The sequence below is a fragment of the Lucilia cuprina genome, chromosome 5, assembly GCF_022045245.1.
Source record: "Lucilia cuprina isolate Lc7/37 chromosome 5, ASM2204524v1, whole genome shotgun sequence".
Classification (NCBI taxonomy): domain Eukaryota; kingdom Metazoa; phylum Arthropoda; class Insecta; order Diptera; family Calliphoridae; genus Lucilia; species Lucilia cuprina.
In genome coordinates, this window is record NC_060953.1 from 44,483,448 (window position 1) to 44,555,536 (window position 72,089).

At 28.2% G+C, this 72,089-nt stretch overlaps 6 protein-coding genes across 7 annotated transcripts in view; 5 read left to right on the forward strand and 1 right to left on the reverse strand.

The window, feature by feature from the left end:
* Positions 1–344: 344 nt before the first annotated feature.
* Positions 345–1,187, forward strand: LOC124420335 (vesicle-associated membrane protein 2-like). Its single transcript, XM_046952780.1, has 3 exons — positions 345–617; positions 685–944; positions 1,014–1,187. Exons 1-3 carry the CDS (start codon positions 550–552, stop codon positions 1,043–1,045), a joined length of 360 nt encoding a protein of 119 aa, XP_046808736.1. The 5' UTR covers positions 345–549; the 3' UTR covers positions 1,046–1,187.
* A 720-nt stretch (positions 1,188–1,907) lies between these two features.
* Positions 1,908–2,589, reverse strand: LOC124420387 (vesicle-associated membrane protein 8-like). The gene is made up of 3 exons (XM_046952989.1): positions 2,345–2,589; positions 2,032–2,291; positions 1,908–1,960 (listed from the first exon to the last, which is right to left on the reverse strand). Exons 1-3 carry the CDS (start codon positions 2,431–2,433, stop codon positions 1,947–1,949), a joined length of 363 nt encoding a protein of 120 aa, XP_046808945.1. The 5' UTR covers positions 2,434–2,589; the 3' UTR covers positions 1,908–1,946.
* A 1,090-nt stretch (positions 2,590–3,679) lies between these two features.
* LOC111683363 (coiled-coil domain-containing protein 13) lies at positions 3,680–5,882 on the forward strand. Its single transcript, XM_023445437.2, has 4 exons — positions 3,680–4,235; positions 4,293–5,111; positions 5,173–5,537; positions 5,593–5,882. Exons 1-4 carry the CDS (start codon positions 3,771–3,773, stop codon positions 5,765–5,767), a joined length of 1,824 nt encoding a protein of 607 aa, XP_023301205.2. The 5' UTR covers positions 3,680–3,770; the 3' UTR covers positions 5,768–5,882.
* A 2,009-nt stretch (positions 5,883–7,891) lies between these two features.
* Positions 7,892–11,411, forward strand: LOC111683362 (coatomer subunit zeta-1). Its single transcript, XM_023445436.2, has 4 exons — positions 7,892–8,012; positions 8,103–8,470; positions 10,234–10,324; positions 10,704–11,411. Exons 1-4 carry the CDS (start codon positions 7,995–7,997, stop codon positions 10,749–10,751), a joined length of 525 nt encoding a protein of 174 aa, XP_023301204.1. The 5' UTR covers positions 7,892–7,994; the 3' UTR covers positions 10,752–11,411.
* A 24,608-nt stretch (positions 11,412–36,019) lies between these two features.
* Positions 36,020–52,498, forward strand: LOC111683361 (guanine nucleotide-binding protein G(f) subunit alpha). Of its 2 annotated transcripts, XM_023445435.2 has the most exons (5): positions 36,024–36,566; positions 43,988–44,188; positions 46,166–46,334; positions 51,167–51,264; positions 51,337–52,498. In XM_023445435.2, exons 1-5 carry the CDS (start codon positions 36,556–36,558, stop codon positions 52,028–52,030), a joined length of 1,173 nt encoding a protein of 390 aa, XP_023301203.1. In that variant the 5' UTR covers positions 36,024–36,555; the 3' UTR covers positions 52,031–52,498. The 2 variants fall into 2 exon arrangements, with proteins under 2 accessions (XP_046808729.1, XP_023301203.1); XM_046952773.1 differs by lacking the exon at positions 43,988–44,188 and having other exon boundaries at positions 36,020–36,566.
* Positions 52,499–70,914: 18,416 nt separating this feature from the next.
* The window catches only part of LOC111689174 (elongation of very long chain fatty acids protein 6), a 16,278-nt gene continuing 15,103 nt past the window's right edge, over positions 70,915–72,089 (forward strand). The window contains exon 1 of the mRNA XM_023451669.2: positions 70,915–71,221. Within this exon, the coding sequence (XP_023307437.1) occupies positions 71,040–71,221 (182 nt within the window). The 5' untranslated portion in view covers positions 70,915–71,039. The remainder of the gene's footprint in view (positions 71,222–72,089) is intronic.

Sequence of the window (72,089 nt, forward strand, 5' to 3'; positions counted from 1 at the left end):
ATAGATAGATAGGTAATTGCCGTAAACATAAAATGATTACGATAGCAACAATATTGTTTAAATAGAATTAAAATGACAATTATATGTTTTTGATAACAATATATTGTTACAGTGAACATAATTTAGTTATAGTAACCATGTCAAACCATGTTTTTCTTTTCTTGTAAGAACTTGTGTCGATTTGTTGAAAATATTATAATTTGTTTTTATTTATAAAATATTTTTTTATTTAAATTTGTTAAAAAAAAAACAACTAATTTAAATTAATCGTCAAGAAGATCTTTAATAATTTGAGCATCAATTCTTTTCATCACTAATGTATTTCCGCTCAAATTGAGTTTGTGCGGTTTGCACACATTCTCATGAATCATGAGAGCTTTTAGATATATTTTTAATTTTATTTTTTTGTATAAACAATTCATAAAATGGAATTTAGTTGAACGGAACATTAAACAAATCAAACACATAACAAAAAAACGCAAAATTCTCTTAATAAAAACAATTCTAAAGGGAAATTTTAATAAAATATTTTTCAAAATTTAATAAAACATGAGTGATACAACTGGAATTTATGAAAATGTTATTTATAAAAAAGTCAAAACCAATGAACAACAACAGTAAGTTTAAATTGAAATTAAATGTTAATAAATATAAACAAATTGCAATTATAATAATTTCCTTTAGGCAACCTGCCAAAAATCTACTACAACAGACTCAGGAACAGGTAGATGAATTGGTAGAAATCTTACATGATAATGTTGACAAAGCTTTGGAACGTGAAAATAAACTTTCGGATTTAAATGAAATTTCCGAAAATTTGGAAAAACAAGCAAGTGAATTTAAAACTACAGCTGTTGTGGTTAAGCGCAAAGAATGGCACAAACAGATGAAAACAAAATTAGTATTTGCCGGTTTGGGAGCGATTTTATTAATAATTATAATACGTGAGTAAATCAGATATAAATAACAATTAAAATAAAATTCTTAATCATTATTTTATAAATTTCTTACAGTTTTATTAGTACAAACATTTACTGGGAAATAGTATGGTTAATTAAAAACCTAATGTGGAACTTGTTTATACATACCAAAGTATTAAATTGTTTTATAATTGGAAGTGAAAATCGTAAAGATCTTATTTGCGACACAGCAATTTACTTAAACGAATTCACTCAGTCTATTTTTAATCACTAGTTTTAATAAAGTAAATCTATCAATATTACAAAATAAGGGAAGTATGCAAGACCTATTATACATTAATTGGGCAAATTTAATTTTTTTATATTGCTGCCGATTTGTCTTCTGTTAAACTCTTATATAATCTTGTCCATATTCGTAGCTACAGAGTATACTACTCTAGTCAAAACTAGTCTACAGTGTAGTCTATATTCTAGTCTATAGTCTAGTCTATAGTCTAGTCTATAGTCTAGTCTATAGTCTAGTCTATAGTCTAGTCTATAGTCTAGTCTATAGTCTAGTCTATAGTCTAGTCTATAGTCTAGTCTATAGTCCAGTCTATAGTCTAGTCTATAGTTTAGTCTATAGTTTATAGTCTAGTCTATAGTCTAGTTTATAGTCTAGTCTATAGTGTAGTCTATAGTCTAGACTATAGTCTAGTTTATAGTCTAGTCTATAGTCTAGTCTATAGTCTAGTCTATAGTCTAGTCTATAGTCTAGTCTATAGTCTAGTCTATAGTCTAGTCTATATTTCACTATATTTGTCTCCATAGTTGAATCTAGTTTATAGTTCAGACCAGTTTTTACATTAAACAATATATTGGCCCAAAAATGTCCCCATCGAAATTTTTATTAAAAGTATCACTTTTAGATTATAACATTCTACAACAAATAAGAAATCGTCTTGATTAATTTTCAAATTTCGTTACGATTAAAATAAAACAAGTTAATATTTTCCAGTTCCATTGCATTTATTTAAAAGTAAACATTTACATTAATGAAACTGAAAGAAAGTATTTCAAAATAAATTAATAATTTTCGGAAATTATTTATAATTTTAAATCTATAACTTACATATTAACACTAACAGCAGAATCACAACCAGTCCTACAAAAACTAATTTAGTCTTCATCTGCTTCCACCATACTTTACGTTTGACTTTATCTGTCGTTGTTTTAAATTGTTCAGCATTATTTTCTAAATCATTGGAAATTTTTGTTAAATCTTTTAGATTATCTTCACGTTTTATGGCCAGATTAACATTTTCTTGTAAAATTTCGACCAATTCCTTAACTTGTTTTTGGGTTTGTTCAATTGGATTCTGTGGGGTTTCACTGTGGAAGGATTTATTAATGTATTTTTATAAATTTATTAAAACTTAACTTACTGCTGATTGGATTTTAATTGCGTATAATTTTCTTCAAAACTTTGATTTTCCTGAATTCCTTTTGGAAAATTTTGATTTCTATTAGCCATATTTATTTTGCAGTAGTTTATTTCGATTTATTGTTTCAGATCGTATAACATTTCTTTAATGTTTCTTTGAATTATACATAATTTATTATTTACCTATATTTAAAAGTTGCAACTAGTTGTCGTGATTCATGACATCCATGTTAACCACATAATCTCAAATTGAGTGAAACTAAAATGACGTTCGTATAATTAAATCATTCGATTTTAGTCCTCGATATCTTCTTCAATATGTTTGTATATCGTAATTGCATACCAAAATTGGTAAAGAACTTGAAAACCCTTAAAAGTCATTTATTATATGACTGATTTTTAAGATTTAATAATTAAGATTATGCAAGTAACTTTTTTAAGGAAAATCAGTTGCTTTTATGAATTTGATCTGGTTCTAAAAAAACTATTGTGAGAAATTAATAATTCCGATTTTATATAATAATACAACAAATTTTATATTGTTATTAAATACTCACGGTAAAATTAGTCAAGCGGAGTGACACCATTTCCATTTGAAAGATAAACCAAGCGTTGGGTATAATCGACCCTATATAACAAACTACTGGCCATAATATCTAAGCTAGAGACTATAGTTAAGAATATAGAATTTTACAGACTATAATTAGACAATAGTCAAAACTAAAGACAGGAATATAATCCAGAATATAGACTGACTATAACTAAACTGTAGACTAGACTATAGACTAGACTATAGACTAGACTATAGACTAGACTATAGACTAGACTATAGACTAGACTATAGACTAGACTATAGACTAGACTATAGACTAGACTATAGACTAGACTATAGACTAGACTATAGACTAGACTATAGACTAGACTATAGACTAGACTATAGACTAGACTATAGACTAGACTATAGACTAGACTATCGACTAGACTATAGAATAGACTATAGACTAGACTATAGAATAGACTATAGACTAGACTATAGACTAGACTATAGACCATAAACTAGACTATAGACTACACTATAGACTAGACTATAGACTAGAATATAGACTAGACTATAAAATAGACTATAGACCAGACTATAGAATAAACTATAGGCTAGACTATAAGCTATAAACTTGACTAAAGGCTAGTCAATAGACTAGACTGCACTACAGTCTAGACTATAGCCATTGACTTTATCGATAAAAAATGTTTTCGATTAATCGAAAGTCAATTTAAGGTTCCAGCTTTTATTTTAAATAAACATATCATCCTAAAAAACACAGCTCATACAAACTGACAATTAATTTTAAAATAAGTTTTCAAAAAAAAAATAATTTTATTTTATAAAATATTTTCCTTAAAACAGATAAGTTTTTTTATATATAAAAATGGATATTATGTCAACACAAGATCATGCTGTATCCACAGAAACTATATTGGATAAAGATATACAGGATTTAAAAGGAGCAAAGAAATCTATATCCAACCTGGAAGTAAACCAAAAAACTGAAAAGAAAAAATCTGAAAGCAAAAAACTAAAAAAGAAATTAAATGAAGTTGAGCAACAAAATCAATCTTTGAACAATTTAATACAAGATAAAAACAATGAAATATTGGAATTGAAAAAATCTGTGAATTCTCTGAATGAGGTGTTAAATTCCGTGCCCATTGAAGAGTTAAGATGTAATTCTTCTATAGCCAGTGCCAAACTCTTAGAGCTGAGCAAGAAAAATCGTCAATTAAGAGCAGAATTGGAGATGACTAAAAATCGTTTGGCTAGAAAAGATCAACAGTTGCAGAAATTAGAAAAACATTTGCAGCAACAGCAAAGTAAGGAAAGTGTTAAGAAAGAGGTAATATTAGAGTTATTTAGATTCAAAACTTTTTAAAAAGTATTTTTTTTTATTTAGTCCTCTGTCTCCCTTGAGGAACTGCATAACAAACTCAGTGCTTTACAGCAAAAACTATTCGAGACTCGTAATAAAAATATGGAATTGCAATCACAATTAAAATTGGCTCAAAAATGTTTACAGCAAGAAATTGGTGAAAATTTCAATTTAAATTTATTAGCCAATCAAGGTGGTTCCACTAATTGGCGTGGTAGAGCACAACAGATTCTCCATTTGCAGCAAAAACTTAAAGAATTGCAAGAAAAATTAGAAAATCAAGCTGTCAAAGATAATGACAACCATTTGGAATTTATAAATCCCACTCTTTGCTCCAGCCTTAGTTTTGGCTCTATTGAAAGACCGAGTGTTAGAAAAACCGAAATTCAACATCGGGCTAAAGTTGAGTCTTTGGAAAAAGAAATAACGGATTTGAAAGCAGAAATCGAAGAACAACGTTCTAAAATTTTAGCTTTAAAAGTGAGAAATAAAACTTTAAATGATGAGATATCACAATACAAAATGAAGTCCAGTACACTGCAAGAACAGACAGATTTTAATATCATTAATGTGGCCACCATGAATGAGAGATTAAATCAACAGAAAATATATTATGACAAACGTTTGCAGGAAATGTCCAAAGAAAGGGATAATATAATCAAAGATAAAAAGGAATTAGATTTAAATAGAGAATATTTAGAGGAAAAAATAAAAGAATTAGAAAGCTGCATAATTAAAAAAGACGAATCAATAGAGGAGTTGAAGTTACAAGTTAAAAAGTTGGAGCAAGATCTGAAGGCTATATGTGGAGGATTTTTATTTTCATGCAGGGAATTCAGAAAGGTAATAGGTCAATTTGGAAAAACTGAGTTTAAGTATTTTAATTTTTTCCCCTCCCAAACAGGAAGATTTTATCGCCATATTGGATAGTTTAGAATCGGAAAAGAATTCATTGTTGGATCATAATAAAAATCTCAATGATCGGTTAACTCAAGAACGTAATAAAAACGATAATCTTATGGATCAAATAACAAAACAAAAAATACGCATTTCACGTCTTGAGGCAAAAGTACGCGATTTAGAACGAGATCTTGAAATACAAACTGAAAAAAAGAAACGATCACAGCGTATAGCAGAATATTCGGCAAATCTAAGCTGCAACTCTTCCTTAAGTTCGTTTACATTCGAGAATTCTAACCTAATAGCAAATACGAATAAAATTATCACGGAACCACCAGCAGAAAGTGATCTTAACGATTTAAATAATCGGTACCTATTTTTATAGATATTTTAATAAATTTTCCCTTAATATGTCGTTTTTTAGCCTCGAACTAGCCTCGGAAAAGATGACATTGCTTAAAGAAAAACTGGACTATATTACCGCCGAAAAGGATAATGATATAAAAACTTTTCAGGAAATTATTATGAATTCCAAGAATATCTTAGTGGAAACTATTTTACAACATCGTAATAGTAATACTAGCGTGGAAGATCAATAATTTTTAAATTTATTTTGTAAATATTGGAATTAAATTGTACGACAGTTTATGAATGAAAAATTTTGTAGATTTTAATAATCTAGACATAATAACATTTTTATATTATAATAGATTATATCAAGATCGGTGAAATTTTATATTCATAAGCTTCTACATGACAAAATGAAAACATGAACAGATTTTTATACCCTTTATACCACTTTAGTCCGTCCGAGCATGTAACCCCTGTAATCAAACTACAGGTCGCAGTTTTGAAGATAATTCAATGAAATTTGGTACTTGATTTTCTATTGCATCAGAAACGAACCCTATTAAAAATGGTTAAGATCGGTTCATTATTTCACCTAGCCACCATACAACTGAGCCCCCGAATAGGGCTTGTAAACCTTATAATTGAACTATAGATCTCAAATTTTGGAGATAATTCAATGGAATTCAGTAAATGGTACCGTAGAAGAAGCCTGTTGAAAATAGTTAACATCGATCCATTATTAATTCCTAGCCCCCATACAACTGAACCCGTCTAATAGAGCGTATCTCGACAAGAAGCTTCAAAACCAAGTTCTATGCTAGTCTTGATGACCTTCATGAATTTTATAATTAAAGGGCCTCATTTGACCCTAGCCCCTATAGAAAGCCCACTTCAAAATTTAACTTAAATTACCACAATTTTATTCAACAATAAATGACATAAGTATATCTAAGGCAGGGTACAATTCAACTTAAATGCTTTATTATGAAAACTAAATCACACTTTATTCAAATACAGGTGTAGGTTATTATATGGTCGGTCTCGCCCGACTATAATTTCTTACTTGTTTATTAATAAATCTGAAAATACTTTTGTAAACTTTTTTCTGAATTTGATAAAGTAGCCAACTTTTTCTAATACTACAATCTAGTCTATACTAGGGTTCTATAAATCGACTTTCGAATAATCGAACAATCTACTTTTTGTCGAAAAAAGTCGAAAAGTCGAAGTCGACTATTTTGTTCCAAAAAAGTCGATAACTCGACTATCGTCTATGAAAAAAAGTCGAAAAGTCGATTTTGTAAATAAAAGTCGAAAAGTCGGAAAGTCGAAAAAAGTCGGAAAGAGTCGAAAAAAGTCGAAAAAAGTCGGAAAGTCGACTTTTTCCGAAAAAATTCGGAAAAATTCGGATAAAGTCGAAAATAGTCGGAAAAAGTCGAAAAAAAGTCAAAAGTCGAAAATAGTCGAAAAGTCGGAAAAAGTCGAAAAGTCGACTATTTATAAAATATTAAAAGTCGAAAAATCGAATTTTAATTCAATGAACAAAGTCGAAAAGTCGAAAAATCGACTTTTAACTAAATGCAAAAAGTCGAAAGTCGACTTTTCATAAAATGCAAAAAGTCGAAATGTCGACTTTTCATAAAATGCAACTATAGAACCTTAGCCTTTACTATATAATCGTTTATAATATTGAAATTAATTTTCTTTTCCATTTAAAATATATTTTTAAAATATATAAAACTTTAATATCAGAAAAATGCGAAATTTAAAGGGATTTTATAAATCTTATAAACTTCAAGTTTAAATAAAATTGAGAAACAACAATAACAACAAAAAAATCGGAAAAAGTCGAAAAATTCGGATAAAGTCGAAAATAGTCGAAAAAAGTCAAAAGTCAAAAATAGTCGAAAAGTCGGAAAAAGTCGAAAAGTCGACTATTTATAAAATATTAAAAGTCGAAAAATCGAATTTTAATTTAATGAACAAAGTCGAAAAATCGACTTTTAACTAAATGCAAAAAGTCGAAAAGTCGACTTTTCGTAAAATTCAAAAAGTCGAAATGTCGACTTTTCATAAAATGCAAAAAGTCGAAAAGTCGAATTTCTTTTCCATTTAAAATATATTTTTAAAATATATAAAACTTTAATATCAGAAAAATGCGAAATTTAAAGGGATTTTATAAATCTTTTAAACTTCAAGTTTAATTAAAATTGAGAAACAATAATACAATTTAAATTGCAGTTTCCTCATTAATATGTTTGTTTTATAAATAATAATAAAAATAATTAAAATATTCAACAAATTTCATTACATTAAATTTTGCGGCCTACTAACGCCGTTAACCAATTGCTTTTACTCAACTCTGTACTCTTACACATAAACAAACAGCTGTCAAACAACCCCAGCAGTTGACGTGTTCAACTGTCAAAACGTTAAAGAATTTCCAAAAGAAAAAAAATTATCAGCCACAACACCATGGACGGATTTATGATGGTAAATATTTATGAAATTACACAAATTTTTACAAAAATTTGCACAAATTCTAATACTCTACTTATCGAAAATGTCTGCCACTCCATATAGGACATCATCAAGGGTATGTGTATTATGGACAACGATGGCAATCGCATATTGGCCAAATACTATGACAAAAACATCTTAGCCACTGTCAAGGAACAGAAAGCCTTCGAAAAGAATCTCTTCAATAAGACCCACCGTTCTAATACCGAAATTATTATGTTAGATGGTCTAACCTGTGTTTATAAATCAAATGTGGATTTGTTTTTCTATGTCATGGGAAATGCCTATGAGAACGAATTGATTCTGTTGTCGGTGTTGAATTGTCTGTATGACTCTATCAGTTTGATATTGAAGAAAAATGTGGAGAAACGTTTGGTTTTGGATAATTTGGAAATAATTATGTTGGCTTTCGATGAGATCTGTGATGGAGGGTAAGTTGTGAGGTTATTTGAATAGCGTTTTTAAAAATGAGCATTGGAGGAATTTTTCTCCATTAAAATTTTTCTATTCCAAAATTTATCATATTTTTAGAAAATTTTCAATTGTCTCTATTAATAGAATTTTTTTTTTTTTTTTGCAAAAAAATAAGAACCTATTTTATTAAAAATTAAAGTTCTTGTTCAGTTCCTTCTCAGCTCTATTTCAGTTCTAGTCAATATTTAGTTCAGTTCTATTTCGTTCTAGTTCAGTTTTAATTCAATTCAAGTTCAGTTATAGTTCAGTTTAGTTCCGGTTTAGTTTTAGTTATAGGTCTGTTTTAGTTCAGTTTAAGTTCTAGTTCAGTTTTAGTTATATTTCAGTCCTAGTTCAGTTTAGGTTCACTTATAGTTAAGTTGCAGTTTATTTCTAGTTCTGTGTTAGTTTAGTTCAAGTTCCGTTTTAGTTCAGTTATAATTCAGTTCTAGTTTTGTTCTAGTTTAGTTCTGGTATAGTTCTAGTTCAGTTCTACAGCTGTTATAGTTGAGTTTTAGTTCAGTTTTAAGTCAATCCCATTTCAGTTCTAGTTCATTTCTAATATAGTTCTAGTTCATTTCTAATATAGTTCTAGTTCATTTCTAATTCAGTTCTAGTTCTGTTCTAGTTCAGCTCTAGATCAGTTCTAGTTCAGTTCTAGTTCAGTTCTAGTTCAGTTCTAGTTCAGTTCTACTTCAGTTCTAGTTTAGTTGTAGTTCTAGTTCAGTTCTTGTTCAGTTCTAGTTCAGTTCTAGTTCAGTTCTAGTTCAGTTCTAGTTCAGTTCTAGTTCAGTTCTAGTTCAGTTCTAGTTCAGTTCTAGTTCAGTTCTAGTTCAGTTCTAGTTCAGTTCTAGTTCAGTTCTAGTTCAGTTCTAGTTCAGTTCTAGTTCAGTTCCAGTTCAGTTCTAGTTTAGTGCTAGTTCTAGTTCAGTTCAAGTTCAGTTCTAGTTCAGTTCTAATTCAGTTCTAGTTCAGTTCTAGTTCAGTTCTAGTTCAGTTTTAGTTCAGTTCTAGTTCAGTTCTAGTTCAGTTCTAGTTCAGTTCTAGTTCAGTTCTAGTTCAGTTCTAGTTCAGTTCTAGTTCAGTTCTAGTTCAGTTCTAGTTCAGTTCTAGTTCAGTTCTAGTTCAGTTCTAGTTCAGTTCTAGTTCAGTTCTAGTTCAGTTCTAGTTCAGTTCTAGTTCAGTTCTAGTTCAGTTCTAGTTCAGTTCTAGTGCAGTTCTAGTTCAGTTCTAGTTCAGTTCTATTTCAGTTCTAGTTTAGTTCTAGTTCAGTTCTAGTATAATTATAGTTCAGTTGAGTTCTAATTCTGTTCTACTTCAAGTTCAGTTCTTGTTTAGTTTAAGTTCAGTTCAAGGTCAGTTCTAGTTTAGTTCTAGTTCAGTTTTTGTTCAGTTCTAGTTCAGTTCTAATTTAGCTTTAGTTCAGTTCTAGTTCAGTTCTAATTCTGTTCTGGATCAGTTCTAGTACAGTTCTAGTTTAGTTGTAGTTGAGTTCTTGTTCAGTTCTAATTGAGTTCCAGTTCAGTTCTAGTTTAGTTCAAGTTGAATTCTAGTTCAATTATAGTTCTAGTTCAGTGCTAGTACAGATTTCTTTACAAATTTGTTGAAAATTTTCTGTTTTTAATTTTGAAAACTTTTCATTGTTTAGACAACTTTGTTCATTATTTATTTCTTTTTTTTTGACAAAGTTGTTGAAATTTCCCTTTTGTTAGTTGAATTTAATTAATTTCCTTTCTTACAGCATAATTTTGGATGCCGATCCTTCGTCAGTTGTCAAAAGAGTCGATTTGCGTAATGACGACATTCCCATTGCCGAACAGACTGTGGCCCAGGTAACTAACACTTTAAATGGACTCTTTTGGTAGTCAATAAAAAATATGAAACAAATTTATAAAACTTTTTTTTTAAACTGTACTTGTTACTAATATTTATTTAAAACTGTTAAATATGTGTTACTTAATTTTAATTTGAAATTATTTTAATAATTAGATAGATTTAGACTTATACTCAATTGTTTAATTTAATGATTAAAAATCTTATAAAAAACAACTGCTAAAAATATTATTTTCTTTTATAAAATAAATTTTCTTCATTTATTTATTCTTGTTTGCACTTATTTTTATAGTTTTATTCAACAACAATTTATTACCAATTTTAAGCTTAAAGTTTCTTATTAAATGCTTTATTTTTCTCAATTGTACTTTTTTCCAGGTCCTACAATCGGCTCGTGAACAGTTAAAATGGTCTATACTTAAATGAAAAAATTGTTACATTTATAAAAAAAAAAAACAAACAAGTATTTCTTTTAAGTTTCTAATTCAATCCATTTTTTAGTAATAATACAGTTGTTTTTTGTGTTTGTAAAACAAAAGACAACAGCAATACATTCGATTTTTTATATAAATATAGAAAAGAAAAAAAGAAAATATTCATGTAATGTAATATTATTAAATAAAGTAAATATGTATGTAAAGATGAAAATAAAACTATTATTTTAAATAAACTATATTACGAACCAAAAACTGTGTGTCACAATTTCATAAAAAAATTAAATTCTTTATTCTCTAAAGTCTCTTAAAATACTTTAAAAAAGGTTATATTTAATTTAAATTAGCCATTTAGGTTATTTTAAACTTCTTTTTTGCTTTCTCAGCTAATACATTGTGTCTATCTACTAAAGTTTTTTATCTATACAAACCCCCCAACTACGATAATGATTCTTTTAAATCACCCCAATATTTGTGCTAATCCTTTAATAAACTATTTTTAAACTAATTGTTTGACAATTGATAATATTTAGTCACATGAATATTTACATAAGTTTAAATCTTAATTTGGATTATATTCCAAATCCTCTGTTATTAAACTATAAATATTTTTTATGGTGTCTTAACTAAACTAATAAATTTTTTATGAAAATATTTTTATAAAGTTTTCTTTGTTTCAGAAATTGTAACAATGAGAGAAATATAGATCAGAAAAAAATATAAAACTAAAATTGCAGCAAAATATAGTTCTAGATAATTTCTAGTCCAGTTTGAATTCAGTTACAGCACGTTTCGAATACATTATACGTACTAGTCAGTTCTAAATCAATTCTTGTTTACTTTTAGTTAACTTTTTGTTTAGTTCTATTTCAATTCTAAATTAGTTCCAATTTAGTTCTAATTGGAATTATATTCAGTTCTAGTTCGGTTCTAGTTTAGTTCTAATTCAGTTCTAGTTCAATTCTAGTTCAGTTCTAGTTCACTTCAAGTTCAATTCTAGTTATGTTCTAGTTCAGTTCTAGTTTAGCTCTAGTTTACTTTTAGTTCAGTTCTACATCAGTTCTAGTTCACTTTTAGTTCAGTTCTACTTCAATTCTAGTTCAGTTCTAGTTTAGTTCTAGCTCAATTCTAGTTCAATTCTAATTAAGTTCTAGTTCAGTTCAAGTTCTGTTCTAGTTCAGTTCTAGTTCAATTCTAATTAAGTTCTAGTTCAGTTCTAGTTCAGTTCTAGTTCAGTTCTAGTTCAGTTCTAGTTCAGTTCTAGTTCAGTTCTAGTTCAGTTCTAGTTCAATTCTAGTTCAGTTCTAGTTCAATTCTATTTCAGTTCTAGTTCAATTCTAGTTCAGTTCTAGTTCAGTTCTAGATTAGTTCTAATTCAGTTCTAGTTCACTTCTAGTTCAGTTCTATTTTAGTTCCAATTCAGTTCTAGTTTAGTTCTAGTTCAGTTCTAGTTCAGTTCTAGTTCAGTTCTAGTTCAGTTCTAGTTCAGTTCTAGTTTAGTTCTAGTTCAGTTCTATTTCAGTTCTATTTCAGTTCTAGTTCAGTTCTAGTTCAGTTCTATTTCAGTTCTAGTTCAGTTCTAGTTCAGTTCTAGATCAGTTCTAGTTCAGTTCTAGTTCAGTTGTAGTTCAGTTCTAGTTCAGTTCTAGTTCAGTTCTAGTTCAGTTCTAGTTCAGTTCTAGTTCAGTTCTAGTTCAGTTCTACTTCAGTTCTAGTTCAGTTCTAGTTCAGTTCTAGTTCAGTTCTAGTTCAGTTCTAGTTCAGTTCTAGTTCAGTTCTAGTTCCGATCTAGTTCAGTTTAAATTCAGTTCAAATTCAATTATTCATAATGCATGAATCACAAATTATTTATTTTCAAAAAAATTATCTTCAGTTTTCTTAGGTTTAATTTGTTTAAGTGCATTATTTTTTAAGTTTTCCTCTATAAAACAAATATTAACAAATAATTATTTATCAATTGGAAAGTATAATTTACGTTGTTTTTTTTACAAAGCGTTGAGATGCGGCGCTAATATTTGTCAATTAATAAGTGTTATTAATTACATCACAAAAATATAATTAAGAGAATTGAACTTGACACAATTAGGCAGCAGTGGTCGACTTAGCGTACTCAAGAACCCTATTTCTCAATTCTTAAAGAAAATGATTTTTAAAGCGAATTGGTATTTGTCTTAATTTTCTTTATATCTGAGTGATTAAACATACACCTCTACTATTATTAAATAAATGTGAGAATCAAAATGTTCCTTTCTTATATTTACACAATTTCTCTGGGTGTTTCTCTTGGGTCTCTGTCGAGAGATTAGAATGTCATTAAACAATTATGGGTCTTAACGATAATAAATCAATTTGATTGTTTGTCCAACGTCTAGATATTGGTAAAAGTATAAACATTAAATGATAAGTTTTCCTTAAAAACAAAGTTCATTTATGTCTTAAACAACAACAAAATTTAATATTTAACACAAGACTATAAGTCTATTGGATGATGATTCAGTTTCATTTAGAAAATATGTATTCTACTTACACACGGTTGAATTTTTATGTCTTACGATAAGCGTTTAGTGGAAACGATCGCAAAATGTTTGTATAATGAACTAAAACTTTGCGAAATATTCCTGATTTTGCAATTTATTTGAATTATTGTTCAATATGTGAAGAATTGAAAGTGATTCATAAAAACATTGATCCAAGAAGCATGATAAGTGGAGCCATTCGGACCATTAATTGTATGTATGATTCTTTCCCTATTTCATGGAAATCACTACAAAATAACACCTCTCTAAACACACACCTTTAAATAATGCTATTTTTCATATTTATTTGCTTTTAATTTTATGAGGGATCAATGAATTTTGATAAGACGCCTTTTAAAAGGGGGTGTGATTAAATAATCGTCTAAAAGACTTTAAATATTGCAATATACACTATAAGTAAATTTTGTTTAGTCACTAAAGAATAGAAATGGAATTATATATATTTTTTTAAAAGGAACAAAGTTCATGAAACAAATTTTTCGAAAATTTTGACAAATGATCGTAATGAATCAAAAAAATAAACAAAAACTGACAGTGGAATTAAAATAAAATGTACACGTTTTCCTTTTAGATAGCAAATGCTATACACATATTCTTAGCAAATAGTCGTAACTGTTTACTATAGATCAATTAACTGTCTTAACTACAACTCATTCAATGGTCTTAACTATAGGTTAGTTTTGACTATAGATCAGTCTATAGTCTTGACTGTAGATCAGTCTATTGTCTTGACTATAGATCAAACTATAAGTCTTGACTACAGATAGATCAGTCTATAGACATGAATATAGATCAGTCTATAGTCTTGACCATAGATCAGTCTATAGTCTTGGCTATAGATCAATCTATAGTCTTGACTATAGATCAGTCTATAGTCTTGACTACAGTCTATAGTCTTGACTATAGATCAAACTCTAAGACTTGACTATAGAGCAGTCTATAGTCTTGACTATAGATCAAACTCTAAGACTTGACTATAGATCAGTCCATAGACATGACTATAGATCAATTTATAGTCTTGACTATAGATCAATTTATAGTCTTGACTATAGATCAGTGTATAGTCTTGACTATAGATCTGTCTATAGTCTTAACTATAGATCTGTCTATAGTCTTGACTATAGATCAGTCTATAGTTTTAACTATAGATCAGTCTATAGTCTTGACTATAGATCAGTTTATAGTCTTGACTATAGATCAGTCTATAGTCTTGACTATAGATCAGTCTATAGTCTTGACTATAGATCAGACTATAGTCTTGACTATAGATCAGTCTATAGTCTTGACTATAGATAAGTCCATAGTCTTGACTATAGATCAGTCTATAGTCTTGACTATAGATAAGTCCATAGTCTTGACTATAGATCAGTCTATAGTCTTGACTATAGATCAGTCTATAGTCTTGACTATAGATCAGTCTATAGTCTTGACTATAGATCAGTCTATAGTCTTAACTATAGATCAGTCTATAGTCTTGACTATAGATCAGTCTATAGTCTTGACTATAGATCAGTCTATAGTCTTGACTATAGATCAGTCTATAGTCTTGACTATAGATCAGTCTATAGTCTTGACTAGATCAGTTTATGGTCTTGACTATAGTCTTGATTATAGATCAGTCTGTAGTCTTGACTATAGATCAGTCTTTAGTCGTGACTATAGATTAGTTTATAGTTTTGACTACAGATCAGTCTATAGTCTTGACTATAGATTATTATTGAGTATAACTCAATTAACAGTCCTGATTACAACTCATTCAATGGCCTTAACTATAGATTAGTCTTGACTTTAAACAAAGCGGTGATATGCGGCGCTAATAAAGATCAGTCTATAGTATTGACTATAGATCAGTCTATAGTCTTGACTATCGATTTATCTAGAGTCATGACTGTAGATTGTTCTTTAGTCAAGACTGGATCAATCTATAGTCTTGAATATAGATAAGTCTAAAGTCTCGACTATAGATCAGTTTATAGTATTGTCTATAGATCTTAACTATAGATCAGTCTATAGTCTTGTCTTCAGATCAGTTTATAGTCTATGGTCTTTCCTATATATCAGTATATGGTATTTCCTATTGATCAGTCGATGGTCTTGCCTATGGATCAGTCATGTCCATAGTCTTGACCCAGATCAGTCTATAGTCTTGATTATAAATCAATCTACAATCTTGACTATATATCAGTCTATAATCTTGACTTTAGAACAGTCTATAATCTTGACTACAAATCAGTCTATAATCATTACTATAGATCAATCTAAAATCTTGACAATAGATCATTATATAATCTTCACTATACATTAAACTATAGTCTTGAGTATAGATCAATATATAGTCTTAATAATATACCAGTCTACAATCTATAGTCCAGACTATAGATCAGTTTGTGGGAGTAAATTTTTTTGTTCTTTTTTTTTCTCTTATTATATTTTGTATGAAAAATTATTAATTTGGGTTGATGAAATTTCCCTTTTTCCCTCTCTGGATCAGCGTCTGATCTTGCCTATAGATCGGTTACAATTATAAAATCGATAATGTCTAAAAACCTTTATTTAATGAATATTTTTCAACCTATTATCATATATATTTAAATATCGATCTTTTATATAAGAGAAATATAAAATGTTATGTTTCTATACTTTTTTAAACTTTTCACTATCAGTTATGTTCTTTTCAGTCCGTGTTTGAAACCAATAAGTCTACTTCATATATACAAATACAAGTCGGTACAAATATTTAAAAGTTTAAAATAGTTCTAAGATAAAATTCAAGCTATTTTAAGATTTTTTCTGATGTTTTTTTCCCTTAATAAATATTGCAAAATATTTATCATTATTTGCAAAATGTAATTGAAATTAAAATTTCAACAAAACACAAGAGAAAACAAAAATATAAAAGAAGGACAATATTAAAACGTTGGCAAAGTTGGCGACAAAGTAAAAGACATGCCGAGAACATTGATTTTATCGCTATCATTAAGGTAGTAAGTGATTTTAATTGTGATCTTATCAAATAATGTTTTTATTCCTCCCCGTCATCTGCTCACCGGTACAAGTACTAATAACTGATAAAAAGAAAAGTTGTTGATAGAAAGAAAAGCATTATAAAATATCTACATCTAAATTACATTAACAAATTTTGAAATTGATAAAATTATTAACATTTGTTTAAAATTTGTTGCTATTTCTTTTTTTTAAATAACGAATTTTTTATATACTATAAAGAATTTGCTTAATAAATGAATAAGTATGGAAATGATTTATGAAGTAATGAAACAATCCATCATTTTTGTGTTTTTTTATGATAATTATTTAATTGACATATTGTAGGACTTTAATTTAAATCATGTTGATTATTCCATTTGTTAATTGCAAACTTTGCCAAATTTGGTTCAATTTTCAAATTATTCATAGACAAGAATTTGAAATACAATATCCATATGTATGTACCCTAGAAACTTGGCTATAGATCAGTCTATATTCATGACTATAGATCAATTTAAAGTATTGACCATAGATCAGTACATAGTCTCGATTATAGATCAGTCAATAGTTTCGATTATAGATCAGTCTATAGTCTGGGCAATAGATCAATCTATAGTATTGAGTATAGATAAGTCTCTGCTCTTGAACATAGATCAGACTATAGTCTTGACTATAGATCAGACTATAGTCTTAACTATAAATCAGACTCTAGTCTTGACTATAGATCAGTCTATAGTCTTGACTAAAGATCAGTCTATAGTTTTGACTATAGATCAGTCTATAGTCTTGACTATAGATCAGTCTATAGTCTTGACTATGGATCAGTCTATAGTCTTGACTATGGATCAGTCTATAGTCTTGACTATAAATTAGTCTATGGTTCTTAACTATAGATCAGTCTGCAGTCTTGACTATAGATCAGTCTATAGTCATTACTATAGATCATCTGTCTTGATAAGAGATTTTTCTTTATTTTTGACTATAGATCAGTATATAGTCTTGACTGTAGATCCTTTATATAGTCTGAGGTACTGACTACAGATCAATCTATAGTCTTTATTATTATCAGTCTGTAGTATTGGCTATAGATCAGTCTATAGTATTGCCCATAAATTAGTGTATAGTTCAGTCTGTACCTTGAATAAAAATCACTCTGTAGTCCTGCATTTAGATCAGTGTATAGTAGTGTCACTTTATTATAGATCAGTCTATAATCTCGAATATAGATCACTCTATAATCATGACAATATATCAGACAATAGTCGTGACTTTTGATCAGACTCTATCTGAAATATAAATTAGTCAGATCGTACACCAATTTATAACTTAGATTAGATATTATTTTATAATTTGAATACAGGCTAGACTATAATATATTCGAAACTAATATTCATTTGTACGTTTACATTTTCGTTTCACTGTAATTACATTCGTTAATTGAAAAACATGCGAAAATTGTGATTAAAAAAACACGCACAGTTTATTAATTTTATTATTTTATCACATCACGTTTATTAAATTAAATCATAATTAAATATAAAAAGAACAATCTATTTTGTCATTTGGAGTTCAATTTTCAATTAATCAAAAACGCCTGCTTTCATAAATATGTGACAGAAGCAACGACTATATTTAATTTTAATTGAAGAAATACTGTAGAATGTATTTTTTTTTATTTAGCTGTCACATTTTATAGATTAAGAAATTTTACAAAAAAAAAAAAAGAAAAAAACATAAAAATTTGTAAACAGTTGATGAAATGTAGGCTTGCTTCGGCTACGTGACATTGAAAATTATCCACTTGTCTGTAAACAAATATTTTAAAATCAAATTGTAATTTTTGAATTGTTACAATAAAATATCTAAGAAAATAATAACAAGATCACAAGTACATAATGATTAAAGATAAAGGTACTTTTTGAAAAATAAAAAAAAAATCTATTTGCCATTTAAATTTTAAGTACCTAATTTTTATTATCGCATGTGCTTTGCCTTGACTTTTTGAAGTTCGAAAAATTAAAATTAAGAACAGCATTTTATACTTAAAAAAAAAAAATCGAAAATAATGAAGAGACTAAGGAATGATATAGATTCAAGACTAAAAACACATTTGTAAACAAGACTATAGTTTGATCAATAGACAATACTACAGACAGATCCATGGCCAAGACTGCAGGCTTAATATTAGACATACATGAAGTCAACACTAAGACTGATCTGAAGGCAAAATTAATCTATAATCACGACTTTAAGAATCAAAACAGTAGACTGATCTACGTCCATGGTATACACTAATATATAGTTATGACTATTGCCTGGTCTACAATTAAGACCAAAGACTACAATTAGTCGAAATTAAAGACAACTCTATAATCAAGCCTATAGACTGATCTATATTTAAGACTATGGACTGTTTTATAGTCAAGACTATAGACTGATCTTTAGTCAAGTTTACAGACGGATCTATATTCAAGACTAAAGATTGATCTATAGTCAAGATTATAGACGGATCTATATTCAAGACTAAAGACTGATCTATAGTCAATACTAAAGACTTGTCTGTAGTCAAGACTATGAACTGATCTATAGTCAAGACTATAGATTCAACTATTTTCAAGACTATGAAGTGTTCTATAGTCAAGACTATAGATTGATCTATAGTCAAAACTAAAGATTGATCTATAGTTAAGACTATAGATTGGTCTATAGTCAAGACTATATATTGATCTATAGTCAAAACTATAGATTGATCTATAGTCAAAACTATAGATTGATCTATAGTCAAAACTATAGATTGATCTATAGTCAAAACTATTGATTGATCTATAGTCCAAACTATAGATTGATCTATAGTCAAAACTATAGATTGATCTATAGTCAAAACTATAGACTGAACTATAGTCAAAACTATAGACTGATCTATAGTCAATATTATAGATTGATCTATAATAGTCAAGACTATAGATTAATCTATAGTCAAAACTAAAGATTGATCTATTGTCCAAACTATAGACTGATCTATAGTCAAAACTATAGATTGATCTATAGTCAAAACTATAGATTGATCTATAGTCAAAACTATAGACTGAACTATAGTCAAAACTATAGACTGATCTATAGTCAAGATTATAGATTGATCTATAATAGTCAAGACTATAGATTGATCTATAGTCAAGACTATAGATTAGTCTATAGTCAAGACTATAGATTAGTCTATAGTCAAGACTATAGATTGATCTATAGTCAAAACTATAGATTGATCTATAGTATTTTCCTTCAACTGTCTGATAATAATCACAACTATTTATTATTTATCTCTCGTGTGAACTACATCCATCTACTTTAGTAGAAAATATTTAATAAATCTATATTGTTATATTTCGATTAAAAATAATTATTACAAGGAATTCTAAATTAATATTTGTTTTTCACATTCTTTTGATTGGAAAAACAAAACAAAAAAAATAACAATAAATTGATCTATAGTCAAAACTATAGACTGATCTATAGTCAATATTATAGATTGATCTATAATAGTCAAGACTATAGATTAATCTATAGTCAAAACTAAAGATTGATCTATTGTCCAAACTATAGACTGATCTATAGTCAAAACTATAGATTGATCTATAGTCAAAACTATAGACTGAGCTATAGTCAAAACTATAGACTGAACTATAGTCAAAACTATAGACTGATCTATAGTCAAGATTATAGATTGATCAATAATAGTCAAGACTATAGATTGATCTATAGTCAAAACTAAAGATTGATCTATAGTCAAAACTATAGATTGATCTATAGTCAAGACTATAGATTAGTCTATAGTCAAGACTATAGATTAGTTTATAGTCAAGACTATAGATTGATCTATAGTCAAAACTATAGATTGATCTATAGTCAAAACTATAGATTGATCTATAGTCAAAACTATAGATTGATCTATAGTCAAAACTATAGATTGATCTATAGTCAAAACTATAGATTAAATTATAGTCCAAACTATAGATTGATCTATAGTCAAAACTATAGATTGATCTATAGTCAAAACTATAGACTGAACTATAGTCAAAACTGTAGACTGATCTATAATCAAGACTATAGATTGAGTTATAGTCAAGACTGTAGACTGATCTAAAGTCAAGGCTATAGACTGATCTACAGTCAAGACTATAGACTGATCTGATTAGCTGATTTATAGACAGGACTATTTGCTGAAATAGAGTCACAATAGTGGAGAGGTCTGTATTCAATGCTGTAGACTGAGCAATAATCAATAATAAAGACTGATCTATAATCTATAGATATACTGATCTATAATCAACACTATAGACCGATTTGTAGTCAAGACTATACTAACTGATCTATTGTCAAGACTATAGACTGTTCTATAGTCAAGACTATAGACTGAAACTTTGGACTGATCTTATTCAAAATTATTATAAATTGAGTAAAGATTATATACTGATCTATATTAGAAACTTTTGACTGATAAATTTTTACAACAATAGACTGTTCTATGGTCAGATGTATACTATAAATTGATCTATAGTTGTAAAAGTGGATTTATTTATAGTCGAGACAATTCATGATTTAAAATTTGACTGAATTTCCGAAGTAAGTTTATTGTTCATTGTTTATGTATGAAGCTATAAAGTTTCTAAACAATGTTGCTAAACATACTAGTGTTTTTTTGCAACATTTTTATTTATTTATTTACAAACTCAAGTATTTTGTATTTTCCTTCAACTGTCTGATAATAATCACAACTATTTATTATTTATCTCTCGTGTGAACTACATCCATCTACTTTAGTAGAAAATATTTAATAAATCTATATTGTTATATTTCGATTAAAAATAATTATTACAAGGAAATCTAAATTAATTGTTTGTTTTTCACATTCTTTTGATTGGAAAAACAAAACAAAAAAATAACAATAAACAAACATGAACGAATACCTACATATGGACATATTTCTCTGAAATCTCAAGTCCCCTGATTTTTTAGTAAGAATAATTTGTTATCACCGATATTCATTGAAGATAATCTATGGCGATTAATGATTAAGAGCCCAGTAGTTTGTAGACAAAATTTTTGTTTTTAATGTCAATTATTAAAATTTTAAATTTCAAGTATTTAAGACTAAAGTTTATTTTCACTTGCAAAAGAATTTCAAAGATTTTATACTTAAAAAAAATATCAGTTAATATTCTTGGTAGAAAAATGTTTTTTATTTTTTTAATTTATGTGTAAAAATTTCAAATCGGAAATAACACTTTAGAATAACTGGTAATAATAAATAATTAAAATTCCTTAAATGTAGTCAAAACAAATCATTTAAATTTCGTGTTAAAACAATTGTATAAAATAAACATAAATTATTGAGAATACTTTTCTGCAAAATTAATAAATTTGAAGTGATATTTTTATTTGTCACATTTGAAAGCAATAAAATCAAGAACGTGAAATCGTAATCGAAAAAGTTTTGATATCAAATATTTTCTAGAATTATCTGAAAAACACCCCCCATAGACACTCAGACACTTTATGAGTTTCCGAGCAAAATAATTTTTAATAATTCCTAATAGATTAAGTAGACATAAACGAATATTTACAATTTCCACTTGTTTGTCTTGTTTGTCACAAATATTGTTTTATTGCAACCAAATATTGTACCGTCCTAAATATTTTGTTTTTGCGTTTAATTGTTTTTTGACATAAAATTCTTTTTTTCTTTTTTGCTTTTGAAAATCTTCCATGGTAATAAAGAGACATGCCTTTTTTTATATTAATTGTTTGTTGCCAGGTCTTTTGCAAATATTTTGTATTTTGTTAATTTAATCATATACTCGTTGTTGTTGTTGATTTGTTTACTGCCATTAATTGTTATTAACTTAATATTTTTTATGAGATTGTTTTTGCCACTGTTAGATTTTAGGTTCTATATATCATTATCACACGTTAATAATTAATGCAATAACATTCAAAACCCCCATGATTCCAGGTCAAATTTTTTATTTTCGAGAGTTTTAAACAATTTTTAAAAAGCAGAGCTCTGGTGTGAAAAAAATAATACAAAAATTGTTTACAAATTGAAAACGCCAGAGTTGATTGAGTATTGAGCTAAGATCTGTCTGTAGTCTCGACTATAGATTGGTCTATAGTCTTAATTATAGATCAGTCTATCCACATTTCTATAGATTAATCCATAGTTAATTGTCTTGACTCAATAGTCTTGTCTATATTCTATCAGCAAAAGATCAGTCTATAGCCTTGACTATGGACTAGTCTATAGTCTTAACCATAAATAATTCTAGAGTTTTTACTAAAAATCAGTCCCTAGTTTTGATTATTGATCAGTCCATGGTATTGACTATAGAATAGTCTATATCCATATCTATAGATCAGTCTTTAGTATACACTATATATATTTCAGACTTTTGTCCTAATTAAAGATAATCAATAATCTTGAATCTATGTACATCAGTTAATGGTGATTACAATAGAACTATCTTCAGCATTGACAGATCTAGATTTCGATAAAATTAAGACAAAGATTTATCTATCTATAGTACTGACTATAGATGAGTCCATAGACTTGAATATAGAGTTATCTTTTATCATCTTTATAGTTCAAGTTGTAGTCGATTAACTTCTCTTAAAATATGTCAGCCTCTACTCCTGATTATAGAACATTAGAATAGTAACTATAGATTATTGTCTTGGCTTAAGATCAGTCTATTATTTTCATTATAGAACAGTCTATAGTCTTAATCTGACTCTCTATAGTACTGACTAAAGATTAATCCTTAGTCTTAAATATAGACTAATCTTTTGTCATCTTTATAATTCAGGTTGTAGTCAATTAACTTGTCTTAGCCTCTACACCTGATTATAGAACATAAGAATATTAACTATAGATCATAGTATGGTCCTGGCTAAAAGTTTATTATTTTCATTATAGATCAGTCTATAGTCTTGATTATAAATAACTTATTAATGTTGATTATAGATCAGTTCATAGTCTGAACTATAGTCTTTATTATAAGTATAGTCTTAATTAGAGATCAGTCTATAGTCTTAACAATAGATCCTTCAATAGTCATGACTGTTGGTCAATCTACAATCTTGACTATAGATCAGTATTTAGTCTTGACTGTAAGTATATTCTTGATTACAGATCAGTCTATAGTCGTGACAATAGATCATTCAATTGTCATGACTGTTGGTCAATCTACAGTCTTGAATATAGATCAGCCTAATGACTAATGATCTGTCAGTTTATATTCTTGCATATAAATAAGTCTATAGTCTTGACTATAAATCTGTCTATATTATTGACAATCAGTCTTAAGCCTTAAACCTCAAGTATTGACAATTTATTAGTCGTCAGTCTTTAATATAACCCAGTCTTTAGTATTCACCACTGATTAACCATAATCATAACTTTAGATCTGTTTATAGTCTTGACTATAGATCAGTCTATAAACTTAACTTAAGATCAGTCTATATTATTGATTATAGATCAGTCTATGGCCCTGATTATAGAACTATAGATCACTCTATTGTATTGGCTAAAGATCAGTATATTATTTTCATTAGAGATAAGTTCATAGTCTTAACTATAGAACTGTATTTTGTCTTGACTATGAATAAAGTCGGGACTACAGATTAGTGTTAAAAAGTTATCACTCTTATGTCTTTACAATAACACAGTCTTTAGAACAGCCTATATCATTAACTATAAATCAGTCTATTGTCTTGGCTAAGGATCAGTTTTTAATTTTCATTATAGATCATAGTTTTAACTACTGAACAGTATTTTGTCCTGACTATGAGTATAGTCGTGTTGACAATTTACCAGTCTTATATCTTTACGATACTGACTCAACAGTAGTCTTGACTATAGATTTGTCCATAGTCTAGATTATAGTTCTGTTTATAAACCTAACGACTGAACTTGGTATAACCTTGAATATAAAACTATTTGTATTCTAAATCAGTCTGTAGTCTTGACTTCAGAGCAATTGTAACTGTAGGCCAGCCTATATTCTATAGATTGAATGATCAAGTCTTGATCTTGATAGTCAATACTTGATCATTCAATCTATAGACTATTGACAGTCCTACACTTATGATCTTTCTATAGTCTTGACTATAGATCGAACTATATTCTTGCGTATAAATAACTCTATGGTCTTGACTGTAAGTCAGTCAATATTATTGACAATCAGTCCTAAGCCCTGATTATAGATCAACCTGAAGTGTTGACAATTTATCGGTCTTATGTCTTTACAATAACCCAGTCTTTAGTATTCACTATCGATCAACCGTAGTCTTGACTATAGATTTGTCCATAGTCTTGAATATAGTTCTGTTTATAAACCTAACGACGGATCTGTCATTCACTATCGGTCAACCGTAGTCTTGACAATAGATTTGTCCATAGTCTTGACTATAGTTCTGTTTATAAACCTAACGACGGATCTGTCTAGATTCTTTAATATAAAACGGTTTGTTTGAAAATATGAGAAATCTACTAATCTATAATCAGCCTCTCGTCTTGATTATAGATTATAGTGTATAGGATCTACATTTATTCTTGATTTCAGATAATTCTAAAACTTGACTTTTGTTCAGTCTTTAGTCTTGATTGTAGATCAATCCACAAACTTGACTAAAGAGTAGTCTATAATCGTGACTGATTTTTAGTATATAGTCGTGAGGCTTGGTTATAAATCTACATTATTGCCTGTAGATCCATTTTCAATCTTTAGTATAAATCAGTCTATAGTATTGATCAAGAATCAATACTACATTACTCTTGATTGGTAACTACAGATCTGTGTAAAGTACTGAATATAGATCAGTCTATAGTCTTGACTATAGAACATGTTATTGTCTTTATAATACTATTTATATAACTTCGACAATATAAGTCTATAATCTTGAATATAGATCGGTCGGCATTTTTAAAACTTTCGGTAGAAAAGTGATCAGATTCTTATAAAAAGTCGCTATAAATGTTAATTTCAAATGTTTTGAAACATTAGTTGAATATTCTCATAGTAATTTTTGCGTTTATTATGAAAAATATATGACAATTTTTATTTCACAAATTGATATCATATATATTTCATTTATTAATCGAACCTTTACTACCCCAAATTTTATTAACGTAAAAAAACGTGATGGAAATTTTTTTGATACTCCTACAGTTCGTATAATATAATAAAACAAAAAAAAGTGGGAAAAAAAAGAAATTGAAAATAATGATTTTTATTCTTTTTTGCAAAGACAAATAATTTAGAGTTGAGCATATCGGTCATAAAATATTGAAAAAAAAACGTTTTTTATCATTATTTATACATTGTCTGGAAATCCATCGTAAAACAAATAATTAGTATAATCGAATATTATTTTGTTATTGCTTTTCATTATGATGATTTATAGAAGTGGTTGCTGTATGCGTAAGTAACAGCGATTTTAAAGAACTATTTGGTAGTTGAGTTGTCTGTATCGAATGAAAACATAGATCAGATTTTTATGAAAACTTTTCTCTTAATTATGTATTTTTAGAAAACTTGTCGCTCGATCCGTTTTCTATAAATATCGTGTGTCTAGATCAGTTTTCTGTAAAGAGATTTTATAAAAAGTCAACGATATTTTTATAAAAATATGATCAAGAAACAAGTTTTTTATGGAAAAGTGATCATGACATGTTTACTAAAGAAAACGGATCGTTGAAAGTACATATGTCTTGACCAGTTTTCTATAAAGAGATTTTATAAAAAGTCAACGACATTTTTATAAAAATATGATCAAGAAACAAGTTTTTTATGGAAAAGTGATCATGTTTACTAAAGAAAACGGATCGTTGAAAGTACATATATACTGATCGAGACAAGTTTTTTTTTTTGTATTGAAAAAGAAACAAGTTTAGTATAGAAAACTGATCGATGAAGATATTTGCTTTTAGAAAACTGATCGAGAAAGATCGTTTCTATAGAAAACTGATACATTTTTAAAAAAATCTCATCCAACAACATGTTTTTGTAGATCGAGTTTGTTATAGAAAACTTATCGATGAAGATATTTGTCACTTTTCAAACTGATCGAGCATGATCTTTTCTATAGAAAACTGGTAAAGGACAAAGACAATCCAGGACCTCTAAGGAATTGACTAATAATCATTATGAAAATTAACGAATTCATACTTTAACACTCTGCAAATAGTATTATAAATTGAAAATAAATATATAAAAAATATTGTCAACAAAACCCGATGGTGACAATAACAATACCAACAACAAAAATCAGCAACATTTAATGAGAAGTTAACGACATTTTTATTGAATTGGGAGGGATTCCTTCAATAAAAAAAGGAAACGAATAAACAAACAATCCAAAAAGTTCATTTCTGATAAACAACAAACAGAAATTGATCATAAACTAAAGAGATCATCAACAAGTTGTTAAAATAATCGAATAAAATAAAAATTAATCATTAATGGTTATAAATTATAAAGAAAAATAATAAAAAATATTTATGTTGCCATATGAAAATTTGCGGTAGTAGTTGCTAAGTATTTCACCGTATAAATATCAGCAGTAGTTACAAAATAAAGTACCTTTCTAAAGATATACATTTTTTTGTAAGTTACCAACGAAGTGATTGAGGCAAACAAACGCCCATGAACCAAAATTGAAGTAATAAAATATTTATGTACAAATAATATCAATAACAAATAAAATAGTAAAATGCATTATTGTTTTGCTTTGATTTCAATTGATAAATTAAATATATTTTTTATATGTACATATATTGTTGTTATCTTTAGTGTTCTTGTAGTATGTATTTAATAACAATTATTAGACAACAAAAATAACATAGTATATTAAATACAAAAAGAAAAAAAGTTTATATATTTATATGATAATAGACTATTTTATTTAGAACATGCTGTGTGCATATTAATTAGGATGGTTCAGATTCATATATGTGGTTAAAAAATAATCCTAAAAGAACGAGACATGCAGAGTTCATGTCCAAACATTTGTACATTTTTTTTAATAAAGATCATTCTATCGTCTTGTTAATAGATCAGTCTAAGGTCTTGTATGTATATCAGTATATAAACTTTTGATGAATCTATACTCTTGACTAGAGATTAGTATAACGTCTTGACTATAAATCCATAAGATTGACTGTAGATCAATCTATAGTCATAGTTATGACTATTGACCAGTCTATAGATCAAACTGTCTATAGACTATAGTTTTGGCAATAGATCAGTTTATAGTCTTGACTATAGTTCTGTCTATAGTCTTGACTATAGATCAGTCTATATTCATGACAGTAGATCAGTCAATACTCAAGACTACTGTTTTTGCTATAGATTGATCTCGACCAAAGATGAGTCTACATATTTGACTACAGAACAATTTATAGTTTTGAATAAAGATAAGAGGATAGTCCTGACTATGGATCAGTCTTAAGTCTTTGCTATAGATCAGTCTTTAGTCTTGTCTATAGATCAGACTGTAGTCTTGCCTATAGATCAATCTAAAGTTTGGAATATAGATCAGTCTTCAGTCTTGACTATAGATCAGTCTATAGTCCTAACTATAGATCAGTCTATAGTCTTGACTATAGATAAGTCTATAGTCAAGTCTATAGTCTTGGCAATAAATCAGTCTATATTCTTGACCATAGATCAGTCTATAGTCTTGACTATAGATCAGTCTATAGTCCTGACTATATATCAGTCTATAGCCATTAGTGTGGATCAGTCTATAGTCATGACTACAGTTTTTACTATAGAATAGTCTTGACTATAGATCAGTATATAGTGTTTAATATAGATCAGTCTATAGACTTAACAATAGATCAGTATTTAGTCTTGACTATAGATCAGTCTATAGTCTTGACTATAGATCAGTCTATAGTCTTGACTATAAATCAGTCTATAGTCTTGACTAAAGATCAGTCGATTGTGTTGGCTATAGGTTAGTCTATAGTGTTGACTATAGATTATTCTATAGTCTTGACCATAGCTCAGTCTATAGTCTTGACTATAGCTCAGTCTATGGTCTTGACTAAAGATCAGTCTATAGCCATTAAAGTAGATCAGTCTATAGTCATGGCTACAGTTTTACTATAGATTAGTCTTGACTTAAGATCAGTCTCATCAATATATAGTCTTGAATATAAATAAGAGTATATTCTTGACTATAGATCAGTCATGGCTATAGATCAGTTTTAATCTTAACTATAGATCAGTATAAAGTTTTGACTACAGATCAGTGTACAGTCTTGACTATAGATCAGTCTAAAGTCTTGACTAAAGATCGGTCTATATTTTTAAATATTGATCAGTCTACAGTTTGGAATATAGATCAGTTCATAATCTTGACTATACATATATCAGTCAATAGTCTTGACTATAGATCTTTTCATAGTTTTACCTAAAGTTTTAATTATAGATCAATATTTTTGATTTAAAATCAATTTATAGTACCTACTATCGATGAGTTTATAGTCTTGACTATAAATCAGTGTATAATATCAGTTATAGATCACCACAACCCTAATAGAATAATTTTTGTTCTCAACTTCACATGTCTGATTAATTACTGCCACTTCATAATAGAGTTCGTTGGACATGTTTTTCCACTAATGTACTTGTAGTCAAAACACATCAAAGTAAAAATCAAAATTCCGAAAGGACTAAAGCACTAAGATTTTTATATTTTAGGATTCAATTTCAGGGGCTCGCGTTATCAATTTGAGTGACTTATCTAGTGATAACTATATTTAAATAAAAATAAGTTAAAGTAATGTTAAAAGGCTACGATCGCTAAACACCCTAAAGTTATGACATATCAAGATTAAGTCCCAGATAAAGTCTCACAGATGTAGGCTTTCAATCTAGTTTTAAAACAAGACCGGAAAAGTTCTCTTGTGTACCTATTTGTAAGAGTTAAAAATTTTCTATTAGCTGAGAGCTTGATCATTTCGAGATATAAATAACATTTTTAATGGGAATGATTCAATTTGGTAACATAATCTCACGTTCATATCGAAATGTAATTCTTAATAAAAAAACTGAAAAATTAAAATACATCCTTCGTTTCGCGTCTAAACTTGTTAGTTGCAAACCTTATCACAAACTCATATGATTCTATAGGGCATCACAATTTGTTTACATATTTATTTGCTAAATATTTCGTGCCTTTTTCAATCATGCTCCAAACACGTGTTGGCCAGAGTAAAAACAAAAATTTTCCTAAATAAAAATAGGTTATGTAGCAAATCTCGACACTAAATCAAAATTGTGTCATATGCTCAAAAGGCTTAAATAGCAAAAATGCTTTCTAATGCGTTTCACCGGGTGGCAGTAGTAAGTACTCTTTCATTAATACCACTATTATTACTAAAAACACCTGTTTATTTCCAAGTTCTTTTTTTGCAAAGTCATATCACATTCTCAACTAAAAAAGTTTGAACAAAATAAAGATAGAAAAATGCGTAATTTCTTAAATTTAAATTTAATTTTATTTCAAATTTTAGATTTAGCAAAACGAATGTTTTGTTTTTGATGAAATACTTAATCTAACCACATAAAAGTTAATTGTTATTAGAGTTGAATAACATTTGGATATTTAAATTATTTTGTAAATATCTGATGGCCTTCTTTCTTTGTCGAATATTGTTTGTTTTGAGTGGAATAATTTAAATAACGATTTTAACACTGATTTCATTATCATACTTCTACTTAGTTCAGTTTTAGTTCAGTTCTAGTTAAGTTCTACTTCAATTCTAGTTCAGTTCTAGTTCAGTTCTAGTTCAGTTCTAGTTCAGTTCTAGTTCAGTTCTAGTTCAGTTCTAGTTCAGTTCTAGTTCAGTTCTAGTTCAGTTCTAGTTCAGTTCTAGTTCAGTTCTAGTTCAGTTCTAGTTCAGTTCTAGTTCAGTTCTAGTTCAGTTCTAGTTCAGTTCTAGTTCAGTTCTAGTTCAGTTCTAGTTCAGTTCTATTTCAGTACTAATTTAGTAATTGTTTAGTTCTAGTTTTATTTTATATGCGATCTAATGAAATATTCAATCTGGTTTTAACTAAGTTCTTTAACTAAGATATAGTTTCGACACTTTTCTACTTTTTTGTACATTAATTATATTGTAGTACTTTTTTCAGTTAATGCTTAAGTACATACTTGTTTGCTTTTTTTCACGCGGGCCTCGAAAGTGTTTACTGCCGAAATCCGCATTTTTTAACATTAAAGAGACATTTATTGCACACACATTTTCATTTTCAAAACGTGACAGCTTTTATTAGCAAACACTATTATCTGTTTATATTTCAAACTGTAAATAAATAGCAGATATAAAATTCAAAACATTTATGTACTTATCTGCACTAATACTGAATTTGTTCGGTGTTCCAAATTTTTAGGGGGAAGTCTACGAAGTTGTATTGAAAATGGGACAGTTTGATAGGAATTTGTAACGAAAGTTTTAGGAAATTGTTAAGAGTTTAACAGAATATTAAATTTTAAAACTTAAAATTTCTGTTTCTGTTGACTACTAGTTTTGAATATGGAGAGTTTATGTCTGTATCCATATTTAATATAAATTTATAATTTTACATATCAATAGTATTTAAAGAGGGGAATAACATCTTGGTTAATGTTCAAGAATCTCATTGTCTAAAATTCAAAGTAATTATTGATCGACTGATTCATTTTTTATATAAATAATAATATTTATATGTAAATAGTTATTAATTAAAAAGTGGTTTTACGCTGCTATTCGCCACAATTAAAAAAAAGTATATACTAAGCCCTGCGACTTAATAAATCATTAATAATGAATAATAAAAACACAATCACGTACAAACTATAGATTTATCAAAGCCCCACCTTCGTATGTGGGATCAAGTAAAATTATTGGAAAGTTTAAATTAGACTTAAAAAATGAAATGTTAAAACTGAACAAGACAACCTATTCTTATCTTGCCAATAATAAGACTCGTAACCAAAACACATGCATTTCAACTAATACTGTTATACTCACGAAAACGTTTTTGCAACTGTTATACCAAACTGATAATTCTCTCTCGAAAATATACAAAATAAAATAATTTTATAGTTGCACGAGTATTTTTATTGTTTTTTTTTTCTTTGGAATTTTAACAATTGCTAGGATTTAGTAAATAAAAAAAATGTTTAAGTATTTCTACAAGTACACAAGTAATAGACACAATTTTTAAACAATAAATATTGTAATTGTTTTAAATTATTTAATATTAACTTCTTAACAATATCATTACCGTCATTAGAAATAAAAATTAAAAGAAAATAAGTATTTTTATTTTGATATTAGTCTCTTGTTGTTATTATTTAGGGACAAACTCAATAATATCTATTGTAATAAATAATTTTGAGCATGAATTTGCTGATATGATCCTTAATATGTAAAAACTATTTATTCTTCAACAAAGTTTTCTCAATGAGTAATTCGTGAAATTGGATATATTATTAAAATTATATATAACTCTTCAAATAAGGCTTCCGTTTCCGATAAGACAATCGATTCGTTAAGATCAGATTCTATGATTCATCTTCATATTTTCATATCGAATAGTTCAGTAATTATCATGAGTATTTGAACGACTTAAAGTAACATATAGACATTATGTCACCGCTCGAACAAATACACTTTGTGTCTTTATTAGAACTGATCTAATACTGAACTAGAACTGATCTAAAACTGAACTAGAACTGAACTAGAACTGAACGAGAACTGAACTAGAACTGAACTAGAACTGAACTAGAACTGAACTAGAACTGAACTAGAACTGAACTAGAACTGTTTAAATTATTTAATATTAACTTCTTAACAATATCATTACCGTCATTAGAAATAAAAATTAAAAGAAAATAAGTATTTTTATTTTGATATTAGTCTCTTGTTGTTATTATTTAGGGACAAACTCAATAATATCTATTGTAATAAATAATTTTGAGCATGAATTTGCTGATATGATCCTTAATATGTAAAAACTATTTATTCTTCAACAAAGTTTTCTCAATGAGTAATTCGTGAAATTGGATATATTATTAAAATTATATATAACTCTTCAAATAAGGCTTCCGTTTCCGATAAGACAATCGATTCGTTAAGATCAGATTCTATGATTCATCTTCATATTTTCATATCGAATAGTTCAGTAATTATCATGAGTATTTGAACGACTTAAAGTAACATATAGACATTATGTCACCGCTCGAACAAATACACTTTGTGTCTTTATTAGAACTGATCTAATACTGAACTAGAACTGATCTAAAACTGAACTAGAACTGAACTAGAACTGAACGAGAACTGAACTAGAACTGAACTAGAACTGAACTAGAACTGAACTAGAACTGAACTAGAACTGAACTAGAACTGAACTAGAACTGAACTAGAACTGAACTAGAACTGAACTAGAACTGAACTAGAACTGAACTAGAACAGAACTAGAACTGAACTAGAACTGAACTAGAACTGAACTAGAACTGAACTAGAACTGAACTAGAACTGAACTAGAATTGAACTAGAACTGAACTAGAACTGAACTAGAACTGAACTAGAACTGAACTAGAACTGAACTAGAACTGAACTAGAACTGAACTAGAATTGAACTAGAACTGAACTAGAACTGAACTAGAACTGAACTAGAACTGAACTAGAACTGAACTATAACTGAACTAGAACTGAACTAGAACTGAACTAGAACTGAACTATAACTGAACTAGAACTGAACTAGAACTGAACTAGAACTGAACTCTTATTGAACTAGTAGAACTAAACCAGAAATGAACTAGAACTAAACCAGTACTGAACTAGCACTGGACTAGAACTTAACTAGATATGAACTAGAACTGAACTAGAATTGAACTAAAACTGAACTAGAACTGAACTAGAACTGAACTAGAACTGAACTAGAACTGAACTAGAACTGAACTAGAACTGAACTAGAACTGAACTAGAACTGAACTAGAACTGAACTAGAACTGAACTAGAACTGAACTAGAACTGAACTAGAACTGAACTAGAACTGAACTAGAACTGAACTAGAACTGAACTAGAACTAGAACTGAACTAGAACTGAACTAGAACTGAACTAGAACTGAACTAGAACTGAACTAGAACTGAACTAGAACTGAACTAGAACTAGAACTGAACTATAACTGAACTATAACTGAACTATAACTGAACTAGAACTGAACTAGAACTGAAATAGAACAGAACTATAACTGAACTAGAACTGAACTAGAACTGAAATAGAACAGAACTAGAACTGAACTAGAACTGAACTAGAACTGAACTAGAACTGAACTAGAACTGAACTAGAACTGAACTAGAACTGAACTAGAACTGAACTAGAACTGAACTAGAACTGAACTAGAACTGAACTAGAACTGAACTAGAACTGAACTAGAAACTGAACTAGAACTGAACTAGAACTGAACTAGAACTGAACTAGAACTGAACTAGAACTGAACTAGAACTGAACTAGAACTGAACTAGAACTGAACTAGAACTGAACTAGAACTGAACTAGAACTGAACTAGAACTGAACTAGAACTGAACTAGAACTGAACTAGAACTGAACTAGAACTGAACTAGAACTGAACTAGAACTGAACTAGAACTGAACTAGAACTGAACTAGAACTGAACTAGAACTGAACTAGAACTGAACTAGAACTGAACTAGAACTGAACTAGAACTGAACTAGAACTGAACTAGAACTGAACTAGAACTGAACTAGAACTGAACTAGAACTGAACTAGAACTGAACTAGAACTGAACTAGAACTGAACTAGAACTGAACTAGAACTGAACTAGAACTGAACTAGAACTGAACTAGAACTGAACTAGAACTGAACTAGAACTGAACTAGAACTGAACTAGAACTGAACTAGAACTGAACTAGAACTGAACTAGAACTGAACTAGAACTGAACTAGAACTGAACTAGAACTGAACTAGAACTGAACTAGAACTGAACTAGAACTGAACTAGAACTGAACTAGAACTGAACTAGAACTGAACTAGAACTGAACTAGAACTGAACTAGAACTGAACTAGAACTGAACTAGAACTGAACTAGAACTGAACTAGAACTGAACTAGAACTGAACTAGAACTGAACTAGAACTGAACTAGAACTGAACTAGAACTGAACTAGAACTGAACTAGAACTGAACTAGAACTGAACTAGAACTGAACTAGAACTGAACTAGAACTGAACTAGAACTGAACTAGAACTGAACTAGAACTGAACTAGAACTGAACTAGAACTGAACTAGAACTGAACTAGAACTGAACTAGAACTGAACTAGAACTGAACTAGAACTGAACTAGAACTGAACTAGAACTGAACTAGAACTGAACTAGAACTGAACTAGAACTGAACTAACTGAACTAGAACTGAACTATAACTGAACTAGAACTGAACTAGAACTGAACTAGAACTGAACTATAACTGAACTAGAACTGAACTAGAACTGAACTAGAACTGAACTCTTATTGAACTAGTAGAACTAAACCAGAAATGAACTAGAACTAAACCAGTACTGAACTAGCACTGGACTAGAACTTAACTAGATATGAACTAGAACTGAACTAGAATTGAACTAAAACTGAACTAGAACTGAACTAGAACTGAACTAGAACTGAACTAGAACTGAACTAGAACTGAACTAGAACTGAACTAGAACTGAACTAGAACTGAACTAGAACTGAACTAGAACTGAACTAGAACTGAACTAGAACTGAACTAGAACTGAACTAGAACTGAACTAGAACTGAACTAGAACTGAACTAGAACTGAACTAGAACTGAACTAGAACTGAACTAGAACTAGAACTGAACTAGAACTGAACTAGAACTGAACTAGAACTGAACTAGAACTGAACTAGAACTGAACTAGAACTGAACTAGAACTAGAACTGAACTATAACTGAACTATAACTGAACTATAACTGAACTAGAACTGAACTAGAACTGAAATAGAACAGAACTATAACTGAACTAGAACTGAACTAGAACTGAAATAGAACAGAACTAGAACTGAACTAGAACTGAACTAGAACTGAACTAGAACTGAACTAGAACTGAACTAGAACTGAACTAGAACTGAACTAGAACTGAACTAGAACTGAACTAGAACTGAACTAGAACTGAACTAGAACTGAACTAGAACTGAACTAGAACTGAACTAGAACTGAACTAGAACTGAACTAGAACTGAACTACAACTGAACTAGAACTCACCTAGAACTTAACTGAACTGAAAAAATTGAAGTTTTTTTAAAAAATAACATTTTAGTTGGCAAATTCTCATATCTCCCAGCCCTGATAATTTTGATAAAACGATAAAGCCAACAAAAAAATAGTGAAACAAATTAACACTAACAATTAATTTTTTTTTTTGCTAAATTCTCTTTCTATCGTTCTCTCTTCTCAATAGTGCGAAAAACCGAGTACCTATTTTTTCATTTTTTTCTACAAAATTATGACTGCCCGCCCGACTGTTTCGAGTTCTTTAATCTTATCAGATATTGTTGTTAAAATGAAATTGTTTTTGTTTTCTGTTATGACTCTGCTGTTATAATAATAATAACAATAATAATTGATCGGGTCTACTGAAAGTGTATATTTTATATGTTTCATTATCCACACCAACCACATTTAATTTATAAGTTAACGTTGAACCGATAAAACGTTTCAGTTACGGATCATATTAATTACAAACAAGACGTTCGTTCGCTTAGAATAGAATAATAGAACGGAAAGTAAAAGAAGTGAATTTAAAATAAAAATAAAATAAAAGAACAGAACTTGAGAAAAATATAAATAAAAGAATTATTTTAGAATTTTTAAAAAAGAAATCATTTAGTAAAAAAAAGAAATTTGTTATAAAACTTTTTATAAAAAAAAAAAACAAAACTGTTATACTAAAGTGCGTTGTGTAAAGGATTAATGTAGAAAATCACTTCCGTTTTAAAAGTAAACAAGTAAAGTGTTTTTAAAAAAGTGTGATTTTTTTTAAAAACAAAACAAATATACGGAAATTCCTTTAATATTTCAAAGACTTTTTAAACAACAATCATTAAAAAAGAAAGATATAAAAAACTTTTAAAAATTATTCGTAATTTAATCTAAAAATAAAATATTTTAACTTTGTGATCTTGGGCAATTAACGGGCTTAAAAATACTTTCCAAAATGAAATTAAAGTGAGTAAAAATTTGAATTAAGAATTATGATATTAAGTTTCAAAATAAATGGCATTAGTTTGTTATGTACAGTTATAGAAAGGTTTTCGAGAATTTGAGGAATCAGACAATTGCTTAATAATACAAATCTAGATCGATATAAAAGTTTCAAAATGCTTGTAAATATATAAATATTTAAAAAATCGCTTACACTAGATAGGCCCTTGGATTACTTATTACTAAACCCCTTTTACTTATCTGTAATATTTGTTATTATTTGTTTGATATATGACCCATATTTAATATAATAATTTGACTTGAAACAAAGAAACAATATCGTAAAACAATTACTATGTGATCCAATTATATATGTAAGTATATAGACCGTTATTGTATTATGTTACCAAGTCCAATAGTGTTACCAAGTTTTAAACATTGTAGTATTTTCAGTTGGCACAAGTTTTTCGTAAATTTATTTATGATTTACATGATTATTTTAGCATACATTTGTTAAAATTTTTTTTATTTAAGGTGATTACTGGTAACGTGTAGTTTTTTATCTAAAACATATTTTTGTTGATGTAATAAAATAAAAATTTCTAGTTATTTATAACAACTACTTATTAATAGAGTTATTGAAAACCTTTATTTTTGTTTACTAATAATAGAAAAACAAAAAAGAATCATAAAGATTTGTAATAAATATTTACAAAGATAATTTTAAATTGTCATAATCGGTTAAGCCAACCCCGCCCAAATAGAAATTTCTTTGTAAAATTTGTATTAGACTTTGATAATATTTGAAAATTTATGGTCTACACACTTTTAAAGATATACTCCAGACAGAAGAAAATGTGTACTTTGTTTGCTTCTAGTTCTAGCATCTAAATATAAAAATGGGATCCTTTTAAATCGATCCGAATTCCAATACAGCGACTGCTTTATTCAATACATTTACATAAATTCAAAGAATTAATGACTTCTTTCGATTTCTGTTCAGTACACATCACTATAAGGTCAGTTAAAGTCAAATTGTGTGATCCATTTACCTTTTGCTACTCTTCCAAAGTCTGAAGAAGTTTAGTCGAAAGGATGCTATTTCAATTAAATGATTGCTTTATTTAAAGGCAAGTAATTCGTTTTCAAAGTCATTAAAATCATTTAAATAAACAGGCGGCATTAAAGTCCATGATCTAATCGGATCTGATAAGATAATTCACAGTCTAAAAAGACCAAAGCACTAAATACATTATTGGGGATTTCGAGTTTTTAAATTTTACAATCTTAATGGAGAATTACAACAACAAAAATCCATAAAACTAATCAATACTTTATAATTTGATTATTTGGCATTTAGTCCCCCGATCTGAGTGGATATTTTACATAGTCCCAAGTACAGAAAACACTTTTGCGATTTTGACCGATAAAAAATTCTTAGATCTTGATCAACAATTACAATTACAAGAATCCAAAGTATTATCTTTTTTTACGCAATCACTTCTAGAGATCATATATCGGTCTCGTCTTCTTTACAAAAATCAAAAAACAAATCAATACTTTATAATGTCATTAGTTTGCGTGAAATATTTCGATCTGAGTGTATAGTTCACAATCTCAATTACAATCACAAGAATCTAAAGTATTATTTGTTATGGATTTTTTATTCATTGCACCTCTTGAGATCATAAATCGGGCGACCTCAAGCTATTCTTGTTCGGACTTGTCTTTTTAAGCTTTTATCAAAGTGGATACTATCTGAGTTCTTTATACTACGTTTTATATTAGTATGACTTCCTTATTGATAAGATTCCAGGCATCCATATTGCTGATAATGTTAATTCAGAATAGACGACTAGACTAGAATAAGACCTCCCCAACTTGTCAGTTCTACAAATTTACAAATTTCCTCTCTTATCATGATTTGAAAGTAAGTAAAATAAGCAACTTCCAAGACATCAATCAGAGTAATCTGAGATCAGAGATACATATATATCTCCAATAGAAAAGAATTGAAATGTATTAAGTCCCTATAGATGTTTTAAGTTCCTAAATGTTAAATCCAATTCATATTCAAAAATTTTTTCCAATAGAAATTATTTTGCGAATATGGGAAATATTGGATCTCTAAGACATCGCTGATCGAGAGTTTCTTGACAACTGGCGTTGTTTCTCAAATGATATTTGCTCATTGCTGTAGATAAGAGAAATATAATCAGATTTATCTGAGGTCCAAGATACATAACTATATACCCCTGCAATTGACAATAATGCAGATGTATTAGATTTCATCTAGAATCCAAATCATTCAAATTCAAATTATATCAAAAGAAATCTTTCAAATAGAAATTATTTTACGAATACGGGAAATATTAGTCTCTAAGATATCGCTGATCGAGAGTTTCGATTGTCTTAGACTTAGTTATCTGCTATAGAATACGATTATCATTAAGAAATCGTAAGATCATTAAGAGATCTAGTCTAATTTCTCAGATCAATTTAGATTACGAGAGGAACATGACTTCTAATACATCTTTATTTTAAGTTAGATTTCTTTAAGAGATCCATACACTAGACCAGGTTATTTCTTACACAATGTTCTCTATCTATTTAATTTTATTATTTCAGAATGATATATAGCATCAGACTTTTTTAATTCGTTTAAAGAAATCCTTTCTTATATTAAGACTGCTTAATGTTTAAATAAGATAGGGCTTTATGACCTTTATAAGAATCTCATGGAATCACAAATTTTCTATAAGATCACTGCATAATGATGATCATATATTAAGAAATCCGTGCAATTACAACTTGAGATAGCAATATCATTTAACTGTAATCAAAAACTCAAGTTAAAGTTTGATTTGTCAATAACAAAATGTCAATCAACTTACGGCCATTATTAAAATGACATTTAAAATTTCAGATAAAAACCATATATCAATAAATCTATTCAAATTCACCAGAACATACAAACATCTAATTATAATAAATAATATAAAAAGAAATGGCCTGAATGTAAAAGAAAAAAAACTGACAAGATAAGAAATTATAAAATGTCACTTAAGACTTTCTATATTTGATATATTTACAATTAAAGAATAAAAATAAAAACTAAGGTCCGTCGAGAATGACTAACTAACTGTAGAAAATATGATAAAATTCTAAGACCTAAAGATAACAAAAGATCTATTATAAATTCATCATTATAAAATGACTCACATATGGACTTGCATTTGCCTATTAATTGCAAAAGTGTAGGTCAGGTAAAAGGTTCTGAAAAAATTCTGCAATAATTTTTAAAATTTTGATAAGATTTGCGAAAAAAAAACTTTTATTGGCAGGCTCGAGTCCCATGACTTGTATGATAATTTGTATTGTTGTTTTTTCTTTTTTCTTTTTCAAAATAATTTTTGAATATAAAAACTTATTAATATTTTTGTTGATTAGTTTATCAAGTCTTAACTCGCAAAATAACAACAACAATTACAAGGAAATTATTATTTTACCGATGCCACTGCTTTGATAAGAAATCAAAATGTTTATATATATTATATATATAAAATGGCTGAGGCGCCTATTCCTATAAACGTAGGTATGTATATAATAAACCAGTTGATTTATAATTTCAAAAGAAATGAATCTAATTAAAGAAATTCTTTAAAATAAGAATAAGACTTCTGCTTATTATTACAAAAATAAGAAAGAATTTCATTCATTAAATCTAAATTAAAACTCATAGAAATTCATAGAGAAAGCTTATCTGAAATTCCTTTATGTTATTATTTAGATATTGAACATTCCTAGATAATTTTTCAATTGACCAATCAACCTATAAAAACCCACCACCACATGTCGCCTAAGAAAGTGGCATAAGGTCTTACTGATGGACTTTAATATTTTTAAAGATAATTTTTTTTAAATAAGAGTTTTAAAAGATTTTTAAAATTTTTAAGTTTTTTTTTTAATTTTCTTTATTTAATGTTAGTTAAATGAAAAAAAAAATTCCATTCTAGTCAGTTTTCATTAAACCGGAAATTTATAACACTTTATTAAAAAAAAATTATCTATTCAGATTTTGACTGTTAAGAAATCAGTGCCAGAAACAAAATTATTGCACGCAAATCGTATCATTTTAAATTGATTTGAAAACGTGAATAAAATATATTTATATTTATATAAAAACGCGAAAAAAAGTGTGTAGATAATAAAAATCACACTTGACCACCAATCATCAATAAAAAAAAACAAGATAGCAATTTTTGCTTCAAAATGTTATTAAACTAATGCATAATATAGACAAAATACATTTATTATCTTTAAATATTTAAAAAGCTTAGGCTGTACTTAAAAATTACAGTAATGTGAATAAATTTAGTTGTAAATTGTAAAAAAATATATATATTGGCAAATATTTAAATATATCAAAAATTTTCCTTAATATTATAATTATGCTAATAACTTGTTATCGTCTAGTTTAAATCAATTTATTATCTTAAAGTTTATTATGTCAACAAATTTTGAATTGATTTTAAATTATTTTTTAGTGGCTAATAAGCCGTTCATGTTTTATTTTTAAATTTATTATACAAATATGCTTTTTTTAAAAAATAAAATCATAAACATATTTTTGTAAGTAAATAAATACTTAACATTTTTTTGAAGATATTTTTTCATGATTTTTGAAAAATATTATTGATTAGCACTGATTTACAGTACAATAACTCTTGACCGCTACATAATAACCACAATTAATAATCTAATAATAATAATAATAGGAACAAGTCCCATAACGGGCTGTTTGGGGTGAGCAATCTAAAGCATTCTGCGACAGAATCTTTCACTAAAAAGTACGTTTACTAGAACTGAACTAGAACTGAACTAGAACTGAACTAGAACTAAACTAGAACTGAACTAGAACTGAACTAGAACTGAACTAGTACTGAACTAGAACTGAACTAGAACTGAGCTAGAACTGAACTAGAACTGAACTAGAACTGAACTAGAACTGAACTAGAACTGAACTAGAACTGAACTAGAACTGAACTAGAACTGAACTAGACTTGAACTAGAACTGAACTAGAACTGAACTAGAACTGAACTTGATAATAACCACAATTAATAATCTAATAATAATAATAGGAACAAGTCCCAAAACGGGCTGTTTGGGGTGAGCAATCTAAAGCATTCTGCGACAGAATCTTTCACTAAAAAATTCGTTTACTAGAACTGAACTGAACTAGAACTGAACTAGAACTGAGCTAGAACTGAACTAGAACGGAACTAGAACGGAACTAGAACTGAACTACAACTGAACTAGAACTAAACTAGAACAGAACTGCAACTGAACTAGAACTGAACTAGAAGTGAACTAGAAGTGAACTAGAACTGAACTAGAACTGAACTAGAACTGAACTAGAACTGAACTAGAACTGAACTAGAACTGAACTAGAACTGAACTAGAACTGAACTAAAACTGAACTAGAACTGAACTAGAACTGAACTAGAACTGAACTAGAACTGAACTAGAACTGAACTAGAACTGAACTAGAACTGAACTAGAACTGAACTAGAACTGAACTAGAACTGAACTAGAACTGAACTAGAACTGAACTAGAACTGAACTAGAACTGAACTAGAACTGAACTAGAACTGAACTAGAACTGAACTAGAACTGAACTAGAACTGAACTAGAACTGAACTAGAACTGAACTAGAACTGAACTAGAACTGAAATAGAACTGATTTAGAAGTGAACTAGAAATGAAATAGAAATGATCTGGAACTGAACTAGAACTGAAATAGAACTGAACTAGAACTGAACTAGAAGGGAACTAGAAATGAACTAGAACTTATCTAGAAATAAACAAGAACTGAACTATAACTAAACTAGATCTGCACTAAAACTGATGTAGAACTAAATATATTTAATCCCATTGTGATCGTAAAGGAATGATCAATTAGCTCTTTTCAGAGAAATAGCCGCTTATATCTTAACAAAACTGTCAAGAAAGTGTCGTACAACAGTTTAGTACATTTTAAGTTAAAAGATTCGAACAAGATCGTTAAACACACATTTGAATATTTGGACTTTCCTAGTATAGGTCTAGGTCGTTAACTAATGGCGTGTTATTTCTTCAAATTATCTTCTTTTCTCTCGATTCGAAGTGCACAAAGTGTTTTTTTTTTCACCATTTCGAAAAAAAGAAAACAAATATTATATTCCAATGAATTTTTGCAAAATGTCTTAAAACAATTAATTTTTTGATTGAACAACAAAACAACAATATATTTTTGTTTATACATACACACACACAACTTTTATTTGTTATTTTAACGTTTTTTTTTAGTGAAACAAAAATACAAAACAATTAATTTAATTACTTTCCCTTTGAAATATTTAAACATTTTTATTGCATTTATTTACTAACACCTACACAAAGAATATAAACAATTTAAATTTAAAAAAAAAGTAATAAAAATAAAGATCAATTAAACTATTTACTCATATGTAGGAAAAACAGAAAATTTAAAAAACAAATAAGTAGAATTAAACAAAATGGAGTTTATTAAAACGATAGGTTTTCGATTTTTAACTTTTTTTTTTGGCAAGGTTGTTAAATTTGCTACTTTACTATGATTAGTTGCTTAAAGTAGTAGTAGTAGCAAGTTTTGTTTTTAACTTTTCTAACATTCTAAACTTTAAAAATAAACTATTGCTTATTTTTAAACATTTTCTTAGATCTTGTTTTAAAAGATATTTGATACACATGTCTGTAGATAAATTATAAACAAAAAAATATTTAATTTTTGGCAAAAAAGTACCTTTTTTAGGCATTTCAAAATTTTCTTTCGAATAACAGAAAATAATTAGAAAATAAGACTAATATGTGAAATGATAAGATATTGAGATAAACATATTTCTTTGAATTGTAAAAAAAGTGTTTATTTTATTGTACCGACGACAATTGTCATCAAATAGCAATAATTATCGGTATTACTAAAAGTTATTAATTGACAATTTAATATCTTTTATATAGACAGATAAAAAAAACTTCGTAGTATTTAGAATTTCATAATATTTCAAAGTATTTAATGCTATTTTTAGCAAATAAAAAAAAATAATTTTTTTAAATTAACCACAATAAATATTTGTTTAAATATTTGAAATTCTTGTGTAGCTAAATACAAAGAAATAATTTTTTTTTCAGTTATTAACAGAATGTGTGAAATTGGTCGATTTTGTTGTTAAAAATAAATTCTTAGAGGATTTCATAATAGGCACGAGTTAGGGCTTAAATAGCTTAATAATAAATATAAACAATATAAATACACTTAGGCGAATTTGTAAGAGAAACTAGGGATCGTTAACATGCGATCTTGCTCTTTATTTGATTTTTTTTATGGTTTAATGTATTTCATGTTTTCCTTTTGTTAACTTTTCAGAATGTTACGGTGTCTGAGGCACTCAAAAACTCATCCAGATGATTTGAAAGCCTCTTCCAAAGAAGTCGAACGTAAATGCAGTGATATGCAGAAAAATTTTCGTGAAGCGGTAAAAATTTTACTCTTGGGCACTGCTGAATCCGGCAAAACTACTATTATTAAACAAATGCGTATTTTGCACATTAATGGCTTTTCAGATGAGTAAGTAAAGTGAAAGTACAAAAGATTCGATTAACAAGATTTGTTAGAAATGTAAATGTAGTTGTTTTAAAGGAGTTTTAAAGTAGAGTTTTTCCACTCGAATTCTTTGACTCTCTTAAATCGAGTCACTTTAAAGATTCGATCTCTATACCTAAAGAATCATCAAAACAATACATAGGTTTGATTGGAGCAGATATTGACAATACAGTTATTCTTATACTCTCTTAGTTAGAGATTATAAGCTAACTATTGACCACGGCTTGTTGCCAATAGTGAGCTTACAACGTTTGCTCACATTTAGACTTTGACAACGAACTGTTACAATGAAACAACATTGAGTTGTCAACAATACATAATGTTATTAGAAAATTATAAACACTTTGGTGACAATTTGTTACCAAGCAAATCTCTCTATGTATCTCTATCTCCTTAAAAAATTTTCCAAAATCCATGTATCGATTTCTATTCGCTAGAAAACTATTAAATGTTTCCTTCCTTAAGAGAATTATTAAAATTTTGTTTCAAATTAAAAGATTTGAAGATTTCAATCCTGTTTCAAATGTCTATCTATCAAGAGTCCGTCACTAGCCTAGGTCTATATTGATTCCTTCCTATCCAAATGAGTTGGCAGTTGTTTTTGAACTCAAAAATTGACGACTGTTTCTTGATCTGTTTCCGTTCTTTTTAAAGTCCATCACCGGACTAGTTCTGTATTTGTTTCCTTTGGCATCAATAAAACATTCATTAACCCAAGTCCTAAATAAGTAGTTTTGTGTTAATTGCCTTTCGTATGTTAAAGTTCCGATCTCGATAGCTATTCAGTTTGCAGTACCGAACTAGTTCATTTACTTTCATAAGATTGTTGTTGTTTTCTGAACTCTAAAGTTTCAGTGGCCTCCGGAAGGTTAGTAGTTAGTGTTCTAGTCTGTTAGATCGGAGGTAATGCGTTCGATTCCTACCTGATTCAATGGTTAAGGAGCGCACAACATTCCTGATAGATGCCTAAGAGTATTTCTTCGGATTTAATGTATAACTAACTAAAGTTTCCATCTCCATTCTTTAGGAATCTATGCATGGACTAGTTATCTATCTGTTTCCCTTCCTTCTGATGATAACTTTTATTTTAAGATAGCGTTTGTTTGTTGATATCTAAAGTTCCGATCTTTATTCCCTAGAAACCAATCAATAGAAGAGCAACCTATTCATCAGTTCCGCTTCTTTCTCATGATAATATAAAACTTATTTCTTAAGTCAGGGTTTCTTTGTAAATATCGTTATGGTCGATCTCCTGATCAACTGACTAGTTCGCTTCACTTACTATTTTGTTTTGGTTCATTAAATCCAAAGACTCTATACTTGTTCCGTGGAATGGAACTAGTTCTCTTTCAGTTTATTTCCATGCTTTAAAATTTTGATCTTTATCTTTAGTCTTAATAAAGAACACTGAACTACATCTTTTGTAATAAGTTGTTAGTTCTTTATAAAACCCATATTTCCATCATTCCCTTTCTTCGGGGAATAAAAAGATTTAGATTTAAGTTTTCTGTTGTTTCTAGATCTCTATTCTCCAAAAATCCATCAAAAACTAATTGTGTGTCAATTACTTGATTAGTTCCAAGCATTTATTATATTGTTTCTTTCTAGAAAGCTAAATATTGATCCAGTGTTTCGTTGAAACGTTGGATCAATCTTTATCTTTGTAATTTCGGGCATTATCTTGCTTGAATCAGGTTGTGTATTACTGTATTCCTTTCCATTAACGAAGTTTTAAAATTTAAGCTGCTACTTGTTTTTGGTATCGATCTCTCTCTCTCCTATAAACTTATCATTTCACAATAATTTCCTTTTTTTTAAAGATCGTGATCAGGTTTAAAATTGTCGGGAAATTTTCTAAATCTAATATTTTTGAACTTATAAAATCAATATTATTTTGTAAACATTGTTCTAAACTCCCTTTTACATTTTTCCCTCTTCCAGTGAACGTCGTGATAAAATACCTGAAATCTATCAAAATATCCATGAATCTATATATCAACTAGTCCAACATATGTCAATATTGGGTCTAGAATATCAAAGTTGTGCTAGTAAACACAGTGCTGCCTATATTTTAACAATGGGCGAAACGGCGCCTGAATATATGAATGAGGTAAGTTTGCAAGATCGCTTTTTAAAAAACACAAAATTATTATGGATTATTAGTGAAACAACTAGAAATTTTGTAGTCATTGTATTTTATTCTTTTTTTTTTGCAATATTTTTATATCAAGTATGTTTGTATATCTGCGTACTTTCAATTGGTTCATGTGTTAAACAAATGTTAATTGTAGTAAATTCAATGGGTTACACTTTACTATAGTGTTGTTTTTTTTAATAATATTTGTTTTATTTTCCGTTTAATAGTTTTTTTCTTTGTGTTTATTTGCAAAAAGTATTAAATATAATAAATAATAGCAAGGTTGCAATATTTGTTTATAACATGTGCTATTAAACTGCTCTAAGAGGTGATTGTCTAGACTTAAACTTAAACCTTTTTATAGAAAATGGATATGTAGTTATTGTTCTATGTATGAATTAAAATTGTGATTCTAATTTAAAATGCTCTGACTCTGGACTTGACTTGTGTTTGGTTAATTTGGCTCTTTATGTTTGCCTTTATGTAGCACGATCGGCATTATTTCTGTCATCCTAAGAGCATGGATAACAAATAAAAATTGATCTCTAAATAATCTGATGAGCTAAATAACACGTTTATCGTTTAATTGCAATTATGGTGTAATTGATCTCATCAATATGTCAATACGATCGATCATCAACTGATATCAATGCTGAATAGCTAGTGATCTCTCTAGTTGCAATTATGGTGTAAGTGATCTAATCAATAGGTCAATATAGAACAAAACACGATCATCAACTGACATCAATGCTTAGTAGCTAAATGTTATAAGTGATCTCTCAATACTTTCTAATTTCTCACATCAATATATTCCAAAGATTGACTATAAACCTTTGTTATTATTATAGTGATCGCGTCAATAAAAAAACTGAAAAAAGTCGTCCGATCATGGTAGTTCCAAAGACTAGTATAGTAGATTCCAAAAAGCGTCTGTAGACCTTTGTGATCGCGTCAATGTGTGAATTCCATATAGCACCAAACTCGATCATTAACTGATCCGATCGTATTAAACTAGATCCCAAAGATCAAAAAATAGCCTTTGTTATAATGGTAGTGATCGTGTCAATTGTAAATTACATATAAAGGATTTACAACCACATGAAAGAAGTGATTGTGTTGTCAAAATCCTGTAAGCAACATCTGATAGCACAAGACTCGATTATAAACTGGTACGATCGTGTTGAATCCAAAGACAAGCAAAGTCGATTCCAAAGAAGACTTACAACTACATGAAAAAAACTAATTATGTTGTCAAAATCCTGTAAGCAACATCTGATAGCACAAGACTTGATCATAAACTGGTACGATCGTGGTAAATCCAAAGATTCCATAATTAATTTTGGTTACAATGTTGGTGATGGCGTCAATGTATGTATTCCATAAACATATATAAGGACGTACAACTACATGAAAAAAGTAATTGTGTTGTCAAAATCCTATGAGCAATCACACTCGATCAAAAACTGGTAAGATCGTGTTAATTCTCAACATTAGCATATTCGATTCCAAAGATCGACTATTAACCTTTGTTGTAATGTTAGTGATCGCGTCAATGATCACTTAATAATTGTAAATTCCGTCTATGAGGTCTACATTGACATTGAAAGCACCGATCGTTGTGAAAAACGGATATGTATACATTGTTATATAAATTAAAATGGTGGCTTTAACTAAAATGCTTAATTTTAAGCGCCATTTAGTTGTTTTATTTTAACAAGTGTTTTTTTGTTAAATTTTAATTTATAAATAATATTAAAACCATAAATAGATTTAAAACAAATATTTATATTAGACATAAGTTTTAATGTAAAATATTTAGCTAAATTAACAAAACTTTCCATAAATTTTTTTTAAATAGTTTAAAGGATTTAACTGAATAGTTTCTTGTCAATAAAATCAAGATTTTTTTAAATAATTTTCATTAAAATATATAGACAATGATATTTTAACTTTATTTTTCTTATCCACAAGTGTTTCTTCTTTCAATATTATTAGCATTTGTTGTTTATTCAAAAATAAAAAAAAATATCAATAAACCACAAAGTTTAAATAATAAACAGTAGAAAAACTTGTGTTTAAATAAAACAAAAATTAAAAACAAATATAATATTTAAAGTATTAAAAGCTGTGCAAAACAAAAATTGACACTTGCCTGCCTCATTTGCGTCATTAGAGAATAATCAATTTTTTGGAAATCTTAATATTTAAGCACTTAAAATATTTTTTTTTATTAAGATCTTTAGACAAATATCATAAAGGTACTTAGGAAATTGTTAAATTAAAATTTCTATAACTTTATCCGAAATCAAATATATAACACAACTCCCACCCCCCGCCACCTTTACACTACATTTAAATGATTAACATCTAACATTATCATGACTACACTTGACTGCTAATTATTTATAATTAGATCAAGATAAATTTTATATGTGATTTAAATATAGATATGTGATTAGATATAAATGATAAACTTACAACATGTTAACATCATCCGATAATTTGTTGGTCTATTGGCTGATGAAACTGCTTGATGTGTTTAAATCAGTTTAGTTGTATTTAGTTTGTAATTTAATTCTGTGACCTTTTCACTAAAGGTTTAATGAACTACAAAGATTTTCATTTATATTAAAAGTAAATTAGTGTTTAGATTTTAAGTGCAATTTTAATCTTTAGTTAGTTAGTGATAACTTAATCGTTAGACTTTTTTTTGATCAACAATTTTGAAGTGTTATTAATGTTTTCTAATTATAATGCTGCATTTTTTTCGTATATTTTGTTTAACACATGTCCCAGGTGATATTTACTTTGATTGTGTTATCCACAGTTGGAATAGAAACCGATCTATGACATAACCGTTTGACAAATATAACCTAATTTTTTATAATCCTTCTGCTAAGCTCCCTTTGCTGCTGTCCTAGTGATCTACATCCTAAATAACTATCGATTTGACTCATGAGTTGACTAGTGGTTTAGATATTTTGACTTTTGCTATTCGCCTCCATTTACTTTACGATCGGCATTATTTTCTGTCATCCTAAAAGCATGGAGAGCAAAATTGATCTCCAAATGACCTGATGATCTAAATAAGACTTTAATCGCCATTGTGGTATGCATAATCTTATCAATATGAATTAACAGCCGCATTAAAGAACTATCACTACTTTCATCAATATAATATGATAGAACAAGGCACGATCACTAAATGTAAATTCCAAAGATTAGGATTGTTTTAATTCTAAAGATCGACACTTATTAGGCTTTGCTATAATGTTAATGATCGCGTTAATGTGTAAATTTAATATACACAATGTAAGAACTTACAACTACATGTAAGAACTGTAAGCGACTTCTAATAGCACCAGATTAGATCTGGTCCGATCGTGTGAATTTCAAAGATTAGCATAGTAGAATCCAAAGATCTACTATTTACCTTTGTTATGATGTTAGTGATCGCGCCATAGTCATTCGTCCCAAAGGTGTGCGTGATCTCTCAATATTTCTGAATTCCCTTCCGGTTTACTTCCACATAAAAGAACGTGATCTCTCAATATTTATGAATTCCGTTCAGGTTTACTTCTGATCGTGTTCATTAAAATTTTCTCCTTATATTTTCCAACTTTCATAACTATTTGTTTTCCAAATCTGTATTTTAATAGTGGACGATATCGGTGAAGCTTAGTTTAATGATCATTTGATCTGCTTTTATCACATTTTATTTTGAGAGCTTTTCGGACTTAAAGGTATAGAAGTTTCTTCTTTTCAGGGAAACGTTTAATGATCTTAAGATCTTCTTATATGATCAGCAAATGATCATTTAATCTCCTTTTACCATATTTTTGTTTCTGTACGATATTCAACTTCTTTCCAAGAACTCCAAAGTTTGTAGATAGTTTACATTGACCCGGTAATAGTCCGGTTGAAGTAAACAAATAAACCGATCTTTCTTTTAATCTTTTTCTTGGATAACCAAGTCCATTGCTTATCACAGACTCTCCACTTGTATGGTGTGTTGAAATGGGGCTATTCTGATGGTCTCAGTGTATAGTTAAACAGGGATCTTAGATTTCATTCTAAATCAAACTGATTGCAAAATAGAGCATGGTATCCAACTGTTCTGACGATCAATTTAAAAAATAGTGACTTGTGGTCACAATTAAGAGCCAGTCTTAAGATCTTAGAAGATCTCTTAAGTTTAAGTCTTTCCTAAATTTTTAACAATAACATTTACAAGTGTTAAAAACGTGGGAAGAGACCTAGTACTCTTCCTACATTGCTCTAGTCAAGTATTAATTAAACGAAGAATTTCCCATTATAATCCAATTGATTTTACACAATAAAATGGTTATAAACTCTCACATAATACTCATAATTTATAGAATGTAAAGTCCAATTTAATATTAGATTTTACATTGCCAATTAGTATTACAGTCTATAATATATAATAAATCTTTTTCTCCCACACAACACACCGGCGTAGATTAGAAAACCCCTGCTTCTTGTAAAATTAAATAAATTACAAATAATAACATTTAATAATTTTAGAATTAAATTTGACTCATTTTGATATATAACTTTAAATAAATCGTCAACGATATTGACGTTATGATATACGACAAGTGATAAGATTATAATGCGGCACTGAGAACGTACGACATAGCAGATTTTTTTTTTTTTGTATATATTTTTTGGGGAAAATACGTTATTTATACTTTAGAGTAGTAGTCATTGTTGTCGTTGTTTAAGATTATGATTAAATATTATTCATTAATTAAAACATTTAATTTGTTTGTACATTTTTGCAGGAATATTGTGATCATGTTATGACATTATGGAATGATGTTGGCATACGTACATGTTTTGAACGCTCGAATGAATTTCCTTTATCCGATAGTACCAAATAGTAAGTTTTCTCTTATCTAACACTTTATACGGAAAAACTTATTTATATATTTTTTTAATTCTTTATTTTTAGTTTTTTGGATAACTTTGAACGCATCTCAGACTTTCATTATATCCCTTCTACAGAGGATATTTTACACAGTCGTAAAATCACTACTGGCATCCATAATATATCATTCCGCGTAGAGATTCCCAAACACATGGGTGGCGGTGAGCAAATCTTTCACATGTACGATGTTGGCGGTCAACGTGATCAACGCAATAAATGGATCCAAGTATTCGAGGGTATTCAAGCTGTTCTCTTTTTAATCTCCTGCAGTGATTTCGATCAAACACTGAGAGAAGATCCCACACAAAATCGTTTGCAAGAGGCTTTAAATCTCTTTAGAGGTGTTTGGCAAAATCGTTTCTTGGCCTCGGCCGGTCTTATAGTATTCCTGAATAAACAAGACATAATGGAACGTAAAATAAGAGCCGGTAAACATATTGTTGATTATTTTCCCGAATTTGAACAATTTCGCAACAGTCCTCAGGCTGAGAGTTATTTCGATGAATGTGATTGGACGAAAAAGTTTATAAAACAAAAACTTATCGATATAACCCAAGAACCGGTGAAACGTCCCTCCCGCAATCACATGCATAACTCGAAACGTGAGTGTTATTATCATTTTACCGTGGCCACCGATACCAGTTGTATACGTAAGGTATTCAATGATGTCCATCAAATGATATTACATGAAAATATGGCCTCCATGGATCTTTATTGATCGACAATAAGAATATTTATATATTATATAGACCTGAAGCGATTTTTACTAATTTTAATTTGTAAATTTAATACAAAATATTATGGACTGTGATTTTTTTACCATTAAGTTATAGTTTTAAGTTGAAAAGAAAACTTAATGTAAGAAAACCATTTAAAAAATAAGTAACCATTTCATTAGTGCTTAATAACCACTTGGGTAATAGGTGGGGATCTCGAAATAAGTTTTATATCTTTAAAATTTCTTCTAAAGTTTAGATTTTTTAAACGAAGTTTTTGCCTGTTACCAGCTACAATAATTTATATCATTAAATGTTGAATAACTAATGTAAATAGTTGTAATAACTAATGTAATAGTTATACCTAGTATAGTTATATTTTGTATATAAATTTTAAATATATTTTATAAACAACAAACACATTTGTAATAAATAATAAAAAATGCACCTGGAAATTTAACAAAAAAACTTTTAACACAAATTTAGTTTATTTTTTTTTTAAAGAAGAAGTTCCTTATATGAAAGGAAAACTAAAACATATGTATATCGATATTTATATAACGTCACGGTAAATTAAGAAATAACCCCTTCTATGTGGTATTTGTTCAATTATAAACCGTACCTAAAGATAAAGTTCGATTTTTATCACAATTTCATAATTTGTGTATTGGTGGTTTAACGTATAAATGTTGGGCCGCCTTTGGGCAAACCTTCTGCACTAGGTACAGGCATCTTGGTTATTTATGTCTAGATTTAAAGAAATTGGATACTTGAAGATCATTGTTGCAATGGATCTTTACTTGCACTACAACAAAGTCAAATATCCTTGGCGAAACTGAAAGGATCATTCCTATTACAAGTTGCTGAAATCTTGAAGTTAATAGATCATAACAAAAGAGAATAGACGAAGTTCTGTTTCAACTATGTTTGTATTTGCATTTTAAATCTATAGTCTTCTAAACTGATTGACCAATAGACTCTAGACTAGACTTTAGACTAGACTATAAACTCGACAATATAGTAGACTATATAGTAGAATATATAGTAGACTATATAGTAGACTATAGAATAGACTATAGACTAAATTATAGACCAGACTATAGACAAGACTATAGACTAGATTATAGACTAGACTATAGACTAGACTGTAGACTAGACTATAGACTAGACTATAGACTAGACTGTAGACTACACTATAGACTAGACTATAGACTAGACTATAGACTAGACTATAGACTAGACTATAGACTAGACTATAGACTAGACTATAGACTAGACTATAGACTAGACTATAGACTAGACTATAGACTAGACTATAGACTAGACTATAGACTAGACTATAGACTAATACTATAGACTAGACTATAGACTAGACTATAGACTAGACTATAGACTAGACTATAGACTAGACTATAGACTAGACTATAGACTAGACTATAGACTAGACTATAGACTAGACTATAGACTAGACTATAGACTAGACTATAGACTAGACTATAGACTAGACTATAGACTAGACTATAGACTAGACTATAGACTAGACTATAGACTAGACTATAGACTAGACTATAGACTAGACTATAGACTAGACTATAGACTAGACTATAGACTAGACTATAGACTAGACTATAGACTAGACTATAGACTAGACTATACTATAGACTAGACTATAGACTAGACTATAGACTAGACTATACTAACTAGACTAGACTATAGACTAGACTATAGACTAGACTATAGACTAGACTATAGACTAGACTATAGACTAGACTATAGACTAGACTATAGACTAGACTATAGACTAGACTATAGACTAGACTATAGACTAGACTATAGACTAGACTATAGACTAGACTATAGACTAGACTATAGACTAGACTATAGACTAGACTATAGACTAGACTATAGACTAGACTATAGACTAGACTATAGACTAGACTATAGACTAGACTATAGACTAGACTATAGACTAGACTATAGACTAGACTATAGACTAGACTATAGACTAGACTATAGACTAGACTATAGACTAGACTATAGACTAGACTATAGACTAGACTATAGACTAGACTATAGACTAGACTATAGATTAGACTATAGACCAGACTATAGACCAGACTATAGACCAGACTATAGACTAGACTATAGACTAGACTATAGACTAGGCTATAGACTAGACTATAGACTAGACTATAGACTAGACTATAGACTAGGCTATAGACTAGACTGTAGACTAGACTATAGACTAGGCTATAGACTAGACTATAGACTAGACAATAGACTAGACTATAGACTAGACTATAGACTGGACTATAGACTAGACTATAGACTTTAGACTAGACTATAGACTAGACTATAGACTAGACTATAGACTGGACTATAGACTGGACTATAGACTAGACTATAGATTGGACTATAGATTGGACTATAGACTAGACTATAGACTAGACTACAGACTGGACTATAGACTAGAATATAGACTAGACTACAGTACAGACTGCTAAACTGATTGACCAATAGACTATACACTAGATTATACCCTAGACTGATCGATTGACTAATTATCAAACTTTTATAAGTTAGAAAAAGTATTGAAAATGTAGCTTTTATAGTAAAACAATAATAAAACCAATATAAAGAGAATAAGAAAAAAATAAATATAACTTACCCAATTTTTGTTATGTTTCTGGTTACATATTATGTATTTTTAATCCTTATTCCGCAACTCATTGTAATTACTAAAAACCAAAAGATAACACTTATACACTCTTATTAATAATTAAAGGCCATTTGCATGTATTTATTTTATTTTTATTTTTTATTTATTATTATTATATTTTTTAATATAGATATTTCATTTACATGCAATTTTTTTTGCGCGATTTATTTAAGCGCTTTATTGACAACACATTTATTATTTATTTACATTTTTTACATCCATTGCCTCGCTCACGCAACTAAACACACAAAAAAAATAAATAACTAAACAAACAAAACGAGACATCAATCGGCAATTACAAAAACACTTGACCGGCATTAATAACAACAACACTATAACTGCTAATTCTTTTGTAGCAAACACGAATGAAACGCCATTTAATCTTGTGTGACATGTGCAATAAGATTTCTTTTAACTTTACACCCGATTTTAACACATTTTTACAACAATTTTCATTAAACAAAAACTTGCACAACGTTCTTTAAGTATTAAATTACATTTTTATTAACTTTTTATTAAAATTGGAGTTGTTTTTACCGGAATTTTTGATAAATTAATAAGATGCACTCGGAGTTTAATGTGTATGCCGTGAAAATTACTTGTTAACTGAAGTGTGTGCGCTTGTGAATGAGAGAATGAATGAAAGCAAATGTCAAACAGGATTAAAATGCATTCGATAAAGAAAGGGTGTAATAAAGGGGGAGAGTTAATTAAGAAGTAACTATTGTACAAAATCAGTGAAATCTTTATAATTTAAGGATTTGCTTGTCTTCCTTGTTTTAAACAGAAATAGTCAGCGATAATCAGAAAAACAACAAATCATATTGAAATATCGGTTACGGAAAAGACTAACTCACTGTAGCAATTTAATAATTTTATATGGCAAATCAATCGGCAATTACAAAAACACTTGACCGGCATTTATAACAACAATACACTATTAATTCGCTTGTATCAAACACGAAAGGAACGCCATTTAATCTTGTGTGAAATGTGTTTTAAGAATTTAACTTTACACCCGATTTTAACACATTTTTACAACAATTTTCATTAAACAAAAACTTCCACAATATTCTTTTAATATTAAATTACATTTTTATCAACTTTTTATTTAAATTGGAGTTGTTTTTACCGGAATTTTTAATAAATTAATAAGACGCACTCGGAGTTTAATGTATTTGCCGTGAAAATTTCTTGTTGACTGAAGAGTGTGCGCTTATGAATGAAAGTAAATGTCAAACAGGATTAAAATGCACTTGATAAAGAGAGGGTGTAATAGTAGGGCAGAGTTACTTAAGAACTATTGTGCATTAGTCAATGATAAGTTGTATTTATTAGAAACTTTCCATAACATAATGTAGGGAATTGCCTGACTTTGTGGATATAAACTATAATAGTCTTAGATAATCAGGAAAAACAACAAAACATAAATAAATAAAATAATTAAACTTAAAAAAACATGAATAATTAAAACTAATTGAATGGCTTTCAAATAACAATATAACAAGTGTCTATAATATTTAAGCCTAAACATATGCTTTGATAATATTTTATATTAATTAGTATAATTATTAAGTTGCTGTGAATTCTTATTTATCACTCTCCCAGAAAAACTTTTAATTAAATAAAGGCTTTTTTAAACAATTAAAAAGAAAAACAAGTAGGAAAGTATAGTCGGGCATGGCCGACCATATAACACCCTACACCATGAGTATATTTATAAAATTTTTACTTTTTATAAAATTTTTATTTTTTATAAAGAAACCTTTATGTTGAATATTACCATAAAATTTCTAAATGAGGCTTTATATAGGTCAAACATGGGCCGATCCTCGGTAAATTTTGGGAAAAGGATATATTCCTAAATAACAGTTAGTTTTGTTGAGTTTCATTGCGATACAAATGGTTACAAGTCAATTTTAGACGTTTAAGACATTTTTTGAAGGGGATTTGTATGGGTGCTAGGGTCAAATAAGGGCCGATCCTTACGAAAATCTGCAGAGTCATTTATACTTATATAAAACTTATTTGTGCCAATTTTTTAGAGAAATAGTAGAATATTTGACGTAATTATGGCATAAAAAGTTCAAATCAGGATTTACGGTTTTATGGGGGCTAGGTGAAATAATGGACCGATTTCAACTATTTTCATTAGGCTTCGTCCCTGTACCAAAAAACATGCTTGGTCCAAATTTGATCAAATTATCTTGAAAATTGCGGCCTGTACCTTACGCACAAGGTTTACATGGACAGCCAGCCGGAGAGACGGACGGACATGTCTTAATCGACTCAAAAAAATGATTCTGAATCGATCGGTATACTTTAACATGACAAATATTTTTGTATGTTACAAACATCAGCACAAACGTATAATACCCTCCCCACTATAGTGGTGTAGGGTATAAATACGAGGGTAAATAAAATATGTATGTAAATTGTTACTCTATGTATGAAAAGAAAATCTAAAAATTTTCAGAATCCAAGACATTTACTTATTAATTTTCAAGATTCCCTAATCTAATTTAAAAAAAATTGCCGTTATAAGGTTTTGTATATAAAATTTCTTATGAAAATGTTAAATAAGCATTCACAGTAACGTTATCATTATAGCAAATGATAAACAAAATTTTCAAAGCATATGTTTAGGCGGAAGTATTATAGACAAAATTCAATATTAAATTTTTACAGTAATTTAGTCTTACTCATACACAAAAGTTAAATACGTTTTGTTGTTATTCTAATTACATCTGACTAATTCTGTTTAAAAACAGGAAGACAAACAATTTCTTACATCATTAAAGTTTGCATTGTTCAATAATACACAATAGTTCTTAAGTAACTCTGCTCCACTATTACTACACACTCTTTATCAATTGCATTTTAATCCTATTTGACATTTACTTTTATTCATTTTTTCACTCACACGCGCACTTTCTTCAGTCAACAAGTAATTTTCACGGCAAACACATTAAACTCCGAGTGCGTCTTATGAATTTAACAAAAATTCCGGTAAAAACTACTTTAATTTTAATAAAAAGTTAATAAAAATATAATTTAATATCGAAAGAATATCGTGCAAGCTTTTGTTTAATGAAAATTGTTGTAAAAATGTGTTAAAATCGGGTGTAAAGTTAAAATTCTTATCGCACATGTCGCAAAAGTTAAAATGGCGTTCCTTTCGTGTTTGTTGCAAGCGAATTAGTAGTGTATTGTGGTATTGTTGTTATAAATGCCGGCCAAGTGTTTTTGTAATTGCCGATGAATGGATTTCTCGTTTTATTTGTTTAGTTGTTATTTTGTTTGTGTGTTTTAATGTGTGAGAGGGTGGCAAATGTGTTGTCCATAAAGCGCTTAATAAAACGCGTAAAAAGAAATTGCATGAATATTAAATATTTATATAATTAAAAAATAAAGAATAAAAATAAAATAAATACATGAAAATGGCCTGTTGTTGTAAAATAGAGTGTAACAGTGTTATATTTTAATTAGTAGTAATTAAGAGGTGTTGCGGAACGAAGTTTTAAAAAGAAGTAAATTGTGGTAAGTCAAATTTATTGTTTTCTTATTGTTTTTGTAGTAATACCCTACACACCTATTTTGGGGAGTGAAAAGTATAATAGTTTGTGCTGAAGTTTGTAACACCAAAAAAATACCGGACCAGTATTACCGGTCCTACAGTCGCCTTAAAGAATCACTTTCTGAAAACCCTTTTATATGAAAAATGAGAATTGTAGGAAAATCGTTGTAAAGTAACTAACTAACTTACGATCTAACGAACTAACTATATAACTAACTAACTAACTAACTAGCTAACTAACTAAGTAAGTAAGTAAGTAAGTAAGTAAGTAAGTAAGTAAGTAAGTAAGTAAGTAAGTAAGTAAGTAAGTAAGTAAGTAAGTAAGTAAGTAAGTAAGTAAGTAAGTAAGTAAGTAAGTAAGTAAGTAAGTAAGTAAGTAAGTAAGTAACTAACTAACTAACTAACTAACTAAGTAACTAACTAACTAACTAACTAACTAACTTACTAACTAACTAACTAACTAACTAACTAACTAACTAACTAACTAACTAACTAACTGACTAACTAACTAACTAACTAACTAACTAACTAACTAACTAACTAACTGACTAACTAACTAACTAACTAACTAACTAACTAACTAACTAACTTACTTACTTATTTACTTACTTACTAACTAACTAACTAACTAACTAACTAACTCACTAACTAACTAAAATCAGTAATATTTTTCTTCTCCTCTCCTTAAAACCGTTTCCAATTTTTACACATAATTTCAAATGTTTCAAAAATAACGGTATTTTTTTGTCAAATTTATCGTTTCTTACCCACAACTAACTCAAACACATCACTCACAGCAATGTTAAAAAATAGTAGCCATTTCTCACTACTATTTAACACAAAATTACCCCTTTTCTGCTCAATTTACCAAACTCGACAACTCTCAGCGTAAAAATAAAAGCCGATGAAATTGAAGGAGAAAAAATTCAGTCGTTAACTAGCCGTGTAGAAGCGTAAACGACAGCGGGTGAAAGTCGGCATTAAGTAAAACTAACAAAAAAAAAAAAAAAATAAGAAACAAATTGTACACACAAGTTTCAAAAGAAATTTGGAAAAAATTTAAGTGAAAACGCGTTTTTTAAATATATTTTAATAAATAAAATATTATTGCAAAGTAATTATACAAATAATCACGATAGATTAAATGTTAAAACAGCTAAATCTTTACAAATAAAAGTGCAAATTTATAAAATCAACACCCAAAAAAAAAAAATATATATGAATTAAAAAAAGTGTGTTTTTTTCTCATTTCTAACAAGATGACAAAATAACTTCGTTTAGAAAAATAATAGGGGAAATTTATTATTAGAGTAAAGAAGCACAAAAAAAACATAAATAAGAGAGTGTGTAAGAGAGAAAGAAAAAAAGAAAAGACCAATTGGATAACAAGAAGAAGAAGAGACAGAGAAAATTAATGTTGCAAAAAAATCACAATTTATCGATTCTACAGGATTGCCATTGCCCCAGAGAAGTGTTGGAAAGAAAAGGATAAAGAGTTTTTTTTGGTTGAAGTGAAATAAATTTTGAAAGAATTGTTATATTAAAATAATTTATGACATTACTTTTCTTAAGGGTTGTTTTATAGAATAAATTTTACATTAAAAATAGGGTTTTTAAAAAAATATTTTAAAATTTTATATGACAAAACCCTCATATTTTGTTTTTCGACTGTTATTAAAGCATTTGAAACTTTAGGAGGGATTTAATTGTTTTTAGCTATTTATTAAAAGAAATTTAACGTTATTTATAATTATTGCCTTTTATAAGATTGTTTAATACAAATGAAATGTTTATATGCTTGTACCTTATAGGAGGCTAATCTACTGAACCGATTTTCTTGAAATTTTCACTGTGGGTTCCTCTATTTCTGAAAAGAACAACAGGCTGTTTTGAAATTTCAAGTGGGCGAGATGACACGCCCATATTAGAAAAATATTAAATCCATATATTTCAGATAATACCTATAATAGTTAGATTCCTCAAATTTTGTCAAAGTGACATTAGTGACAATAAGAGTATTTAGGACAAAATGTAAGCAGATTAGAATAAGAGGGCGTGGCATATAAATAAAATTCGTTAATATTGGAAACGATTACAGTTAGAATCTACAAAAATTTGAATTAGAAAAATTTGTATATCTGGGAAACTGTTGAAGCTTAAACCTATAAAATTTTAATTGAAGAACTTTAACATTCATGTAAACATTCAGAGAATAACGGGCGGACTATCAGTGGGGAACTTTGGTCCTTCTATATGAATTAAATACAAAATTTCGTTTATCTGGGAAACTACTGTAAACTTAATAAACCTCCGGAAAAATTAGGGAATTGTTACGAATTAAACAACAGGAAAATTATTGCAGTTACAATCTTTAAAATTATTAAGTGTGTTTTTCCTTTATTTTGGTTTTAGGATATAGCTAGTCTATTAATAAAATTCGGTCATGGGTCAATTCTAAAAAATCAAAGCAGATTTTTCATTAAGTATTCCAACTTTTATCTCTAAAGTTACTCTTTTGAATTGATTGAGAAATAATGAAAGATGTGGAGTCTAACATATTTTTGAATATTCGATTAACTATAAGTTAGATAATTTAAAAAAGGAACATTTAATGATGAGTTAAAGAAAATAAAACTTTTTAGTCTTTTATTAACAAAATCGACTTTTTTCTTTAAAAATTGAGGATTTACAACTTTTTTTTATAAAAGTAATCGAAAAACGGTCGATTGTTCGAAACTCAATTTAAAACAATAACAGTCGATTGCTCGAAACTTGATTTATAAATTCTTAATAAAAATTTGAAAAAGTTCTTCCAAAATGCTATTTCTTTTAGTTCCACACTCTAATAATCGTTTTTTTTTTAACAAAACCCAGTAAAAAAAGAACTTCTAAAGAAGCGAGAAAGAAGTAGAATTTTTCATGAAAGAGCTGAAAAAGTTATGATTATAACACAGGCTCATAGGAGGGATGTTCTTTTTCTTTGATTCCAAATTCACTACATCTGAAGTCATTCTCAGGAAGTAATGTTTATGTTTTTCTTTTTTTTGGAAGTTATTAAAAAAATATTTATATTTCATTACAAAAAAAATTTACTTTAAATTAAAGAAAAAATTGAATTCTTTACGCTTCTGTGGTTGTCAATTAACATCACTTCCATAGAAGATAAAAAAATGCACTAAGTGCTACTTTTAAAGTGGTGATAAATTATTATTCTTTTGGAAATACTAAGTTTTATTTTTGCTTTGAAAAGAATAGTCTATAAAGTCGCCTATATTGCAGGAAAAAAGTCGACTTTGTATGTAAAACGTTAAAATTAGGATTGTATAAATCAACTTTCGAAGAATCGAACCATCGACTGTTTGTCGAAAAAAAGAAGAAAAGTTGAAGTCAACTATTTTGTTTCAAAAAAGTCAATAACTCTGCTAACATCTATGAAAAAAGTAGAAAAGTCGACTTTGAATAGAGTCGAAAATATTAAAAAAGTCGAATAAAGTCGTAAAAATTTGAAAAAAAAAAAGTCAAAAAGTGGGAAAAAGTCGATAGACTTCGAAAAGTCAAAAAAATTAGTATAAAGTCGGAAAAAATGGAAAATAGTCGAAAATAGTCAAAAATTCCAAAAAAAATCAGAAACCATCGAGAAAAAAGACCAAAACTTTAAAAAAAACTCGAAAAATCTACTTTACATAAAATGTAGTTAGTCGAAAAGTCGACTTTTCGTTTCAACTATAGAACCCTAGTTAAAATATGCCAAAAGAAAAGTGAAAATCTTTGAAAAATAGACTTTTCAAAAAATTACACAAGAAACGTAAACAAGTTTTTGTTTTAAGATTAAAAAAAAAAATAATTTACACATTTATAATATTTACCGATTTTAAAAATGTAATCAAGTGTATTTGGTAACCCTATTAGAAACATTAAACATTCTAAGAGCTGCCAGACTAAAGTTTAAAAGTGTTTAAATTACACAAAACAACTGGCCTTGCTAATAAATTTAAAAAATTTATTTGATTTATAAAATTGAAGGAAATAGAATTTCTAATTTCAAACAAATTGTTTAAAGCAAAAACTTTGCAAAATTATTAAAAATCTGGCATTCCTTTTTTATGCAAAAAGAAATTTTTGAAAGAGAATTTTAGCAATAAAAGAAAACTAAAGAGTAAAAGAAAACCTAAAGAGCATAAAAACCAAAATCTTTAATGAAAATTTCAAGGATTTTTTTTTTTTGATTGACAAAAAAAAAACCTAAGATTTTATTACTCAATCGCCAAAAAAAAAGGAAGTGAAAAATCATAATAGATATTTTTATAAAATAAATTATAACTGCAACTTAAAAACTAGGTTAATAAAAATGAAATGGACAGTAAAAGTAAAAATATAAATAAACAAAAATAAAATAATATTAAACAACAACAAGAAATACACAAAATAAACAAGCAAAAAAAAAAAACAAAAAAAACTGACAGACAGACAAAAGTAAAGTGAATTACCGTTAATTTAGTAAAACCGGATATAATTTTTTAACGTAAAAAGAAATTTTTATTTTTATGTTTAGGCTGTTGTTGTTGTTGTAGTTGTTGCCCAAGGCTGCAGCAAATGATTTGTTGGGATGTTATTAATGATGTTTGTAGATTGTTTGATTAATTTAAATAACAAATAATATTAAAAAAAAAACTTTTTTTACATTTTTTTAACTTTGTTTATTTCTGGTAAATATTTTAAGTTTTTCTTAAACTATTTTCTATCAAATTTTTTGTCCATTAAACTTGAACTGTTTAAAAAAGAAATAAAAGTCGATTGTATTTGATTTTGTAAACTTAAATTCCAATTTTCTAAAAATGCCATTAAAACTTTTTTTTTTAACTTTGCGTGTTTTGAATTTCATTAATATTTTATTAATAAATACAACAACATAAAGAAAGAAAATAACTAGTAATAGAAATACATACACATATTCACATACAGTGAATCAACTAAGTTTTTTGCCTATCATTATTTAAGAGAATTTTGCTTTTTGTTCATAAATAAAATTAGACAAAACAAGAAAAAAAGTAAATTTATGTTTTCCACTTAAAAATGAAAATGGGAAAACAGGAAAAAAAATATTTAAAAAAATTTTCGTAGATTTGTTGTTTTATTTCAGTTAATTTCATTGGATTTTTCAACTTTTTTTTAATTCTTTTTGGAAATCACTTTTTTATTGTTAAAAGGACACGTATTAAGTATTTTTCAACTGCAATTATATGAAAATATCCTGAATTGTATAAAGTTATTTGCATTAAAAATATTTAAAGGAAAATAATAAAGCAATTCCAATAAAAACAAGTAAGAAGTTATAGTCGGGCGAGGCCTACCATATAATACCCTACACCTGTATACGAATAAAATGTGATTTAGTTTTCATAATAAAGCATTTAAGTTGAATTTTATCTTGCCTCAGATACATATACTAAAGCCATTTATAGTTTAATAAAATGTTGATGGGGGCTTTTTAGAGGGGCTAGGTTCAATGAGGCCCTATAATTATAAAGATAATCAGGGTCATCAAGACTAGTATAGAACTCGGTTTTGCAGGTTTTTGTCCAGACGGATGTTAACTATTTTCAATAAGCTTCGTCTACAGTACCATAAAGATCATGTGCAAAATTTCATTATTGAATTATCTCCAAAATTGCGACCTGTATTTTGATTACAAGGTTTACAAGCTCTATTGGGGGGTTCAGTTCTATGGGGCCTAGGTGAAATAATAGACAGATGTTAATCACTTTCAATAGGCTTCGTCTACGCTATAATAGAAGATCATGTGCAAAATTTCATTGAATTATCTCCAAAATTGCGACCTGTATTTTGATTACAAGGTTTACAAGCTCTATTGGGGGGTTCAGTTGTATGGGGGCTCGGTGAAATAATGGACCGATGTTAATCACTTTCAATAGGCTTCGTCTACGATATAATAGAAGATCATGTGGAAAATTTCATTGAATTATCTCCAAAATTGCGACCTGTAGTTTGATTACAAAGTTTAAAAGTCCTATTCGGGGGTTTTCAGTTCTATGGCGGCTAGGTGAAAAAATGGACCGATGTTAACCATTTTCAATAGGCTTTGTCTCTGGAACAATAGAAGATCATGTAGCAAATTGAATTATCTTCAAAATTGCGAACTGTAGTTTGATTACAAGATTTACATGGACGGACGGACATAGCTAAATCGACTCAGAAAATGATTCTGAGCCGATAAGTATACTTTAAGGTGGGTATAGCACCAATATAATTGTGCGTTACAAACATCAGCACAAACCTAATATACCCTCCCCACTAAAGTGGTGTAGAGTTAAAAATTTGTTTACGTTTTAAGAGCAAGCGCAAATCAATGAAATGTTAATATCAATATCAATAAAAAGATATAAAATACAGTAATTGATGAAATGCCCTGAAGAATTATTAGAAAAACGCAATGAGTAGTCTTTCAAAATCTTTAACTACCAAAGAGGAGCGGCTTGTATTCAAGGAATACTATTGAACTCTTCATTTATCTTCTCCAGTGTCCTTATATATAAACTAAGATGAACAATATTTTTAAATTTAGACCTCTAAACAGACCTCAGGTTGTTTGGAACCAGTATAAAGTGAACTGTCGTGTGGCACAGGAAAAATACTTAATTTAAATATTTACAAATATGTGATGGTGATGTCCCCATACTTACAGTTTCTAGGATGGTTCGTAGCATTAGCTTTATTAAATAAAAACCAATATTATACATTACTAAAAAAAAATCACACAATTCTCCCTAAATTGAAGGATTTTCCGAAATGTAGTTTTTGTTTATTAAAAAAATTAACGAAAAACCTAAAGCAAAATACTTAATTGACATAAAATATTACTAATACGTTCACATTTTATCAATCTCTTTAATTAATATAAGGATTTTACTTTTTATGGTAGAAAATTTAAATATAAGATATTTTCTAAAAGATACAACAAACAAATTTCATAATTTTGGTAAACAAAAAAATTGATCAAGTAAAGTTTTTTCTAAAAATTTACATAAACAAATTACTTAATTGATACACTGTACATAATACATAGGTCTGTATGTGTTTGCTTAATAAACGTTCAAGCTCAATTGCTTAGTAATAGGTAGTGAGTAAGTAAGTAGTAAGCACTATAGTATATAGTTTAAATGTTTGTGTATGTATTTGCTAGTAAGAAATAGTAAGTATAAAAACAGTGTTGCCAACATTGGTCAAGCAAAACGCGCGCAAAAAAATTAAAAAGGGGTAAAAAAGCGTAATTTTCTAACTGAAAATGGGTAAAAAAGCACTAACGTTTTTTCAGTCAAATATTGTTTATTTTAATAAAAATTGCACATACTAAAGTCTTTCACCGGTGTGAGTTAGATTTTTAGTAACGTAAGAACTAAAACTAATGTTTGACGAATATTAGATAAATAAGATGAGAATTTTAAAAATAGTAAAATGTCATTAAACATTCAAACTGACAGGCACACTACCAACTGGCCAACCGATCTACTCACACCCAAATTGTAAAATTTTACAAAACTTATGAAATATATTTTTTTTTTTTTTGCAAAATCTATATATATTATTTTTAAGTTTTTTGAGTTCTGGAAAAATTGTTAATTTCACTGATAGTGATTAACATAACTTATTTTAAAGTATTTTGAATATTTTGTTTTTGAAGAATATTTGCTTTTGTACATTTTGTACATAGATTTTGTTTTGTTGGTCAGTTATAGACCAATCGTCATAAAATTCGGCATAAAGAATTATAATAAAAAATAATGAAGTAATCATGGAGGCTTTATATATGAGGGATAGATTCAATTGTGTAAAAAATTATATAAAACTTATTTTTTGTCAATTTTCATCGCTGTACTCATATTTTTAAGGGGACCTTAATAGGGGGTAGGGTACGTTACCGATAAATCCGAATTAAATTCGGTAGGAAGATTACATTTGTATAAAAGTAGTTTATTTCGAATTTCTCCGCTAAACACGTATTTTTAAGTCAGTAATGAGCGTTAAAATCAATTTTTGAAGGCGACCATATGTGGGGTAGGGTCAATTATGGACCGATTGCCGTAAAATTTGCTAGAGAGATTTTGGCTTATATAAAACATATTTATGTCGAATATTTTTAAGTCGGTAATGAGTATTAATGCCATTTGGTAGAGAAATTTTGATGCATATAAAAATTTGTGGAAAAATTTAACTCGTTTGCTCTTTACGTTCTAACCCTATCGTGCTTTCAACAGACAGACGGACGGACATATGAACAGACGGTTGGACATGGTTAGATCGCCTTAGAATTTAATAAGGACCCAAAATATATACGACCAATGTGTTACAAACGGAGTGACAAAATCAATATACCCCACTCATCTTGGGTATATGTTGGGTATAAAAAGCACTAAATGCACTGTCATAAAATTAGAAAGCACCACTTTAGTGCCTTTTTGAAGAAAGGCACCATGAGCAAAATTTTCCGCGTTTGGCACACCAAAAAGCACCGCAAATAGTGCTAAAGGCACTAAGTTGGCAACACTGTATAAAAATAGTCAAAAAACTTCCCTGATTACACTTTTCTTTTACAGTCATCCTCTATTTCCTTGGTATGAAAAGTTTTTTTTCTATTTGATTTCTTTTCGCTCCACTCATTCTCTGTCATGTAAATTTTTATTATTATATCTATTTTTGTTATTTTGTTTGCCGTTCTCTCTCTCTCTCTTGGTCTTTTTTAAGCCGCCCGGTAAAATATTTTTATTCATCAGAATAAATATTTTATGGTATCTTTTTTATTTTATTCTATTTTTTGCACGAGCTTTTTTATAATAAAAGAAAATAGCACGAGACTTTTGTAACAGGCACTTTGATGGTGTGTGTGTGTGTTAGTAAAGATGACAATCCACTAGAATAGTTTTACATCATAGCAGGGGTGGTAAATTTGATGTAATTCTTAATTGTATTTTGGAATAATAATAAAATTCTAATTAAAAAATATGTTTTTTCTATAAGATTTTATAAATCTTAATCTAAATCTAGACTCCATGGTCTACAAGCATAATCTATAGTATACGTATGACTATAGTCTTCTCTATAATCCAAGGTTTTATCCACACTAAACAGCCTTACATATAGTCTATTTTGTAGACAATTCTATTATATCCAATACTATTGTCTACAGATCAGCATATAGATTTTACTTTATACCGTAGTCTAGACTTTAGCCTTATCAAGAGTTATAATTATAATCCACACTAAACAGTCTTGCATATAGTCTATTTTATAGTCAATTATATATCCAATCCTATTGTCTACAGATCAGCATACAGACTTGTTCATAAGTTAGTCTGTAGTATAAACAAGAGTCTAGATTTTAGTCTATACCGTAGTCAAGACTTTAGCCTTATTAACAGTTATAATTATAGTCCAATCTATATTCATTTATATTGTCTAATCTATAGTGTAGTATATAGTCTAGATTTTTTAATATTACTGTCTACTGCCTATAGTCGCCTGTCTCTAGTTTAGTCCAGTCTTTAATTTAGTTTATAATCTATAGAATTGTCTGAAGTCTAATCAATAGTTTAGTACATAGTTAGGTCCATAGACTTGTCTATAGTTTGGTCTATTATCTACTCAGTAGTGCAGACTACTGACTTGTCTATAGCGTGGTATATAGTCTACAGTTTATTATAAGGTTTTGTTTGCACACCTATGGTCAAGTTTAAACTATAGTATACAAAATCTATCCTATTGTGTAGTCTAGTTTCTAGTGGTTTAGTTTCAATGTTCACTATAGTCTTGCCTTTAGTCTTATATAATCAAGTCTATAGTTTAGTCTGTTTATAGTCTAGTCTACTGTATTTTCTATAGTCTAGTCTATAGCTTAGTCGACAATCAATTCTAAACTGTAGTAAAATCAATAGTCGAGTCTATAATCTAGCCTATAGTGTAGTCTAAAGTTTATGATATAGTCTACAATATTCTTGTATATAGTCAAGTCTAAAGTGTAGTCTATACTAGACTCTAGTCTACAGTATTCTCTATATTACAGTTTGTACTATTGTCTAGTCTGTTAGTTAGATAGATAGATAGATAGATAGATAGATAGATAGATAGATAGATAGATAGATAGATAGATAGATAGATAGATAGATAGATAGATAGATAGATAGATAGATAGATAGATAGATAGATAGATAGATAGATAGATAGATAGATAGATAGATAGATAGATAGATAGATAGATAGATAGATAGATAGATAGATAGATAGATAGATAGATAGATAGATAGATAGATAGATAGATAGATAGATAGATAGATAGATAGATAGATAGATAGATATATATAGATAGAGAGATTAGTAGTATTAGTAGTTAGTTCGATAGTTAGTTAATTAGTAAGGTAGTTAGTTAGTTAGTCAGTTAGTTAGTTAGTTATTAAATTTAAGTTTGAATGTTTATACATCAAATTCGAAGAAATACACCTAAGCCTCTAGTCTAGTATATAGCCTAATATATAGTCAAGTCTGCAGTCTGATCTATAGTCTGATCTATAGTCTGAACAATAGTCTAGTCTAGTGCAGTTTGATATATAGTATTACCTACTCTATAGTCATTAATGTTTATGATAGCTTCATATAAACTTGCCTGTAGTCTATAGCCTAATTCATATTTTTTGTCAAGTCTATGGACTATATTCCAGTTGGAAGTCCAGCCTATAGCATTGTCTAAATTCCTGTCGGCCTAATGATCTGATATCTGTTTAAAATTATAAAAATAATCCACTTAATACTGATTATATCGGTGTATATTTACAGAACACTATACCTATATATTGACAAAAATGTGACTTTATCACCACTATGCCGCCAGTATGACCAATAACTGGACAAAAGCAATAAAAAAAATATTGAAAGATATTACAAAACAAAATATGAAAAATTACTTGGAAAACTCCCCTCGGAGGGGTTGAAAACAAACAAAAGCACCACCTTAAATAATAAACAAATAAAACAACTAAGATTTAAGTTAAATAGAAATGACTATAACAACAGAGAATTCAGTAAAAGAGAATAACACAAAGAGAGAGAGAGAGACCGAAAGAAGAAATGTGCAAAAAACTTTATAGGGGGATTTATCTATTTTTTATGAGGGTAGGAAATACTTACGACAAATACCTATTAAATATAAAAGACTTAAATATTTATCTAAAAGATATAATTATAATAATACATAAGAGTAAAACAAATAGGAAAAGCACATGGTGCGTGTGGGATTAATTACAAGGTAAACTTACTAATAAAATAAAATTAAAAGGGAAACAAAATGTTAAATGTATAAAAAATAATTTTGTTGACAACATGTTTTTTTGTTTTGTTTTTGCAAAAATTTTATAAACAATAAAATCTATTTATTATTGTCTATTCAAGCGTGTTGTATACAAGTTTTTTAATTATTATTTTAATATTTTATTAGAAACAAATAGTTTAGAACTAGTAAAGCTATATATTACAAAAATTTAAAGTATTTTTTCATACATATATTGTAAAATAGAAATTAAATCTTATGGAAAATCTACCAATGAAATCATGAATGACTAATTTACATTTTTGGAATTCTGTTTTGTTTCGTGTTTATTTCAAAGAATTCTACGAAACGTTTAGTGGTTTATTTTTAAAATTACTTCACTTGCAATGAAAAACGTGTTTATTTAATAAATAAATAAATAAATAAATAAATAAATAATATGATTTATTTTGGTTAGAAATAAAATAAAATAGAAAAAACATATTTTATGACAAACAAGAAGAAAAAAACATTTTGTTTCAAAACAAAATTAACAAAGAGAGATGAATGTAAAGAAATAAGAAAAAGTGGTAGTGAGTAAAATTGTTGTTAACAGGGATGGCAACATGAAATTGAGAATTTGTTTAAGAAATTAAGAAAATTTTCTCATTGTTTGACTTGACTATAGACTATACTACAGACTAGACTGTAAATTAGACTAAATACTAGGCTAAAATCTAGAGTACATACTATAGACTATAGACTAGACTATAGACTAGACTATAGACTAGACTATAGACTAGACTATAGACTAGACTATAGACTAGACTATAGACTAGACTATAGACTAGACTATAGACTAGACTATAGACTAGACTATAGACTAGACTATAGACTAGACTATAGACTAGACTATAGACTAGACTATAGACTAGACTATAGACTAGACTATAGACTAGACTATAGACTAGACTATAGACTGGACTATATGCTACATATCGGGCTATATATTGGTCTACAGACTAGTTTATAGTCAATACAATAGAAAAATTGTCATTCTGAAAATTAATAAATTTGCACTTTTATATGAAATAAAACTTTTTTCTTATTTAAAATTAAAGAAATTCTAATATTTTTTTATTATTTTTTCTTTACAGAGTGTTTTTAAATCAACATTTAATAGAAATAAAATATTTATTCAACAGTGCGCTTCTACAACTTGAAATTTCTTAAAAAAACACAAATAATTTTAGATACAAAATTATTAATAATAAAATACAAAAATTAAAGTTATTTAACTAATTTTAAGTTTGTTTTTTTAATTTATAAAAAAGTTATATATAAAAAAACAAAAAAATAATACTTTAGAATAAAACAAAACAAAATAACATCATCATCGTCATCATGATCAATATGGACATAAGTGTTACACCAAATTATTCATATATTTTCGATTTCGAAAATGATTTCATACATCAACGCACACGCAAATGGATGGTGGAAAATTGGACCTGGGTATTTTACTATTGTGGCATTTATATGTTGGTGATATTTGGTGGTCAACATTTTATGCAAAGTCGTCCACGGTAAGTGAATATTTTAATAAAATAATATATTTAAATTTATTTTAAATTCATATTACAACATTTTTAATAATTATGTAAAAAATTATTAATTATTGTCATCATTAACATCATAAATAACATTAATATACATTTTATATTTAATGTAATACTTACATACATGTCATTATTGATTTTTTTTTTGTTTTGCAAAAGTTTCATTATTAATAATCAACGTTAAATATTTAATAGAAAAACTGTAAATAATATTAAATGATAATAATCATTTTAAAAGGTATAATTTTGTCTATGAACAAAAAAAACTACCTCTATTCAATACTGGTGGCAAAATTGACACACATTTATATAAAATATGACATTAAATTGTTGTAATGAAAATAATAATTATATATTTATTTGTTGCATTACGTACGCCACTGTCACGCAGTCAATAATCAAGAGAAAACTCTTATTATAAAAGTTTTTTTTTCAGTACAAGTATCTTTTTGTTCAAGAAAACAGTTGAAAGATATTAAACGAATAAACAATTTGCTTTAGCAAATAAAGTTCATATAAATTACTTATAATTGGTTTATTTACATACAATTATTTTAATAATATTTAAACGAAATTATTCAATTATATGGCAGTTATTATGATATTTAGTGGAGAACAATACTAGACATTTCTGGTTTCTGTCCTAGATTGTATTAACTGGTCTTTTATCTGAATTATAGTCTAGCCTTTCGCCTGCACTAAAGTTGTGTTTTTAGTACGGTCTATAGTCTGGACTTTAATTTAGCTTGTAGACTATACCAAAGTCTGTAGACTAAACTATAGTTCAAACTAAAGACTAGGCTATTGTCCAGACGGCATATATAGTTTGGAGTTT

Excerpts from the sequence above, each read along its gene's own strand:
- LOC124420387 (XM_046952989.1), bottom strand. The coding sequence starts at position 2,433 with ATGGCTAATAGAAATCAAAATTTTCCAAAAGGAATTCAGGAAAATCAA. Across the intron at positions 2,292-2,344 it reads CAATTAAAATCCAATCAGCA|TGAAACCCCACAGAATCCAA; the intron begins GTAAGTTAAGTT and ends ATCCTTCCACAG.
- LOC111683363 (XM_023445437.2), top strand. The coding sequence starts at position 3,771 with ATGGATATTATGTCAACACAAGATCATGCTGTATCCACAGAAACTATA. Across the intron at positions 4,236-4,292 it reads AGGAAAGTGTTAAGAAAGAG|TCCTCTGTCTCCCTTGAGGA; the intron begins GTAATATTAGAG and ends TTTTTTATTTAG. Across the intron at positions 5,112-5,172 it reads CATGCAGGGAATTCAGAAAG|GAAGATTTTATCGCCATATT; the intron begins GTAATAGGTCAA and ends CCTCCCAAACAG.
- LOC111683361 (XM_023445435.2), top strand. Across the intron at positions 44,189-46,165 it reads ATTAATGGCTTTTCAGATGA|TGAACGTCGTGATAAAATAC; the intron begins GTAAGTAAAGTG and ends TCCCTCTTCCAG. Across the intron at positions 46,335-51,166 it reads CGCCTGAATATATGAATGAG|GAATATTGTGATCATGTTAT; the intron begins GTAAGTTTGCAA and ends ACATTTTTGCAG.
- LOC111683362 (XM_023445436.2), top strand. Across the intron at positions 8,471-10,233 it reads GATGAGATCTGTGATGGAGG|CATAATTTTGGATGCCGATC; the intron begins GTAAGTTGTGAG and ends CCTTTCTTACAG. Across the intron at positions 10,325-10,703 it reads CCGAACAGACTGTGGCCCAG|GTCCTACAATCGGCTCGTGA; the intron begins GTAACTAACACT and ends ACTTTTTTCCAG.
- LOC124420335 (XM_046952780.1), top strand. The coding sequence starts at position 550 with ATGAGTGATACAACTGGAATTTATGAAAATGTTATTTATAAAAAAGTC. Across the intron at positions 618-684 it reads AAAACCAATGAACAACAACA|GCAACCTGCCAAAAATCTAC; the intron begins GTAAGTTTAAAT and ends AATTTCCTTTAG. Across the intron at positions 945-1,013 it reads TTTATTAATAATTATAATAC|TTTTATTAGTACAAACATTT; the intron begins GTGAGTAAATCA and ends AATTTCTTACAG.